The sequence below is a fragment of the Spinacia oleracea genome, chromosome 4 (assembly GCF_020520425.1).
Source record: "Spinacia oleracea cultivar Varoflay chromosome 4, BTI_SOV_V1, whole genome shotgun sequence".
Lineage (NCBI taxonomy): Eukaryota > Viridiplantae > Streptophyta > Magnoliopsida > Caryophyllales > Amaranthaceae > Spinacia > Spinacia oleracea.
The window spans coordinates 162926503-162997815 of NC_079490.1; the positions used below are offsets into that span (position 1 = coordinate 162926503).

A 71313-nucleotide genomic window follows, 5' to 3' on the forward strand; every position below is an offset into this window, starting at 1 on the left:
TCCTAGCTACTGTGCGTAATTTACTCCTATAATTGTGGAGAGAGTTGACTGATTTATTATGTTAACGTTAGGGAATCGTACCGAATATTAGCATTAAACATAATTATGCAAAATCTTACTCCGTATTCTGTATTACCATTTAGATGAGATTGCATTTTCTATGGTGTGAATTGTGAGTCTAAATCTGGCGGCTCTGTTCGTGGCTCCCCTTCACCCGAAGAGAGGCACCATGCCACCTCCGTCAAATCCACCGCCTGGGCCGCTGCGTCAGGTACGTTTGATTTTTTTTTTTTTATCTTTCTGAAACCCTGCTGCCGCCCAAAGATGGCGGCTCGTACCATGGTACAACAGCTCTGAATTAGCGGCTGCAACCATGGCTCAGCCGCAGATCTTGCGCGGCTTAGCCATGGTCTCCACCGCTAATTCGGAGTGGCAGTACCATGACACTCCCCGCCTTCCTTGGACGGCACTCTTAATTTTTTTTTTAAAAATCTTTTGATTAATTGAAATATAAATCACCATTTTACAATAATTAAAAAATATATATTTTACATTATATAATTTCGTAATATATTAAGAATTTTTTGAATTTTTAAATTTTCATATTATTGATGAAAATGTTTATAAAAAAAATGGAAGTTAATTTTAATTGAATTTTCGATATTTTTTTTTGTAATTAAGAAATTAAGTAATAATTTGAAAATAAAAAATTGGAAAAACGCAGTGCAGGTGATGGGATGGTGATGATGGTGAAGGCACGATGATGGTGTTTGAAGGAAAGGTGTTGGTGTTTGAAGATAAAAGGTTGCAGTGGTGATGACTGGTGGTGGTGGTGGTGGTGGTGAGGTAAGGCTGCCGAATTTTGTCGTCGGCGAATGGTACAGGCTGCCGGAAGAAATATGGAGGGTGAAAAATGAAGAAGGTGGGGTAGAGTTTACTAAGGGTATAATCGTCCTTACACGTAATATACGAGGGCGTTTTTAGCGAACGAGGACGTCGAATAGCGATACACTATTCATATTTACTTCCTTGCCAAATATGCTCCCTTCCACTATACCTTCACATGCCCCCTACTCACCACTATCCAATGGATAGTTAAGATATATGCACGCTAGTCGTATTATATTATGCATGTGATGCATGATAGAGTATAAAAATTAAAAGTTGTGTTATTTCATCTAATCACCATAACTAACAAGCTAGCAAGAAAAAATGTTCACAAAGTCTATCTAAAGAAAAATTAGACATCATCTCTATTAGAAATATCTAAGTACATACTCGTGCACACTATTCTTATATGCATGCATGTGATGCATGCAAGAGTATAAAAATTAAAAGTTGTGTTATTTCATCTAATGATTCTAATCACCAAAACTAATAAGCACGAAAAAATGTTCACAAAGTCTATCTAAAGAAAAATTAAACATCATCCATAGTAAAAACACCTAAATATATACTCATGCGCGCCCTTACATAAATATACAAAGTAGCACCAAATTAAAGTAAATAAATTAAACAAAATAGCTTAATGCTTCAGTTGCTTATTGTGATCGAATTAGCCACATGCACTCATCCTCCCAATTGATTTGCAGCACATAACTAATATTATATGACTATTTTGGATTAAACTTTCAATCATTGGAGGCATGTAATACCCACGAAAATGTTTGTATCTAAATAAAAGTTATGAATATTTTTTCCAAGACCCGAGTGCATACATTAAGTTTATGTGTGGCAAAATTAGTTTCACATTTTTTTATTAACCTAGGAATATTATTTGAAAGAGTTAATTGAGCTAATTTTTTAATCTTTTTAACTTCAATCGAGAGATTGTACAATAACTGAGAGATTATGTAATTTTTGGAGTGATTTTTGATTTATCATACCACATGATCATTTCTCAAAATAGCTGTAACTAAATAATCATTTGAATGTTTTGTCAGCAATGTTTATTGCTTTCCTGTTATTTGACTAATCACACCAAATTAGTTTTTCCCTTCTTTTAATGTTATTTGATTAATTCAATTGACATTGAGGTATTATAGTATATTTTATAGGGACACAAAAACGTCATTTACATTAATAAGCTTAATGTCACGTGCTGACTATTTTGCCTAGTCCCTTGGCCTAGTCACGCATCGTGCGCCACTCTCCAAGCCTCGATGCTTAGACGAGTCAGGCTTCCCCAACGATGGCACAAATCCTAGTGCCTAAGTTTACGTCGTAGCACGACTCCTTTGTGCTAGAGATAGCAACGATTAGCTATGCACTCACCCTTGGTGCCTAGCTAGTTGATTACGACGCCCCTCGGTCGTAACACAATGAACACACAAGCTTGTCCCTCACTTGTATGCCCACACACTCGATTGACACTCTAAGTGCCTTGGATTTCCTTACTACTTCTCTAAGTGTAGAAGGAAGGTTGAGTTGGAAGAGAACACAAGTGTTTTTGGAATGCTTTCTTGTATTGAACTCTCAACTTGAATGTACAAATGAGCCTTGGTGCCTATTTATAGGCCACCATCCCCTAAGTCTAGAATATTCACACTCTAGAATATTCTATACAATTCCTACAAGGAAATGCCTACAAGTTTCTAGAACGTTCCCACCTCCAAGGGAACTTTCTATACAAGGAGGTACCTAGACCCTTCTAGATACTTACAAAAATATACAAGATAGTTCTAGAATATACCTATCTAGAACCTTCAAGCTCCACCCATGCTAGAATGTTCAAGAACACCGTAGAACATTCTAGAAGTTTCCGAGCCCATCCGCTACTGGTCTGCTGCGTGCGGGCCTTTATGGGCCTGATCAGGAAAATCCGGCCCAACCATCATCTTCATTGGCCCAAAACTGGTGGGACCCCCAAATTTCAGCCCAAACAGTTATCGTTTGGCCCACCAAATGGCCTATGCGATGGTGAGAGAGAGACGACTCGTGACATTAAGCTCCCTTATTGAATAGAGGAGAGTTAGATATTTGTTTATTTTTGTTAATAAACGGTGTGGGTGGGGGGGGGGGGGGGGGGGGGGGGGGGGTGGGGGGGGGGGGTGTTGTGTTTGGAATAGGAGGGAAAAACTAACAATTATGATTTATGTTCCTTTAAGATCACGTGCCACATGATGAAGTCAATGCCGGAAAATGTGGTCAATGTCCAATTTCCGACCTAAGGTCCTAGTCAACAAAAAAAGGTTCATTAAGGTCTCAAATGTTCACTTTTCTATAAAAGGTCATTTCTCACAAAGTCTACCTTATAAAATGTCCTTTATGACAAACCTCCTAATTATTATTCTTATTATTATTTTTATTTTAGCTCAGTTAATTTAATTTAATTTCAATTCAATTAATTTAATTAAATTAATTTCAGTTCAAGAACATTTAATGAACTAATTTCAATTCCATTAATTTCAGTCCAAAAGAAAATGAACTAAGTAACCCCCGACACTAGCCGTTTTAGGGCGAGTTTATCCCCAGTTTTGAGGGAGTCTGGAAGAAAGTCTGGAGCCAGACTCTTGGGATGATGTGGTAAATGACTACAACAGGTCTAAAGCGATCAAGTTTAAAAATTCAAGACTCATTTAAGACTCTAGCTACCTTTTCTCCAACCAAATCAAATTATCTTATTTAGAAGTTTAGTTGAGTTTGAGGCGAGTCTGGAGGATAATGTATAATTAAAATAGGGAGAGTCTTGTGTGAGTTTGAATAATGAAAAAAGTAGGTAAAAATTAGTGAAAAGCTAATATGGAAGAGTCAAAGGATTGAGGTTGAGTTTGAAGGATAAACACATTCTTACCAACAACCACCCAACCCAACCACAGGTAGGGGTGAGCAAAACCGGATCCGATCTGGTTTTGTAAACTTGAGATACCCGATTTTTAGGATCACAAAAATAATTATTTATTGTATCCAACTCGGTTTAAGTGGATATCCGACTTTTGGATACTTGGTTTAACCGATCAAAAGTTCGGATCCGAATCTGATTTATGCAAAATTAATTTTTAATACCTTGCAAATAAGCCATTTAATTATTTTTTCCCTAATAATCGTCATAAGTTCGTTGTAAATTAACTATACTTATAGTATCCAAAATCATGTACACGATAATTGTAAGTTTAATTACCTTAGAGCATCTTTAAGGTAAGCAAATTGATAAGTTGTTTTTATTTGGCATGTCCGATTTTCAAGCTAATATTTTTTCATGAGTATTTTACTCAAATGGTTAGCAAGTTGCTTGAAATTTTTTAACCATTTTTTAAATTTATTTTTATGATTCAATTCACAACTTTATCAAATAAACAAAAAATTTCCCGTTGTTTTTTTCCCAAGCTAATTAGCTTTGTAGAGCTAATTTGCTTAACTTGGCTAATTGCTCATATGTACTCCAATGGTTGACTAGTAGTTAGAAATTTTATGAAAATTGCAAGCTAGTCCCTACATGTAACCATTGGAGATGCTCTTAGCATGCAAGAGTTTTTTTTTTCATAGAGTTTATTTTTCTTTGGTACTCCTATTTCAACATTTATTAATCGCAAATAATATAACACGTAGTGTTTTAGTATTTAACTATTTTCTTATAGACTTATATTTTTGTTTTTTATTTCATACGGAGTACGTAACTTTCTATTTTTTTTGATAACGAGTACGTAACTTTATATGTTGTTATTTAAGACTCCAAACTTTAATTTTTTTTATAACATTGCAAATTTCAAATTGGACCCGGATATACAAATTTTAAAAATCGTGATCCATATCCGATCCAATTTTTTCTCAAAAATCCGAAATTAGGTATCTAATCCGATCCACATATCCAAAAATTCTGATATTTCACCCGGATAGAGATAAAAAATATGAATATCCATTAATTCCTCAGTTAATTAATTTTGGGGACCAGCTGTCTGAACGAAAACGTATAAATTAGGCTAAGCGCCCTCAAATCCTTCACCTGTACATCTCTCTATTTTTCTCTATCGCGCGCACACACATTTCTTCTGCTTCGCTACCATTGTCGCTATCTTGCTCCCTCAAAGTCTCAGTCAGACTCAACAATGGAGGAGGAGGTCGACGAAACTGAATTTCAATCTCAGGTTTTGCTTAATCACTTCAATTTCGACATGCAATTGTTCTTTCAATTGATTAATTGTAGTGTATAATACAAATTGGCGATTCATAATGTCATACACAAATTTAACTGCGAAATTCTTCTTTTATTTTCACTTGATTGAAATTGTTACGCTTTAATGTGTTAATTTAGTTCGTTTCCGGAAATATGTTGCAGTTACCTGATTTTCTGATTAGTGAAGGCGTGAAGCGAAAGTAGTGATTGATATACATTGCGATTCTGTAATTCATTTACGTAAAATTGATTTCGCGTATGAAGCAGTGACTGCCATTGGGTTGAATTCGTTTGTTTTTGGCCTCTAGTGTGTTATGAGTTTATGACTAGGTGTTTACTTGAAAAAGTTCGGCAATGTAATGTTATGGAAGTTTATCTTTGGAAATTTAGGTCATTTACCTTAGGATATGCGGGGGAAAATTACTCCGTAGTTGTTAACATAAAGGCATAGGTGTCGAAAAAGGAGGCTCATTGTGTGGAGGAATTGAAGTTTCTATGGAATGTGAGTTTTTTTGAAGGAAAAGGTGGAAGAAAGAATAAGATGAAGCTTAGAATTCATAGTTCTAAAATTGATTACTGATATATTTTTTGTGAAGTGTTGAACAACCCACGAGTTTCCCTTATTAACGAGCCACATTTGACTTTTCGGGCCTAAACTTGATAACTTTGACCATTAATCTCTAAAACAATATTTGGATATATTATGTGATGATCCTCGTGATTAATTTCTGTCGAAAATACATTCCCCTTGCAAAATGACTTCATGCCTTCAGATCATCTGTTTAAAGGTAGCCATCAACAATAATGTTAAAAGTTTTTGTTGCACAAAAAGTAAACGTGGCCTATTATTTTGCGGCGAAAAGAGTTTAACAATTACTTACTCTCCTTTCTTTTTCTTAAGTAACCCAAATAAACCTTGCACATCTTGTTTTTAAAAGCATTCAGTTATGAAACTATAATCAAGGAAAGATCTCAAAGTACGCTAGGCTGCCTTGTAACAACAATGTATACGGAGTATCTAATAACATCAGATTTGGCTTTGGGAGCTGCACATTTCCTTTGATTCTATTCTAATCTGTCATGTACTGACTCGAATCAACTTTCAATGCAGGTCTACATGGCATTTGTCATGCATGGTCACAGGTACTTTTTTTTTTTTTTGCTATGTGTTAGTTGCTTTCGATACTTGTGGTCTAGGTGTCTAATGCTTGTGCTTAGGTTCAGTAGCTATCTTAAAATTAGATGTTACCTTTGAAGGAACTAATTTAGATTTTGATAATCTTGAAAACAAGGGCAATAATTTTTCAGATTTCGTTGTATCTATTCTATCTAACATTCTTCGTTTGACAGAGTTGGAATTTCCTATTATGATTCTAGTATTCGACAACTTAGTGTTCTAGAAGTTTGGGAGGATGGTGCAGATTATCCACTGATTGATCTGGGTATGCGTTTCTTATTTCTAGTTAATTATTTTCATACAATCTGTATTATGGTCAAGTAAAGGAATTAATAAACTACTGATGTACTGTGGGTTGGAACATGTGGGTGCTGGGTAGACCAGTGTCTCTGGTTCATTACTTTGTTCTTGCTGCCTTTTGAGTTCAATATTGACTTTAGTTTTTGTTTTCGACTTGTGCAATTTTTCAGTGAAATATCAGGCACAACCTTTAATTATCTACACCAGCACCAAAATCGAAGAATCGTTCTTATTAGCTTTACAGAGAAATGGTATATGCCTTAAGTCTGTTAATCCCTCAAAGCAAGCAAGGTTTTGATCTCATTTCATTTTTGAAATAGTGCAGATGGAATAAACTTCACTCCCACAGTGAAACTTATGAAAAGTACAATATTTAGCTATGAACAAGCTTGGAATAGGTGTGTATTCTCTCTTTAATGTTGCATGCTTCTTGGGATACCTTTATGTTAGTTGAACTTGGAAGGATCTTTCAGAGTAAGAGATCACTATAATGTAATTAGTTGCCTTTGCTATTTAAGGGATGATTAATCTTTGCATCAGAAACTCTTGGTCATGTTGGCTTGTTTTTCAGTTTAATGTACAAACTAGTGAGTAAAATGTGAATCCTTGTGTCTGACCTTTGAATTGCTTGATTCTATCACATATGGCCTGACCAGTAAATTGTCTCGACATTGAAATGGACTTGGGACTTTTTTATTTGTTGCTCTTGTTGTGGGCCTTGTTCACTTAACTTTTAATGGGGTTAACAGGCTATGCAAAAGGGAAAAAAAAGGGAAAATGTGATCCACAAATCTTTTGAGATGCTGGTTTTTCCAATTGCGTTTTTTTTTAATAAAATTTTCAATATGTCATTCTCCTTCTCACTGTATCCTTGAAATTCCGAGTCTTCATGTAGTTCCCATGAGTTTCTAGCTGAGAATCAGAAGGGTATGACATGCCAAGTGGATAGTTCAAGCAAAATTGGTGTTTTCTACTTCTTAGATGGGAGTCTACTGTTGCTGTTTATCTGGATGTCATTATTAAGAGATACGTACGAGGAATAAGGAATAATAAGCTGAGATAGTGAGATGTGTGGGAAAGGAGGAAAGGGCAAATATGATTTTGGCCGTTCCGTCATAGCCGTTTGCATTGGAAGAAGTTGACATTGCTTGATCTTAGGTTTAATGGTTTACCATTGAAATTTAGAATTTGATATGGTCCTTTCACTGTTTCACTTAGTATTCTTTTCCTTTCCCCTCTCTTTCCACTCTTCTTGAATCATTCTATGTAAAATGCAGATTGATATATCTCAGAGTTTCGGGAATGGATGACGGATTAAGTGTCAAAGAGAGAATTACTTTTGTAAGCCCCCTTGTCATAGTGACATCTACACATGTGGAACATTTTTCTCGCAGATGAATCTAATTGTGCAGTGAGGGACTTAAAACATGAAAAAGCCTCAAATTGTTCAACGTTGAAGTACGCATATACTGGGAAGCTATCTGGAACATTTATGCCCTGTTAGAACTTCCCTTCCACAAATAATACATTGACAATGACAGGAAAATCCATCAGCTGGATCTTATGCTACGTTTAGGTTTCAAAAGAGAACATGTGTATCTACCTGTTTTCTAGTGATCCACATTCTCATGTTGTGTTCGTATTCTCTGCAAATAATACATTTACGTAGTACCTTTTTTCCTATGTGTTTTCTTATTTATTTTCCGAATTTCTAAAATTATGTTTTCTGTTTGCTACTTTGATGGATTAATTACTCGATCTGTAAAAAGTAGTGCTGGATATTTCTCGAACTGTGAGTTTTTTTTAATATCCTTGAAAACTAATGTGGAGTATGTATGCAATTTTTGTTTGGAGATAGTCATTCTTATTGGGTGTTTCATTTTTGGCTCTATATCAGCTTAGTTCTATGATGGATATTGCAAGTGAGGTTCAAGTTCGTGCTAGTGGGGGCCTTCTTGCAATATTAGAGAATGAAAGGATTGTAGATACCCTTGAACCAAAGGAGTATGGCGATGCGTCGATTGCTATTGATTGTCTAACGGAGGTTTCACTGTATCCTACAGCATCTTTTTAAGATCTAGAATTTAAGGAGCTGATCACTTGTTTATGTTGCACTCGTATAGTAGAGGATAATGTGTTGCGCGCTTATTCCGCAGTAGCTTATCCGAAGTTTTACTTAACCAGGAAAGAAATAATTTTCTTAAACTTGACGCAGCAGCTCATGAAGCATTACAAATTTTCCAAATAGACAAACATCCAAGCCATATGGGTATTGGTCGAGCAAAAGAAGGGTAAGGTGTATAATTTGGTTTTGGTTCTCTTCACCTTTTGAAGTTAACAGGTACTCCTTTTTCTGATTGTAGGTTCTCTGTTTTCGGAATGATGAATAAGGTGCAATATCTTGTCTTTTAATTTTGTGAATAAGGGAATTTCGCTATTTGGTCTGATTAATTTCTACTTGTTCTCAGTGTGTTTCACCAATGGGTCGACGTCTCCTGAGGTAATCTAGATTGAGAACTTTGTGACCCACAACAGCAACTACATCGTTGGTTATTGAAAAAACTCTCGCAATTGGATATAAATATGCAGAAACTGGTTCCTCCGACCCATACTCGACGCTGAAATTTTAAACAGTCGACTTGATGCTGTATCCTTTTCTTACCTGATTTTAGAAAGAACTTTAAATCCATGTTAGTCTCATATCCTCTTTTATGGTCTATGTAAACTGTTGTAAATTTGTAATGCTATATGTTTACCATGTTTTGTGAGAGAATATTGAATGAAGAGCATGAGGTATATGTCTTTTGTTTCAGCTTTGTAAATTCCTTATCCTTCTTGATGTATTTGTTAGAAAGAACAGCTTATTTCATGGGAGAATCTGTTGTTTGTTGGTCTGGAATAGTTTACAAGGCTGAAGTTTCTATTTAAGTATGGTCTAAATAGTATGAACTGGGTGCAAAGAATGAACAGAAGTACTTGCTTCCTTTCTGTAGCTTGATTTAGGATAAACTAAAGCACATGTATAATTTGAATTGTGTTTATACTTAAGATATGGGTTGTACAAGAAGACCATTTATATCTTCCACTCCTGGAAATAGGTTCACCAACGTACCAAACAGCTTTTCTTTAACTTAAAAAGGCATCTGGGAACAACTGTTTTGTCTATTTATATTATTGCATTGCATTAGGACGACAGATATTTTGCATTTCCTAATTCTGTGAAGATATCTTTTTTCTTATGTTCGGAAGAGCTTATGGTATCTATACGAGGAACACTTAAATCCATAAAAGATGTACCCTACATACTGAAGGTACTATTGTCTCTTCCGATGATCTCCCGTCAATTATTTTTTGTCAGTTCAGATTTTTAGCCTTCGAATATAGGAGCTATAAGTTTTCTATTAGTTCATTTGTGTATGCATATATCAGTTGTTTCAGTGAGAGCATCATGCATCTGTGACTTATAAAACTGGAAAACATGTTCAGCGAAAAATTGCACTTATTTATATGTTACCCTTGGAAAATTTTCCTTTTGATTGTAGATGCAAAATATACTGTATAGTGCATTTTTGTAGTTTTCAAAAGTTGGTGACACATTTTTGTTTAATTGATGGAAGAAATTCAATTCCCCAAGCTCTGTAAGCACAACCAGTGACTGGGCAGCTTTTCTGAAGGTCAGTTTAACTATAGTTTCTATCATGCTTCTATTTTTGGTACTCTGAAATGTTTCAGAAAGTTTTTCTAAACCATGGAAAATAGTATTCACAGAATCACAGGCCTGGTCCATTATGTGGTTATATTCAGGTTTTTTCAGCATCTGATTTGTATTTTGTGAGAGTCAGTTACAGGCGGATCGATGTTTTCTGAACTTCTAAATATAAGTACATGGTTTTTATTTGTCCTGCAAGGCTGCAACACAGTTTATAGAGTTTCCGTACTGACAAAGCAGGCTGTTATAGACTTATAAGTGGCATTAGCCTGTCATGTCACAACTTCTTGTTTGTTAATGTTCTAATCACTATAGAGATGCATATTTCTGTAATTCTGTCTGTATGTCTTCATTAAGGTATACAGAATATACGACCATATTAGTGATTAGTAATTTAGTAGGTCGTTTGGCATTCTACTAGGTTTTTTCTAACACTTGAGTTTCTTTTGTTCCATTTTTTATTTTTATCAAGCTTATGGTGTATGATACATTTGTTAACCTTCTATTTTAGAGCCTTTCTTCCCTCCTCCACCTGAACAAGATATTTGAAGTTGGCATTTCTGAAAATTTAAGGGGACAGGCCAATCATTTTTGTCTGGATATTGTTGACAAGGTATCAATTGATGACGAGACTCCTATTCTCTACTATGCATTAAATGTTGAACAGATGAGGTAAGTCTTATCGTCTCTACTTATGTTTCAGGCAGCTTCATGCATTACAACAGAGCTCTCTTATATCTATGAACTGGTAATGCTCTTTAATTCCTTCCAATACTCAGCTTATTAATATCTATCAGCATTTTTTGCATTTCATATTTCTGTAGCTAATTTAGCTACTGATCCCTGGTTTAACAATGGTGACTTCCTCACTTGAGGCCACTGAGGCTGAAATTATTAGCTGTCGGTGTTTATCATTTTAACAGAAGTCTAAATTGAAACAAATTAGTTAAGTATTGAAGATTATCCATTGAAAATTTATCCAAGGTTTCTCAAACATGTAGGAAAGTTTTAGGAACACATACAAAAAATGGGGCTTTTTGTGACAGATATGGATTACGGCACTCAAATTTCGGAGGAAAAACCCTGAAACTGATTTTAAGATGAATAGGTGAAACTTGGATCTGAAATTAATGAGAAACTAAGTTCAAAACTCTAAATTCACTCCTGAACTCTAAAGTCTAAACTCACTTGGGCCACTTGGCTACGCAATTTAGAAGGTGCACCATGGTGCACATAGAGCATGGTGCACCTTAAGAACATTAGTATATAATTAAAAGAACATCTGGTTAGGTAAAAAGAACATGGACATATATTTTTTTATATTTTTAATAAATTGTGATTTTTTATAACAAAAAAGTAAAACATTATATTGCATGTTCTTTTTTCGTAGTGTCATGTTCTTTTGTTTATGCACATGTGTTCTTTTGGTGCACATGGTGCACCATGCTCTATGTGCACCGTGGTCCATAGTCCACGGATTGGACTTCGAACCCGTTTAAAGGGACAAAATAATCAAATTAATCCAAACAAAATAATTATTGATAAATAAGACACTGTTTGATCCATATTAGCTATCAACATGTTCCTAATTTTTATTTATTAGCTGTCAATCTTTTACTTAACCTGAATACCTGATATATAACAAATTGACAACATCTATATGCTTTTAAGTATCTTTAAACAATCGCTGTAATGGAATAGTCATCTATAAACAGAGTGATAACTGATAACTCATACTAGTATAAAAGTTTACATGAGCAATTTTCCAAAAGAACAATGTATTTTTTGATTTTTAGTTTGAGCACCACAGTCCTTTTGTATTCATTTATTTGTCTACTTCTTCATAAGGACAGGCCAATTGTTTTTGTGCCTTCTTTACTAATACATGAGGGATAACTGTATAAAGCATTTAGAGTGCTACTGTAAGCATGTGTGCTCATGGATCTGGAGAATAATTGTGACCATAATGCTATTAGTCTAGTACATCCATATGAAACTATGCATGAATTCATAACCAAGTTAACAATAAAAAAATGCTAGAAGAAGTATGTAATATAAAGCAAGGATTTGTTGAACGGATTATATGCCATAGCAAAGAGAGAGCTCTTTGTCATACATCAATTACATGAGCCGATATTTTTCTGCAATAAAACTTTTCATATTAGCCTCTTTATACGTTGTTTTCTCTGTTAAATGTTGTGTACATAATGGCCCTTAACAAGATAATATTGATTATGCAGGTTATTGGCATCATCGATGTTACTAGAGAAAAAGAGAGAGGTTATGGGACAATTGTCAAAGAGGGTTTTTGTGAAGAGGTTAGATTTCTAGTGTTTGTTATCCTATCACATCTGTGCTTTGGATTTGTCTCAGATTTACTGCATTGCCTTTGTTTTTACCCTTCTTACTCCTTATCGTTCATTTTATTTCCATGTCTTTGGACTTGTGCACATTTTGCTTGTTTAAAGAGCTTGTTCTTTATGAAAGAAGCGTTCATTTTCTATTTATTTATGATATCCATGAACTGATGCGGATTCTAATATAAATTTTATGTCTTCTTACGTAGCTGGATGAGTTGAGACAAATATACGAGGAGCTGCCAGAACTTCTGGAAGAGGTAGTTGTTAAAAGTCAAATAAGTCACGGAAGGGAGAAGCTTTTACATTCATGCACGGCTTCATAACAGTTGTTCGAATGTGAAGGTGTCGAGTCTCGAGCTTGCACGACTACCTAATTTGCATCACGGCGAGTGTGTTCCTTGTATTGTTTACATACACCAAATAGGTGTGTTTACCGTCTGCACCCTCATGTCTTTTGAATTCCTTACAACATTAAAAAGATTGTACAGCATGCATGTAATATCTATGTTCTTACAACTTTAAATATTAGGGAGCTAGTTCATATGTTTCCTTGCTTGAAAAGAATTTGTAAACAAGGTTGATCAAGTCAGACAGTCTCACAGCAAAAGAATGAGAGATCTGTAACAAGTTTTTGTTTCCAAGAATCTGATGACTTGTCATTTTTCCATGTTTGTGTCTTTGAGAGAGAATGCTTTGGCTAACTTTTCTTGCTAGGTGTGATTCTATCTGAAGTCGATACCTATCTTTTCATGAAGTTGATCCAGTTATTCATGCTTTTTTTTCTACCTACATCATATTGTCCCCTACTCCTCTGAGATTCAGTAGTATCTTATAGCCAGACAACTTTTTGTGTTTTCCCAGGATACTTGCTGTGCAAATTTGAAGAAAAACTTGATGAATGCACACTACAGAATCTTGAAGATCTTGAATTTGCTGTAAGATTAGTTTATCTCATTGAAAATTTTACGACAAAAAAATGAACGTACAGGAGTACTTAAGTGACTGAGTGTCAGCTCTAATGCAGTTTTCTGATGGTGAAAATGAGCCAAAAAGGTTCTTCTATCGTACCTCAAAGACACGGGAGTTGGACAACCTTCTTGGGGACATATATCACAAAATTCTGGGTACTTCACATTATACTTGCTTTCATGGTGTAGTACTGTAGTCTACTGGCCGCTTGAATTACATGTGACAAGACAGAGAGGGTTACAGTCTCATTAATCTTGTGAAATATACATTTGCAAGAGTTGCCACTGTTCCCGGGCTGTCTCTTATTTGTTTCTTTGTTAATTGTGTTAGACATGGAGAGGGTGATTACAAGGGACCTGATATCACATGTTCTCTTATTCTCAACGCATTTGCTAAAAGCTATGAACTTTGCAGCAGAGCTTGACTGGTAAACCTCATGAAGCTTCCCGTTTGAATCTTGTAATCTGGTTAACTGATGCTATTTCTTAAATCAAATTCTTGGTTGCATATGTTAGCCTTTTGTCTTTGGCATTGGTTGCTCAACAAAACAACTACGTAAGGCCCAATTTGACTACTGATGCCATACTGGATATACAAAATGGAAGGTTACTGCTGCTTCTTATGATCTTGATTTAAAATGATTTATTCTTAGTAAAAAAAATGTCACTTGGAAGTTAAACAAACACGTGTATGACTAGAGTACTTCCTCTCCAGACATGTTTTGCAGGAAATGACAGTGGATACATTTATTCCAAATGACACTAAAATACTTGATGAAGGTACGAATATTAAAAATTTCTCAGAGCTTTCTTGTCATTTAACTAAGCTGATTTTCATCTGAACTAAACCAGGATCCTTATCTTATCAGTCATCGTTTTGGATAATGACTCAAAATGCGTGTTTTCTTTTTTGCAGGAAAAATTAATATCATAACTGGACCTAACTATTCTGGGAAAAGCATCTATATAAAACAGGTTGGCTGTCTCTTTCAACCTGTGACTTGTACAGTTGTACATCCCCCCTTCCTTTATGTATACTCTATGGGGTAAGGCTGCATACCCTTAGATCTCCCTTAATCTCCCTCGCTGAGGGAATTCATGTAATTTTTTTTTGTTATCATTGTTCTATAGGACCTATCCCTGATTAAATCTATGTGGCAATGTGGTTGGATCTTAGATGTAGGATTCACACTTCCTAAGAAAAAAACATCTTAGAACATTGCATTTTGCATTGGAAAGTGCCAAAACTGTCCTTACGAAAAGTTCTACTTCACCTTTTCTAACTATATCACTTTATTGTTTCGAATTTCATACGAAGTATTTCCTAGTCAAACAGACAGCCACTAAACATGCAGATTTCTTCCTTATAGCCTTGATGTCCTTTTTACTTTGATGGGTACTGCAATTTTCATTAAGGTATAGACAGGATCTTTACCCTTCTGAATTTCAACTGTTTAAATGTAGCAATCTCTTTAATCAAAGGTCACAGTTTTGAAGAGATTTTTTACTGTTCTGGTTACAGAAATGAAGTCACCATGCTCTAATTCGTGTCTTCCATGAATTCTTATACCACAATACAAGCTTGTTTTACTCTTGGCTTTTATTTAAGGGCCAGATTAAAATTGGACTTTTTGTTCAAGATGCATATTCAAGCTTGAAGACTTGTTTTAAGAGCTCCACTTTTGTGGTTTTAACCTTAAAACTGGCTTTGGCTGTATAAGGATCACATACACTGTTAGTTTGTACTCTCTCCGTCCCCCATTTAACATCCAATTTCTCCTCCACACGAGGTTTCAGGAGAGAAATTGTTGTGGGGTTTTGTTGAAAAAAATTGAATGAAAAAAATAAGATAGTGGGTATATTTATCGTTTTTTGGAGGAGGTGAAAGAAAACGGAGATCCGAAGTGGAGATATTACAGAATTAAAAACAATACGAGTATCTTATTGGTGGACCCACGCGAAATGAGAAACGGGAAATTCAATGGGGGACAAACATTTTATGAGAATGAGAAGTTTAACGGGGACTACTTCCTTATCATTTAGGTATATTTATCATTTTATGAGAAGTGTAATAGGGGTACTACTACTACCTTTTCCTTTTCAATTCTGCAGATTTGAGCTGTATGATTTAAACTCTTGGCATCCATGAACATAATCTGAATCTAGATTATCTGAAGTATCGTATTTTTTCCTACGTGTCATTGAAGATGAAAAAGAATAAATAGTCAAAATACAGATTTAACCTTTATGTATATGGAAGCTACCAAACTGCCTACTGCCTATCGTCGCACGATGTATGATAGTTTATGCAAAAAGGTTGAATCTCATACGATCTGTTTTCCCAGGTAGCTTTGATTGTTTTCCTCTCTCACATTGGCAGTTTTGTACCTGCGGATGCTGCTGTGGTAGGATTAACTGACAGGTATGTTTACTATGATCAAGAGCCTCCTTATGTGCCTATGTGGTGGTGGCATGTACATGTTTGTAACATCTTACATTTTACTTTTTGACAGGATATTTTGTGCAATGGGAAGCAAACTCATGGCTGCCGAACAGTCTACATTTATGATTGATCTACAGCAAGTGGGCATGATGTTGAGGTATACATCAGTGAGAAGTTGCTGACAGTAATGTCTTGTGCTTGCTAATTTGAATATTTTGTTCATAGATGCGGCTATTTAATATCTTTTAACAATACAGGTTGTCATGATGTATATCTGTTTTGTATAAAAGTTGAAGCTTGGAGTGAAATGTCTTCCTTAATACTCCGTATCTATTAAATACTTTATGAAATTTTGTTGCTTCATCATGAAAACAAGTTCTCTGGTGTACTTTTGGAATTCTTATCTAGCTTTATAACAATGAGGAAATTAATATAAAGTTTTATAGGCAAGCTACATCACGGTCTTTATGCCTCTTGGATGAATTCGGTAAAGGCACACTAACAGAAGGTAAACACTTATAGCTTCTTTCAAAATTATATCTTGTTTCTCTTCCGTATATTATGCTTCAAGATGTGAACGGGTGTCCTTTTGCATATTTTCTACTCCACTCAGTAAACAATGCTTCTTGTGTCTCTTTCAGATGGCATTGGTCTGCTTGGTGGAACTGTGAACTATTTTGCTGGTAATGATAATACTCCAAAGGTTAGAGGTTGAACCTTCTCCCCTGAGTTATCAATCCTGCTGTTAACAAGAAAAGAGATGAAAAGGAAGGTTACAGACTGAGTGACATCAATAATTTGTTGCCTGTTTATCATTTCGCCTAATTTTGAGTCATTCCCTATAGTTCTTTTCCCTTTCCTTTGCATGTAACATATCCACTGAAGGGAAAGTAGATCGTTCATTTCTTTTCTTCCAAATGCCTTCATCCAAACACACTATTAAGTAAAGGGCGTATTAGGAAATCCAATCATAAATGCCAAAAGGGCTTAATTATGTACTTCTAGGAATATTTTACTGAGCCAATTGGGCTTTACAGTAATCATTATGTATGAACCCAAAATTTTACTTCCATTAATATCAAAATAAGCTTCTTTTCTTGAATGACGAATCTGTCTTTGTGAGTTTGTGGTATGCTAAGAGAATGCTAAGCATTGACAGGAGTTTGGGTTTCATGCTCATGACACTAACTATGATTTGCAGGTTTTTGTTTGCACTCATTTGACTGAAATTTTTCACGAGAACTTGCTGCCAAAGGTTTCCTCTTTTTCTAATGCTCTTAGTATGACTTGATCATGGATTTTTGGCAACTCAACATAATAATGATACTTCTTTGAACTTTTCTATGCAGTCTGAGAAAATAAACTTCTACACCATGAGTGTGCTGAGACCTGAGGAAAGCAGTATGCCTGCGGAAGACATTGTTTTTCTGTATAGGTACTTCCGTAGCATACTGGTCTTCTTTTCATTTCCATTTTCTTTATTTACATCATGTTTGTATGAAGTCTGATAAAGAAATGATCCATTCATAGCTCTTCAAAATCTTTTATTTCATCTAATTTTAGTTCCTTGACTGAAAAGATCTCTAGAGAGGGAGTATTACTTGCTATTTAATTCAAATCATCTCTCTACATTCAGTGAGAAGATTGAAAGCTTTATCTCTGTATAGCATGATGTGTGAACTAATTGTTTCCTGAATATGCAAAACAGATTAGTTCCAGGACAAGCACACTTGAGTTACGGTAAGTGCTCTTCATTTATAATTACTCGAATCAGTAAAGGCCCGTTTGGTAGCCGGTAATAAATGGTGGAAATGAGTATACATATAAATGTTATTTGACAAGAAAATAACATCATAATGTCCATGGTAATGAAATTTTGTCTCAAACTTGGTGTATTTCTTCATTAATTGGCATTCTCACCTAATACCACTCCACAAATGGTAATGGATGGTAATGTAAATTTATAAAGAAAAATAGATAATTTTGAGTGAACTAGCATTACCATGGGAATGGATATTGATTTTCCTTACAAATTTACATACAAATCCATTCCCATTGACACCATTTATGGTTGGCTACCAAACGGGCCGTAAGTGTACAATCTGAAAGGTTTCCTGATTCAAACAACTTATATCCTTGCAGGGCTACATTGTGCAATGCTTGCTGGTATGTGTTAGATTTAATTTCCATGATAAAGTAGGATTACACTTCTTTTTTTTTCTGCAAGATCTGGTTTGTCACAACAATAGATGCTCTCCATACTCTTCAAATATCACTATAATTGATAGTTGTCCTGTTTTTTTTCCTGTGATTTACATAGGTTAGGGGTAAAGTTTCACTTTCAAGTCACATGGGCTTAAATATCCCGGTATTTATTATCTTCCAACAGGTGTTGCTGATAATGTTGTAAAAAGAGCAGCTGAGATACTGGATGCAACCGGGAAGGGTAACCACGTTGATCGACTCTCTAATGAGAATATACAGGCTCAAGATCAACAATACCAGGTGTTGTTTCTTATCTGTATACTGTCACTTGGACTCTTCATTTGCTTTTAGTACCCGTGTTTGATCCTTGATACTTTGGCAAGGGTATGGACAGTTGACTCCACATTTCCAACCTAAATCATAAAATTTTCATATCAGCCTTGGTCACAGTACACATGTCGAACACTAGCACTGGAGTCGAGTAACAGTCTCTATAGCATGGTGTTGGCGAGGAACTGATTAATAGGGAAGAAAGGCTATAGATAAAATATTTCAAAGTGTCACATTAGTAATATTACATGACTTTGTTTAACTATGATGCTAATTATGCAGAAAGCACTTGAGAAGCTTTTGGCGTTTGATGCAAGAAATGGCAACCTCGACCTCCTTTTTGAAGATATGTTCTGTACTTCTTAGGCCAGTACTTATTTCATTTTTCTAGTTTTTTCATCATCAGAACATTTTGAACTGGGAGGTGATTGTTCGTCATTCAATTTCTAAACTACCTCGATTCAATTGATATATATTTTTTTATACTCAATTCACCATTTACTGCTTGGTGTCTTTTACCAAGTTCTTCCATGAAATTGGCGGTGCTAGTACATCTTGTTTGCAGATTATGGATTAACTATTGATCATTTTTGTTGCAAATCAGTACTCCAGAATAACATCGTACGGAGTATTATTTATGTAACAAATTGAGTTTAATTTGATTATTACATTAATTGCGGTAAACATCTGCTAATCTAATGGATACAATTGGGCTATACATTGCCAAAAAAAAGTTGAAAATGATCTTATGTGTTTTACTTACATATGATTATTCCTTTTTCAATGGTTAGAACTAACAATTTACTGTCAAATGTGACTATAATATCAAAAAAGCTCGCTGTACGTAATATGTCATTGTTGTATTACTACCTAAGTTATTAGTGAGTTTGTCAATTATTATCTAGTCTACGTTGTTAAAAGTTGTCAATTACTATTGATCAATTGCTACCTTAGTTCAATTAATACTTCGTATAGTAGTTTGACTTGTACTAAATTGGACTTATTTCTTAGCAAGTACCCCAATTTCACTTACACCCTTTTCTTAAGAAATCAATGGTAACCAACATAGAGTTGGCTCAAGTGGTAAGCAGCTTGATGCCGCTTAAGGGAGGTCTCTGATTCGAGCCTCGCTGTAGGCAGAAACTCTTGCTGGGAGACTCACCCACCAAAGCAAGGTGTGCGACTTGGGTCGGATCCGGATGTAGTTGGAGCTAAGCTCCGGTGACTGGGTGTGCAAACTAAAAAAAAGAAATCAATGGTAAGATGGTGAAATGAATTATATATAAAAACCCTCTTCATTTAGTTGGATCTAAATATAAGAAAATTTGTGTATGCTATAGGAGTAATGGAGTTTACTACATTTCATTGCAACTTAACCTAGCAAAGGTAAGGTTAGTGTTCATATTGAAACTAGCTGCTGAACATTGACAGGGAAGGCATATTTCCGGGGACCAGAGAAAGCGGTATCGACGATGATACGATCAGCTGCTTCGGTTGGATGGTAAAGATCCCAGAAAACATGATCACTTCTGTTTGAACAATAAGTAGAAAAGGGTAAACATGCTAACTTAGCATGTAGATTTCCCAGTCCACCACAACATGCTGCTTTCGATTCCTTGAATCCTGCAATTAACCATTAAACAACATTCCGGCCAATTATATTACTATTACTAAAATGAACTTGAATTAATTAGTAATATATACATAGAGATAGCCAGAGGGTTGGCCGGTTGGGTTTGATCCAGCTCACCCTGACACAACCCATAGTGGGTCATGTGGGTCGAAAACACTTATGACTCATGACACAACCCGCCTAATCCGAATATTTTTTTGATGTGTTGTGGGTCGAATTTTTTCAACACAACTCATTTCGATCCACCCATCGGACACGACACAACCCGACACGGCACACCCGACCCACGAACCCAACCCACACAACACATGTTTAAAATGCTAATAAATTCTAATTTTATTGTGTAAATATACATTAAACACATTTATGTGAGGAAGTGAATAACATAAAATTTAATTAATTTAAGTTCATACAAAATTTGTAACATTTTAACGCTTTATTAATCGTCCAAACCCACTTGACCCAAGTCAGATCCTAAAACTCGTGTAAACCCATCTAACGCATCTGAATCACATCTTTTGTAACCCACGAAACCCATCAGATCGACCCACCCGACTCGCACAACACACCTCGACCCATGACCCACGTAACCCACGACCCATCATATACTGTGTCCATTTTTTCTGACACAGCCCACAACTTGACCCACCATAGTTTAAATGAGGCGGATCGTGTGTCAATCATCCCCGACCCACGACCCACCAAACCCATCCACGACCCACCCAACCCGCCACGTTGTCCATCTCTATATATACACATATATATTTACGGTGGATATGATGTACGTACCATAGGTAGCTGGTTGTTCGATGAGGTTAAGGAAGACGGTGTAAGTGTCAAAGTAGGTATATTGAAAGTCTTTAAGTTGTTTCTGGTAATATTGAAGAGCTGATAAGAGTCCTTTGTTATAAATGGAAGCTCCGAAATTGGCTGCTTCATTGCAAACTTCAGTTTTGTTCCTGTCTCTCTGTGCTGGGCAACACCCTACTGCTGCCACTCCAAATATCACGAATTTCCTGCCTCCATAATCGTACAACCGCTGCCAGTAAAAGTATATACATCCATCAAGAGAAGCCCATTTTATTTTTCCACACAAGTAATTAACTATGGAATATTAATTGGCCAAAATAAAAGTTCTTCTAGGAATCATAAGTCAATATCTATCTATTTATTTACATTATTATTATTATTATTATATTATTATTTATTATATATATTATACTAAAACAGACTCCAGGAGTGACACGTGTCACTTTCTGGTGCAAAATTTTCCCTCCAAAACAAAAGTTCCTAAAAATCTATACTTTAAATTTTTAGTTAAATTCTTTCCTTATTTGTTTACGGTTTATGTATGCGAAAAAAAAATATTGTTTATAGATTACGTGAATAGCATATGCTGCACATAATTATAGTTTGCTAAAAATTATTTTTCGTAATATTTTAGCCAAATCGTTATATTAAGAATAGAAAATGTATTTACTCAATATTTTAGTCAAATCAACATATTAGTATATCAAATATTTTGGTCAAATTAACATCGACAACTTTTGTGTAAGACCGTCTTACCGAAAAGACCACTTTGATTGTTTAACTAATTTGTTTCATTGCTTAACTAATTGGTTTCATTGATTAACTAATTAGTTTCAGTGCTTTACTAAATTAGTTCCATTGTTTAACTAATTAGATCTCAAAGGCGGTCAAGACCGCTTTATATAAAAGTTTGTAAATTAACATATCAAACATATAAATATGTGATAAGTAGTATGATGAAAATTGCATCCACGAATTATATGATTAAATAATTTTATTAATTAGGCAGTAACTTTAGAGAGTGAAATATTTAAGTGAAATATATTAGTATATAATATATACCAGTATTAAGATATATCAGCGGTTTTGTTTCTGAAAATTTTAGATTAGTATAGTATTTACCGATCAGTATGAATTAATTATGTAGTCCAGGGTTCAAGAAATTTGGTAACCGATAACATAAGTATAAGAAATATAGTCATACCTTGAATTGCCCTTTAAAAGCAAGTAACATAGAAGCTGCATATTGCAGTGGGGTGCCTTTCTTCATTTGGCTAGAAGTGGATGATCCATAATAGCCAAAGATGTCATTGCTTCCGATCACAATCGTGAACACTGATTTTGATAATGTTTTTTGTGCTTGTTGTAGTCCCAACTGTTGCACTATTTTTTCTTGCACTGTACCGAAGTACTCTACTTGCTTGTCCAGTGGTATGGATTGACGCTGAAACAGTAAAATTTGTTAAAATTACAAAATGTACAACAAGCGGGGATAGCTCAGTTGGGAGAGCGTCAGACTGAAGATCTGAAGGTCGCGTGTTCGATCCACGCTCACCGCATATTTTTATCCCGGTTTTTTTAGTTGTTTATGGCTTTAAACTTTCTCTTTCGGCCCATTCTTTACAAACGTCATAAAGTATTTATGTACGGCTTTTTACATTAACTTGATCTTTTCATTTTTTCCAAAGATATACCATCCTTCATTTAATCAATATATTTAACTTTTCACAAACTACGGCTTTTTACATTAACTTGATCTTCTCATTTTTTCCAAAGATATTCCATGCTTCATTTAATGATTAATATATTTAACTTTTCACAATCTACAATACAGCGTTTAAGACGTAAATATCTTCGATTTAACACGTGTAAAAACTATAAAAAATAGATATTATCAAAAAAAAAAAGTATATATATATATACACATCGAAACGAATCTAACAATACTTCACATAATTATTTTATTTCTCATAGATCGGTGAGAATTCATGTTTGACCCAAAAAATTAAACAAAAATGTGATAGATTTTTAGGGACAGAGAGAGTATTACTTTATGACATTATTAGGTTAAAATGAAAATAGAAAAGTGCATATGTAACACCGAGGTTAGAACCCCCATGAGAAATTCTACGTTAAAAGATTCAATTTCAACTTAATTAGAACTTCCCATGAGAATTTCATCTTTAAAATGGTTGTAATCCTAATTTATTTAAATTGTCATATTTTTTAAAGTTGAAAAGAGAAATCAAGTAGGAAGCCTTACGTAAAGTTGATCAGTGCCATTGAAGATTCCAGCACCTCCAGATGCAAAGCTAACTCCACTTGAAAAGTTGTTATTTTTGTTTTGTCTCATGGAAAGATAAGGTAGCGGATACTCAAGTCCCAATTTCTCAGCTGGTAAAGTTTAAATCATGAATATATATATATATAATCAATACTTTACTAATTAAAAACAAAGGAATTCAACCAACCAACCAACCAATACAAATTAAACCAAAATCAATAGTATAAATTTAATTTTGATCAATTTAATGAATGCAATTATCGTGCATTTTACGTAGTTTTTGATTAATTTGCGTACCATAGAAATTGAGCACGAGATCAAACATGGACCCAAGCACACAACAAACGCGTTAGCTAAATATCTAGCTATATAACTTTCATTACAATTAATCACAAAAAGAAGACATGACAAGCTTTAATGATCTATGGATATTATCACTACTATACTAGTATAATCTTACTCCTACATGGAGATATCCTAATATTGGTAGAAATTATAGTACATCCATTTAATCTACATTGGACAAGTATTTAAGTAAGCATTTAAGTTGAGCTACTTGACTGATTTAGTTCATTTAATGTGCGAGGTATCTTAGCTCAAACTAGAGTGAATGTAAAAAATTACCGAGTTAAGGAGTACGAATTACTATATTAAATGAAATAAATCGTTTGTCTTAATTACCTTACAAATTATGTTATCTCTATCTTATTATCAAATTGTTTCATACGAAGTACATAGTAATACGTACGAGTATCGAATGGAGAAAATATCACGAATATACATATCCAAGATCTCGAATTTGGTTTAGATCTTATACTAACTTCTACTCACAAAGTTGTGGCATATATGAACAAACAAACACCTCGAAAAGTCATATATGTGCAATTCATGAACATTAGCATTATTGATGAGATGCCAAAACTTTTTTGAAGTGTCTAGAACATGTCATGTCACATAATTGGACATTAGTAAATACATCAAACAAAAGAAAAAGAGGCATCCACTCATAATTCACAAAAACTTAAGGCTGAAAAACCCATAATGGAGAAATGATGACATTTTTGTTTTCTTTTATTTTTTCTATTTTTTCTGTCATTTCTTTATTAAAAAAAAAATCAAAGAAATTAAAATAGGAAAATATGATCAGTGCGTATTATAAGAACACTAATAATTGTCTAAACATTAGATTCGTTGCAGTAAACCAAAAAGTAAGTATGTAACATTACCTAGAAAATCGGCCGCGTTCTTGCCATTGCTGAACCTTCCGGTAGGCTTGTGGCCGGGGAAATCAATGCCGTTATGAGGAAAGTTAGCCCTAGCAATGGTGAAAGGGAGATGATTGTTATTGCCAACATCAACAAGTGAATCCCCAAACACAAACAATGCTGGTGCAAGTTTATCAGCTCTTGTAGATTTGAAGTTTATTGTAATAATAAACATCAAAGAATAAAACATTTGTAGTAACAAGTTATGTTTTACTACGTGTATTGAGGATGCCATTTTTTTCATGTTCCTCAAGAATAAAGATACTTGGAGTGAGATTGAATTGGTTCAATTTATTGAGGACAAAAGATATTTATTATATCCCATATTCCAATGGACCCATAACTTAGGTGCTAGGTGTGAATGCATGACATTTTTAATAGATTGATTTATCTTTTGTCTTTTTTAAAAAAAATTCCTTGAAAGTTTTCCAACTGGCTATTTTTGGAGCATACATTTCTGTGCTCCATGATTATGATAGACTATAATCCAAATTCATATACGGAGTACTTCATCTGTTATTAAATAATTATTGTTTTTGCAGTTACACAATAAGTTTGAGGAGGAAAATAAGACGAATTATATGATTTATAATTAACCTTATTAATTAGGAAAATCAATTTTATGATTTGTAATTGTTGAAATTCTATTGAAAATACTTTTTCTTCTAAATTTTTCTTGGAAATATTCAAAATTTCTCTTTGGACAAATTGTTTTTTACCACCTAAAAAATCAAAAAATTGTATTTTACCACCTAAAAAACTAAAATTTGTATTTACCACCTAAAAAAATATATATATATTAAAACTTGTTTTTTACCACCTGAAAAATGAAAAAATAGATGAAAATAGGTAAAAAGGTAGATGGTTATAATAAAATATAGATAAAGTAAGAGAAACGTGTGAGGAAAAAATGAATAAAGTAAGAGAAACGTGTAAGGAAAAAAATGAATAAAGTAAGAGAAACGTGTAAGGTAAAATATGAATAAAGTAATTAAGAGAAACTTGTAAGGAAATTTGTAAACTGGTGTAAGAGAGGTAAGTTAGTACATTCTCATCTTCAAAAGTAGAATAAGGTACTTCCTCCATTTCTATATAGTTGCAACACTTCTCTAAAATGGAAATGTCACAATAGTTGCAACACACCTAAAATGGAAATATTTTTTAACCAACGTTACAATTTTACACCTAAGATGAAGTAAGTAATATGACTAAAGTGGTTGTGGCACCACTCAAGTACCACTTTCTTAAATACCGTGTACAGGGGTATGTTGCAACTATATAGAAACGGAGGAAGTACAATATAAAAATATTATAAAACAAAAAGTGTAAAATCATTTAAAACGGAGGTAGTATGCATCTAAGATAGTCGTCGAATACGGTCTTAAGTCTTACTCCGTAACTGCCGAGTGCGGACTTGTAGGGGCGAAGCCAAGGGGGCGGGGTAGGCATGGCCCCCCTTATGGCTATAAATAATTACTAAATGTTGTAGTTATAAACACAACAAAAATGATAAAGGTTGCAACATGCGGCCTTTAACCCGTGTCACAATGATGTAGAGCTGTCAAAAAACTGACCCGATCCGAAAATTCGACCTGAACCGACCGAACCCGTAACCGGCCATGACCCAAAATTTTGGTAAAACAGATAATCCGACACCCAACCTGTAACCTACCCGAAAAAACTAATTACCGATTTTAATGCAATGTTGTATGACCCGAACCCGACACCCGACCGAATGATAACCGATAGCCGAACTAAGCTGACTGAAGAATGATCTGAACCAGATACCCGACCCGACAATGACTTTAACGCGATTTTTACCACATAACTTGTTAGTGACTCGACATGTGGAGTAAATATTTTACCCTTGAATATTTTGAGATGAGCAAATCATATATTGTCTCGATCTTAACCCGTGTCCGAGAGTGAACTCGACCTGCATTTTATACGACTCGAACTTGACCCAAAACCTGAGATTAATTGCTACAAACACGATTCAAACCCGACTATATAAGACACAAACCTGTATTGAACTCGACCCGAACATGGCTCGATCCAAACCCGACTTGTACCTGAAATGGAAAAAAACCCGACGCGACCCGACCGAAAGCCAACCCGACTTGCACCCGTGAAGGAAATAATGCCCTTGGTCCAAGTATGCATTCTATGATAAGTCTAATAAATGCGGTTCAGTATTAATTAACAAGTTAATAATTCAGTGAGATCAAGTGAGCTGAATGCCTAGCTAGAGGCCGCTTCAGTTCAAGTGGAATTAATGATATTAATCCACAACTTACTCTTGACTGAACCCGTAGGGTCACACAAATAGTACGTAAACGGATCAAGTATTTAATGGCATTAAATACTCCATCTATGAATATTCGGAATCGACGGATCTTGGTTTCAGTGGGAGCTGAGATCGTCACAGGCAAGAAATGAATACTCCGGAAACGATGATATTACCGGAAACGGAAATATGGATCGTATCGGAAATATAAATATTATCCAAGTCGTAGATGTTGCCGGAAACGGAAACATGGTACGTATCGGAAAATATTATCGGAAATGGAAATATTACCAGAATAGTCGCGTGTGGGCAGCAAGCGAGCTGCGCCACAACGCGCACTGCCTCGCGCAAGAGCGCGCAGCCTCGCGCGCAGCGAGCGCAAGCTCGCGTGCCACGAGCGCTGCGCCCAGCGTTGCTCGCGCGCACAGCGAGCGATGTCGCGCGCCTAGCGAGCGATGTCGCGCGCACAGCTAGCGATGGCTCGCGCGCACAGCGAGCAATAGCTCGCGCGCACAGCGAGCGCTGGCGAGCGCGCACAGCGAGCGATGGCTCGCGTGCGACGAGCGCTGGCGCGCGCGCAGCGAGCACCACAGCGTGCGATTGCTTGCGATTGGTAGAGCAGCAGCTATGCGACGAGCGCATGAGCTGCGCGCATATGGCCAGCAATGGCTGTATGCGTGCGGCCCATGGGCGTGCAATGCGTAGGGTGTTTGCGTTACGATTAGATCGTTTTGAATGTTTAATTTGAAAATTTCAGTTCACGTAATTTTAATTAATTTTAAAATTAATAATTTAAATTATTTTCTTGGATTTTAATTTTGAATATTGTAATTATAATAAATTTTATTTATTCTAATTATTTTACTAAAATTAAAATCATGAATTAATTTAAATAACGACTGAAATTAAATTAAACTTTTTGGATTCAATTATAAATTTATATGAGCTTTAAATTTTAATTAAATTTGTATGTTTCCGGTTAGACTAGAAATACATTTTTATGTTTAAAATTAGTAAAGCATATGAATTTATTGGTTTAAGTGGGAGCGCTTTTTAGTCATAAACTCTTGATTAGGTCTACAAATCCTTAAGGTTAAAACAACTTGATTAGAATTAATAAGGACTGAATAATTGGTAGATTATTGGTGCCCTTGATTAATTGCTGCAAATATTTACGTGATGCATGATGTGTTTTACTAACCAGCTAAGTGGGCCATTCATGATAATGAATGGGTGAATGGTATATATTGTATATGTACTGTTTTGCAGGTTATGAAGTGACTAGTATGGCCCAAATAGGATAGAAAATATGGTCTGCGTACCATTAATTTGAATGTAATTGGTCTAAAGTACCAAAGTTATTTTTCAATTCAAATATGGTCTGCGAACCATCAAATAGTTGTAATTAGTTATAGCTTATCCTATTTGAAGAAAATGGTGCCTCCCACGGAGATTTTCATGACGGACTTTGAAGTCAAAGCTTCAAGATGAAGTCGGGCCATACTAGATCACATTTATCTTATGCATGTTTAAGTTATTTATTGCTTTTAAATATGTCTTAAAATGCATGAGATCAAAAGCTTGATTATGTTGCATGATTAAGGATTTTAGTTCACTTAAAATCTAACCAACATAGTAAGAGCCTTAAGTTCCAAACTTAAAAATTGAGTTAAAAGGTGCCATGCCAAAATATACACTTGCTTGGATATCCTTTACATCAATCTAGTAATAGTTTTCGCTCAGCGAGGTGTTACTTATTGGTCCTAAAGGGGCAAGGTACACAAACAATTGTGAGTACATGTTAGTTTTGGTGAAACTCAACGATATAAGTAAGGAGTCCTTTTATGTCGTGGCAAAATCGATAGGTTTACCTAATAAGTTCTTAGACGTACCTATCAACCAAGAGTAGTTTCTAGACTATTAGCAAAAGGCTTTTGCTTACCTAAGATGTTCTAGGATTAAGTCGACAAACTGTGCTTAGTTCTTCAATGATTTTAGGATCTTGGAATCATTTTATTCACACCTGCCGGAACACATAACTTGAATAAAATGCTTAATAAACATTGAATTATGCATGTATGCTAGAATTTAAGTTTATTAAGAGAAACTGTGAATGGTTATTTATTTGTTTATTCTTTTCAATTGTAGTTTTTAATATGGCAAACAACAATTCATTCAACATTCGATCAATTCTCGAAAAGGAGAAGTTGAACGGGAAAAACTTCCTTGACTGGCAAAGGAACTTGCAAATAGTTCTTATGCAGGAAGAAAAGGAGTATGTCCTAGATGAGGCGATGCCCGAAGCTGCAGGCGACGGGGTCACTCAGGCAGCCCTCAATCGTTGGATTGATGCCAACAAGGATGTCAAATGTCTAATGCTCGCCACCATGAGTGCGGATCTGCAGAAAACGTTCATCAACTCAGATGCTTTCACAATCATCAGTGAGTTGAAGAACATGTTCCAAGATCTGGCTCGAGTCGAAAGATTCGAGACTCATAGGCAAATTCTTGAGACCAAGCTTAAGAAAGGCGAGCCCGTAAGTCCACATGTTCTCAAAATGATTGGACTCATTGAGAATATGAGTCGGCTGGATCAACAATTTTCTCAGGAAATGGCTATAGACACCATCCTCCATTCTCTTCATAGCGGGTATGATCAGTTCAAACTGAACTACAGTATGAATAGTCTGGACAAAACGCTCACTGAGCTTCACGGTATGCTGAAGACCGCTGAAAAGACGCTCAAAAGTGATAAGCAGGATGTGCTTATGGTGCGTGGGGGCAAGTTCAAGAAATCTGGAAAGAAGAGGAATGCTAAGAAAGGTGGCAACAAGGCCAGCCCAACTAAGCAAACTGGCGCCAAATCTGTAAAGAGGAAGGTCAGTCAACCCACTTCTGAATCCGAATGCTTCTACTGCAAGAAGAAGGGGCATTGGAAGAGAGATTGCTTGAAGCTAAAGGAAGATCAGAAGAACGGAACAGTCGTTCCATCTTCAGGTATTTTCATTATAGACTGTATACTTGCTAATTCAACTTCTTGGGTATTAGATACAGGTTGTGGCTCACACTTATGTTCCAATCCACAGGGACTAAGAAGAAGTAGAAAGTTAAGCAAGGGTGAAGTCGACCTACGAGTGGGAAATGGAGCACGGATTGCTGCATTAGCTGTAGGAACTTACTATTTGTCGTTGCCCTCCGGGCTAGTTTTGGAACTGGAAGAATGTTTCCATGTTCCAAGTCTTACTAAAAACATCATTTCAGTTTCTTGCTTAGATGCTAAGGGATTTTCCTTTTTAATAAAAGACAATAGTTGTTCGTTTTATTTTAAAGAGATGTTTTATGGATCTGCTAGATTAGTCAATGGACTTTATTTATTAGATCACGACAAACAAGTATATAACATAAATACCAAAAAGGCCAAAAAGAATGATTCAGATCTCACCTATCTGTGGCATTGTCGATTAGGCCATATAAACTTGAAACGCTTAGAAAGACTTCAAAAGGAAGGAATTCTAGAACCATTTGACTTAGAGGATTATGGTAAATGCGAATCATGTTTACTTGGCAAAATGACAAAGCAACCTTTCTCTAAAGTTGGAGAAAGAGCAAATGAACTATTGGGTTTAATCCATACAGATGTATGTGGACCAATGAGTACAAATGCTAGAGGTGGTTTCAGCTACTTTATCACTTTCACTGATGACTTCAGTAGGTATGGTTATGTATACCTAATGAAGCATAAGTCTGAATCCTTTGACAAATTCAAGGAATTTCAGAGTGAAGTAGAGAATCAATTAGGCAAGAAGATTAAGGCACTGCGGTCTGATAGAGGCGGTGAATATCTGAGCTATGAATTTGATGACCATCTGAAAGAATGTGGAATTCTATCAGAGTTGACTCCTCCCGGAACACCACAATGGAACGGTGTGTCGGAACGGAGGAACAGAACCTTGCTAGACATGGTCAGGTCAATGATGGGTCAGGCCGAACTTCCATTAGAATTTTGGGGACATGCACTAAATACAGCTGCACTCACTATAAATAGAGCTCCGTCTAAAGCTGTCGAAAAGACTCCATACGAATTATGGTTTGGAAAGCCTCCAAATGTGTCTTTTCTTAAGATTTGGGGATGTGAAGTATACGTCAAACGATTAATTTCAGACAAACTTCATCCAAAATCTGACAAATGTATCCTTGTGGGCTATCCAAAGGAAACAAAGGGGTATTACTTCTACAATACATCTGAGAACAAGGTGTTTGTTGCTCGAGATGGTGTCTTTTTGGAGAAAGATCACATTTCCAAAATGACAAGTGGGAGAAAAGTAGACCTCGAAGAAATTCGAGTCGAACAACAAACTCTAGAGAATGCTCAAAATGACATTCAGGATGAAACTCAGAGATCTTTAGAAGAATCTGGTGAGAATCATGGTCAATCTAGAAATGTTACCCCGCGTAGATCGCAAAGATATAGATCTCAACCGGAAAGGTACTTAGGTATTTTGACGAACGAGAGCTATGACGTTCTATTACTTGAAAGTGATGAACCTGCGACTTACAAACAAGCTATGAAGAGCCCTAGCTCCAAGCAATGGCAAGAAGCCATGCAATCTGAATTAGACTCCATGTCTGAAAACCAAGTATGGGATTTGGTCGATTTGCCAGATGGCTACCAAGCCATTGGAAGCAAATGGGTTTTCAAACTGAAAAAGGACAAGGATGGGAAACTTGAAGTTTTCAAAGCTAGATTGGTTGCAAAAGGTTACAGGCAAGTCCACGGTGTGGATTACGATGAAACCTTTTCACCAGGTGCAATGCTAAAGTCTATTCGGATAATGTTAGCAATCGCTGCATATTACGATTACGAAATATGGCAGATGGATGTCAAAACTGCTTTCTTAAACGGCGTTTTAACAGAAACTGTGTTTATGACACAGCCTGAAGGTTTTGAGGATCCAAAGAATGCTAAAAAGGTATGCAAGCTAAAGAAGTCAATCTACGGATTGAAGCAGGCATCCAGGAGCTGGAATATACGTTTTGATGAAGCAGTCAGTGACTTTGGTTTCATCAAGAACGCAGACGAATCTTGTGTATACAAGAAGGTCAGTGGGAGCAAAATTGCTTTCCTAGTATTATATGTCGACGACATATTACTTTTCGGAAATGACATTCCTATGTTGAACTCTGTCAAGATTTGGCTTGGGAAATGTTTTTCGATGAAGGATCTAGGAGAAGCACAGTACATATTGGGCATCAAGATTTACAGAGATAGGTCTAAAAGGATGATTGGACTTAGTCAAAGCACTTATATCAATAAGGTGCTTGATAGGTTTAAGATGGCGGACTCCAAGCGAGGCTACCTACCCATGTCTCATGGAATGACTCTAAGCAAGACTCAGTGCCCAAAAACACTTGATGAGCGTAGACGAATGAATGGGATTCCATATGCATCATTGATTGGTTCAATAATGTATGCTATGATATGTACACGCCCGGATGTTGCGTACGCACTCAGTGCTACGAGCAGATACCAGTCAGACCCAGGAGAGGCGCATTGGACTGCTGCCAAGAACATTCTGAAGTACCTGAAAAGGCGCAAAGATGACTTCCTGGTCTATGGTGGAGATGATGAATTAATTGTTAAAGGCTATACGGACGCAAGTTTCCAAACCGACAAAGATGATTTCAGATCACAGTCTGGGTTTGTCTTCTGCCTCAACGGAGGAGCAGTAAGCTGGAAAAGTGCTAAGCAAAGCACCATTGCGGATTCTACAACTGAAGCGGAGTACATTGCTGCACATGAAGCAGCAAAGGAAGCTATATGGCTAAGGAAGTTCATAGGTGAACTTGGTGTAGTCCCCTCCATTAAAGGACCAATAGCCATGTATTGTGACAATAACGGAGCTATTGCACAGGCAAAAGAGCCTAGACACCACCAGAGAGTCAAGCATGTACTTCGTAGATTTCACCATCTACGAGAGTTCGTTGAAAGAAAAGAAGTCGAGATAAGCAAGATTGGAACTGATGACAACATATCAGATCCATTAACTAAACCTCTGCCGCAGGCGAAGCACAACTCGCACACTGCAGCTATGGGAATCAAGCATATTGGAGAATGGCTTTGATGTCTCTATTTAATGTTTTAAAGTTTTAGAGTTTAAATCTTTGTAAAACATTATTGGTTAATCATTCACAATAAATGAAAAGAATTCATTTTTCCATTTAATTTGTGGTTTATTAAATGATGAGTCCCTTCAATTTGACGATATATTCAAGATAGACTGTCAGGACCAGTCCTGTGACTAAGAAATGTCTATCAAGTGAACTTGAATGTCAAAGGTTGAAAATGGTCCCTAATCGGAGTTTTCTATAAAATTGGACGCATAGAAAACGTTAGACGATTAGAATGCAAGATGACTAGTAGTTCTGTTTCTTGAACTATGTGGACATGGCAATGTCATAATCATTTGCATAGATACTTACTTTGGGAAGACTAGTATCGGACAAGACCTATGAAACTTTACTGTAAGAGATGAAAATCTGTCATAAGTAAATTTCATTAAATTATTAGACACTAAATCCTCAATACCTGAGTGATTTGAGATTACTTGTTTGAGAACTGGTTGCTTTGACGTTGACCAACCGTCGCACCGTAAAAGGAGGCTATAAAGGCAACGCTCAGGTAATCACCTATCAAACGAAGTCTAATCTTAAGATCGCAAGATTGGGATTGTCCTCCCATAAATCGGGATGAGATGCTTAAAAGTTGTACAAGGCCACTCGGAGAGCTAGAAACTGTGAAATGCATGGCCGTGCTCGGATGAATCATAGGCTATGATTATCTGTTTATTTGATCAGTTGAACTCTGAAACCGAGGAACACCTCTGGACATAATAAGGATGACAACTCTTACCTTATGTTCAAGAGCAAGCATCGAGCGACAAAGGAATTAGGAAATGCACACTTGTCCCTAAGGACAAGTGGGAGACTGAAGGAAATAATGCCCTTGGTCCAAGTATGCATTCTATGATAAGTCTAATAAATGCGTTTCAGTATTAATTAACAAGTTAATAATTCAGTGAGATCAAGTGAGCTGAATGCCTAGCTAGAGGCCGCTTCAGTTCAAGTGGAATTAATGATATTAATCCACAGCTTACTCTTGACTGAACCCGTAGGGTCACACAAATAGTACGTAAACGGATCAAGTATTTAATGGCATTAAATACTCCATCTATGAATATTCGGAATCGACGGATCTTGGTTTCAGTGGGAGCTGAGATCGTCACAGGCAAGAAATGAATACTCCGGAAACGATGATATTACCGGAAACGGAAATATGGATCGTATCGGAAATATAAATATTATCCAAGTCGTAGATGTTGCCGGAAACGGAAACATGGTACGTATCGGAAAATATTATCGGAAATGGAAATATTGCCAGAATCGGAAATATTGCCGGAAACGGAAATATTGTCAGAATCGGAAATATTATCGGAATCGGAAAATAATTCCGGAAACGGAAATATTAAATATTTGTTCGAAACGGAAATTAATTCCGGAATCGGAAATATTAAATATTGTTCGTATCGGAAATGAATTCCGGAATCGGAAATTTAATCGGAAGCGTATCGTACGAATAAGCATCGGACGAGGGCTGCCGGACGAGGGCCCAGCACGAAGCCAGGCCATCGCCCAGCAAGCCAAGCGCGCCACACGAACAGCCAAGGCCACGCCAGGCCCAGCGCAAGGCCAGGCCCAGCAGGCCGAGGCAGCGCGCACAGCGCGCGCAGCACGCGCAGGAGCTACGTGGGCTTGTAGCTCGCGTAGGCCTCGCTGCGTGGGCTGCTGCTCGCACGCACGCGCATGGGCGGCCCATCGTGGCTGCCGTGTGTGTGTGCGTAAGTGTTTGTGTTCATGCACGATTCCTAAAACATGCAGAGTTTGGTTAATGATTAAATTCCTAATTCTATTAGATAAATTAATTAATTAGAGTTCTTGTAGGATTCTAGGTTTAATTAATTTGTATCTGAATAGGATTCCAATTCCCTTTCCATACCCCTATAAATATGTGGCCTGGGTTCACAATTTATGACGAGTTTCAAAGTATTCAAAGTGAGTTTTTGAGAGAAAAATTCTATCACACATCTTGCTCAAAAGTGCCGAAAATTCTAGTACCTTAAGGGCGATTCTAGTTGGTCAATCTTAAGGCGGATCCGGACGTGCTGTGGACTATCTACGGAGGGACGACACTTGGAGTCCTAAAGACTTGTTCTTGTTCGGTTCGGGCGCAGCTAGGGAGGGCACGCAACAAAGAGTATGCATCTAAATTATGCTATATGATTATGTGTAAATAATATGTATTCCTGGGTTAATGGTTGTTTCCGCATGATTTATGTAATATCATATGTATCATAACCTAACAACCCGAGTGATAAATCGACCCGACACAACCTGACCTAATCATGACCCGAGACCCGAGATGACACGACCCGAACCCGACCCGATGACCTGTTTTGACATCTCTACAATGACGGCGACATGGCATGCTTATGTGTCATGATTTAAATTGGAAATTAATGTAGGAAAATGTTAATGTTCCAATTTGTTTCCATTTTATATCGACTACCTTATTTCCATATTTTCATAGTAAAAACATTACATTGATAGTAAAAAATTTCCGATGATGCATACATTACGTGGCGCCTATATGTACCAATTAAACTCAGACACGTACGATTGCGACAACTAAATATTGTCGCAACTTGCGACCTTTATAATCACCCTAAACACAAACTACAAGTAGATGAGATGGTAAATGTAGACTCATAGGACAATATAACAACCCATCATAGGTTGAAGTCCCAACACATGCAATTTTAGTTGCCTGTTCTTGCCTTTTGTTTTTACTTTCATATTCTTCTTTATTTTTTGGCCAACTTTAACAAATTATGTTAAAGATATAAAAAGGATTAAAGGGTATATTTTGAGTACACAATATTTTTTTTTCATTCTCGAATCTCGAAGGTATATGAATATATTATATATATGTAGTATATTTGGCCCCCAATTAAAATTTTCTGACTTCGCCTCTACCGACTTGTGTAACATTTGTAGTTGGATAAGTAGTATACTAGTATAGCTTATAATTGGTTATGTAAGCTATATAAGGTTTTTGAACGATTCTAGTTTAAGTTGTAAATTGTAAACATTTAGAGTAATTTAAGCCTATGTCCAAAAAAAATTAATAAATAAATGTGAAACTATTAGGTGTGTGGTGTGAAACCTGCAAAGTTGAAAAAAGGTTGCCAAATGTAATGAAAAATGGACAGATTAAGTTGCCATTTCAGGCTGATTGCCAACTTTCTTCATCCTCACTGTCTTTCCTCATAATACTCTCATTTATGTTTCTCCAATTTGAACACAATTTTTGTAGTTTGTACTCCTCTTGTCCAACTTTTGATTGATCTATATATGTCCCTTCAAAACTCCCAAAAGTATCTATCATTTTCAAACTCACATTTATTCTCTTATTCATACGGCCATTTTGCTCATATATGGCCATTCAAATTGCATCACCGAATTGAGATTTATCATTCTTACAAGAATATATTTTACTTCCTCCGCCTTTATTCATATATTACTAGTCTTATATGCACGCAATGCGTATTAATATAAGAAATAGATTTTGTATTATTTCATTTAAACCTGAAATAAAGTGTAAAAAATATAGTATAAATGTGATGCGTGCGAATATATGGAACATATAATTTAGATAGAGCTGAACACATATAAATTGATTGATTAACATGGTAGATTTTATTTAAGGGGCTAGCTTGATTAAAATGCTTCGTTAGGCTTTTCCCATTGGCTGGTTGTCACTATATTCTCTATTCTATAAGTGTGGAGGGTATCTTCGTAATCAAAAGAGAACACCAAAGTAAATTTACTAAAATAATCTCACATCTTCACTTATATAATAGAGATATTCATTTAAAAATGATCTTTATAGTTAATCTTTGCATAAATATTAAGATAAAAAGGAAAAGTGTACTTAAAAAGGTGGGTGGATATATTAAAATATAGATAAAGTAAAAGAGATGTGTGAAAATGTGGGTGAGTGTAGGGGTGTTCATCGGTCCAAACCCGGACCGGACCGGACCGACCCGGACCGGACCGAAGACCGAAATTTGATAATTTGAGACCCAAAGACCGGACCGATAAAATCGGTCCAAAACCCGGACCGGACCGATTTGGACCGGTTGTAGACCTTTTTCTATATATTTTTTATTTTTCTAAAAATTAAGGTAAAAAAGAAAAAATATATATAAAAAAATCAATTTTTTAAGGCCTTTTTTGGAAGCTAAAATAAAACATATCACAATATAATAATATTTACAACATATTAAAGGAGAGAATTAACTTTTTAAGTATTTTATATTATATTTTATTAAGAAAAATCGGTCCGGTCCAAAATCGGGTTTTGGACCGGACCAGACCGGACCGGACCGAAGACCGGAAATTGATATTTCTCGACCCGATGACCGGACCGATTGTCTTCGGTCCGGTCTGGTCCGGTCTGGGTCGGTCCGGTCCGGTCCATTTTTTCGGTCCGGACCAATTTTTGCACACCCCTAGGTGAGTGTAAAAAAAACAATAAACAAAATGAATGAAATTTGTATTGTGGGATAAACGGGGTAAGGTAGTAAATTTTCATGTCCAAAAATAGTATAAAGCACAATGCAAATAACATTATGAAACGTACTCAAACAAAAAGTGTAAATATCATTTTGCAACAGAGGTACCATCCTTGACGGAGTAATGTAATCTCAGGATGAGTCTCTCTGAGATTAGTGCTCAAATTGCAAGCTAAAAGTCTCACGCAATGGCGGTGATAAATCCAAGGAAGAATCATTTGCCCTCACGCACAAGAGTTTGGAGATCTGGCTATGGAAAAAGTCCATTCCTTCCACATGACGCAGTCGGAATTATCAAAGAAAAGCAAGTGCTAATCTTTAGAACGAACGAACGAACAAATTTACAAGCAATAAATCTGCAAAAGTTTCGAAATCCACCAGAAAATAGATAAATTCTCTGAATTTTATTATCAAAAGAATAGTTGATTTCTAATGACATCTCAAAAGTATTTAAATAGTTAACACAAAATCCTATTACGAAAAAGAATTAAAAACAAAACTCGAAAATAATTAAATTGCAGTTTTCGAGCCCTAACGAAATCGGATAGCTCAAAAAATATTCTATTAAGCATTCGGACACCGGAGGTCCGACTTGTAGAAATCATTTCAACAATTTTCCACAATTTGCTTTTTCGTCGAATCGTGCAGCCATCCTTCCTCCATCACCACAACTTCAATCAGAGGTTCATCTCCATGGGATAAACTTTTAAAACTTAGCCTCCTAAAAAATCTACTAGTAACACATACTTAGTAGACTAAAATGTATCAGTACAACAATACAAAGAATCAACATTTCAAGTACTATCCCTTATCTAGCTATGTGAATATGAACTTAAATTTACAAAATGCTGCTGAAGGTGTTCCTTCTTCCATGTACTAATCACGAACTCAAACTCGTATTGCTGCTGAAAGATGCCCTGCAAGTTGCGCATTTACAGGCTAATGTAAAGCATTCACAAACGCCAACAGAGACTCAACAACATGTTTCTCAGATGGGTATACAGATTACAAAACTCATAATGAGTACTTCATTGCTAGATCAGTCCTATAAGAGAAGGTTTCACAAAATTACTCTGCAACTTTTGCTAATATAATATATAATACAATTACATAGTATAAAATATAAACCCTTGTCTCGGCCTATATTTTATACTCTTAGATAATTGAAACTTAAAAGACAGGCTAATTTGCTAAGCATGTAACTGTGTCTCAGCTTTCATGGCAAACTTTGGTCACTGCTCTTCTTTTAAACCTGAGTTTACGGCTTTGGCTAGAGGTCTTGATTAATTGCAAATCAAGAACCTGATGGTACAGTTGGACAACTTAGCGAGGAAGTTAGAAGGGGTTTGCAATTTTGATATTTATAGTTTTTCTTAATCTTGGTGTCCAACCCATATGGTGCAAAGGAAAAAAACGGAGGAAGTATATGATAAGAAAAATGATCGATAAAAGTTTTAGGAAAATAAATGGGCCTAGATTCCCAGACCCATTTAGAACGCATATCAGACTCTAGACCCATTGGATATTGGTCTTGATTTAATTTTTTTAGGCCCACGGTTCAAATTTGGATCCACCTCCGAAAATTGGGTCTCAGGCTGGATCTTGTCAGACTCGATCCAACTCCGATCCATTATCATTCCTAATCGTTAAGACGTTATAAGTCTCGTAATTAGGGATGGCAATGGGTAGGATCTGAACCGGTTCCAACTGGATCCAGATCCAGATCCGTTTTCCACACATGGATCAAAATCCAGATCCGGATCCGCGGGTTCAAAATTTTTAGATCCAGATTCGCTGTATCCAACGGATACGCGGGTAGGATCTAGATCCACATATATTTATTTTTTCCTTCAAAAAATATTATTTTACACTACCTTTTACAAAAAAAAAAATTAAAATTATGCATTCATCCTATGATGCAAAATATATTCTAACTGAATAAAGAAAATAAATATCAAAATTATGAAAAATTCAAATTCAACATATTTTTTATTAAAAATAAAATTTTATTTTAAAATGGATCTGGACCGGATTTGGATCTTAAAAACGAGATCCAAATCCAAATCCTATCCGCTAGAAACGGATCCGGATCCGGATCCGGATCCAAGTCCGCAGGGTCCAAATTTTGAAGATCCAGATCCTGTAAAACGGATCTGAATCCACCGGGTCTGGATAGGGTCCAGATCCATTCGTAATGTTCGAAGTCTTGTTCTTTGACATCATTATATTACACTCCGTACTTCTTCGAAGTTAAAAAAGGCCTAATCATATAGACTTGGACTTGGTTAGCTTAGACGCATTTAATACGAAAACAATTCTAGAACACATGAATAATATTAAATCTCTATCACGCTTTCACCACCATATACATTACCAAATATGAATTGAATTGAATTGATTGATATGAACAAATTGTCGTGGCATTTGGTATAAACACAAAGAAAAAAAAAAGGCCAGCTAAATGTAGGGCCATTTATACATTTAATTGATTTAAATTCCACGTGAAAAACTTGACCGGTTTTATTAATGCAAACAAACCTCAACTACATGGTCAAGTTTTGTATGCTATAAATCTTCATCTTCTTATTTGTTTCACATGCAAATTAAACACCAAACAAAATAAACACGGAAGTTAAGCTGGAAAAGCCAATTCCAGAAAACCATGGCTTCATTCTTCAATCTCTTCAGTTGTTTCTCTGAACCACCAAGCTCGAAAAGGTATGTATGCAATGGTGATGTTTGTACGTTGAGTGACACTCGATATCTCGCCAAGAAGGATAAGCTTAGCCTTCCCTTTTCACTTAGTTGTCTTTCAACAAGAAAAGGCCCTTTACGAGTAGGAAATACGAGTTGTTAGGTCGATAATCGTTCTTACGAGTTAACCTAATGGTAGTTAATGAGTTTGTATCGAATTTTATTTGAAAAATTATCGTGTAAATGTTCGTAACAATTCATATGTTCAATAGTTCTATATAAACTCGTACGACATTTTAAATGTTCATTTGTAAATGATCAAGATATTATGTTGTTTGGTCATTTTCTAAATGATCAAGATATTATTATGTTGTTGGGTTTGGCAAATCTAATTTATTTTTATCCAAGGAAAATATTGACAAATGCCAATTAGAGGGTTTGGATCCTCCTATTAAGTTCTACAAGAATTCAACTGGTTAATATTATTAAATTATTGATCCTCATTTCTTGATTTTTTTACTCCCTCCTTCCTCCCCTTAAATAGTGTCCTAACATTCTATGTTTAGTATCCATGTACTATGTTTAGAATTGTAAGTATGACTAATATACGGGCGAAAGCGAGTTATTTAACTCATATTTTCTATATAAATCATTGAGCAGATGGATTATGGTTGATGCATTTAACATTTCATGAAAATTCCAGTATGATTATGATTAATTAACAGGCAGATGTAATGTAGCATCTTCAAAGCTTATTAGTTGGTATGTTGTTTGGTAAACTGTAAACTAAGGTGGTAATTTCAACAGCAATAATACAGAAATTACTCCAATTAAGGGAAGATTAACAGCTCACAGCTATATAAATTTTCCTAGTATAATGTGGAGAAATAATTTCAACCTTATTGCTATTTGGGAACTCTCTTTGTTCCCAGATAGCAATGAACAACCACATAGAAAAGTCATTCTTAAATTCAGAGTAACGTTTTCACGTTAAGATACGCGATTATTGTTCTGAAAGAGGGTTAGTAAATTCTCCAGCGTTAGGGGTGATTATTACCCTCATCTTGAAACGAGTGTAAACGAAGGATTAATAAACATTGTCAATCTCTTGGATATCTTTCAATCGTTGGACACGTAAACCACTAATCTGTATTTGTTACGAGGAGATTGTGAAAGGGAATTATCCGAAAATGCCTACATTCCTGAGTCTTTTTGGTTCATCGCCAAAACACGAAAGCGTCATTCAGCCAGAAAAGGATCTGAAGTGCAAAGGTGAATTTTGCAAGGCCGTGGAGAGAAGAAGTTGTGTGAATCCGATTGACAGAGAAGGTATCGTGAAGACGCTGGAGAGAAGAAGTTGTGTGAATCCGATTGATAGAGAGCGTTTTGTGAAGTCGGCGGAGAGAAGAAGTTGTGTGAATCCGATTGACAGAGAAGGTTTTGTGAAGACGGCAGAGAGAAGAAGTTGTGTGAATCCGATTGACAGAGAAGGTTTTGTGAAGCTGCTGGAGAGAAAAGGTTTTGTGAAGCCAGTGGAGAGAAGAAGTTATGTGAATCCAATTGACAAAAAAGTTTTTGTGAAGCCGGTGGGCGTAGAAGATTATGTGGAGCCGATAGAGAGAAAAAGTTATGTGAAGCAAGTAGAGAGAAATAATTCTGTGAAACAGATGGATATAGAAGAAGAATCTATGAAGCAGATGGAAATTGAAGAATCTATGATGGAAGAACCTGTGAAGCAGATGGACATTGAAGAACCTGTGAAACTGATGGACATAGAAGGACTTGCGAGAGAAGAATCTGTGAAACTGATGGACATAGAATTAGAATCTGTGAAACTGATGGACAGGGAAGAATCTTTTGGAGACGAATCTGTGAAACTGATGGACAGGGAAGAATCTTTTGGAGACGAATCTCTGATACTGATGGACACAGAAGAATTTCAGAAACTGGACAAAGAAGAATTTCAGAAACTGATGGACACAGAAAGATTTCAGAAACTGATGGACAGAGAAGGAATTCAGAAGCTGATGGACAGAGAAAGATCTGTGAAGCTGGTGGAGAGAGAAGATTATGTGAAGGCGATAGAGAGAAATGATTCTGTGAAGCAAATATACAAAACAGACTATGTTAGAGAAGAATCTGTGAAACTGATGGACATTGAAGGGTTTGTGAAGCCGATGGAAATAAAAGAGAAGCCGGCGGAGAGAAATGGTTCTGTAAAGCCGATGGAGAGAGAAGGTTCTATGAAGCCGATGGAGAGAGAAGGCTATGTCAAGCCCATGGAGAAAAAATGTTCCTTGAAGATAATGAGCAGTCCAACAGGGAGAAAAAATCCAGCGAAAATGGAACCAGAGAGGAAAAGTAACTTTGATTGGGGAAAGAAAAATGTCAAAGTTCAATCACCATCTATATTTCCTACGGCAGAAATACGGAAACGTACCTGCAACCGTCAACCGATCATTTGCCGCTTTTTGGCATTGCTTAGGTTGAAGAGGTTGTATCCTCGGTGCTCGGTGTTAACTGCAAAATGACTTTGATTGTGATCCATAGTGTAAAAAATGAATAGGGAAAAGCTAGAGACTACAGGATTGATTTATTGCATTAAAAAAAACGTGATGAACCAATAACCATGCAGATTTGAATTGAAGTTTCTTGAATAGTGTATTTTAGTTCGAATAACATATGATCTTCATTCTCACATTCAATTCAATATAATTGAAGAAAAAAAGATTCACAATCAAAGCTAACATCGAATAACAAAGTTCATTGTCATTCACTTACTTTATGTCTCCTTGGTCTTGAATCCAATAGTTGCTTTAACAGCTCCTTGAAACCTTTCTCTGAGCTTCCATTATGAGGGACAAATTGAAGATGAGAACAGAGTACAAGAATGTCGAAAGGATGTAACTTTGAGAGAATTTCACAATCCCGGTCGTAGTCCTGCTTAAACCATACAAACAACTCAATCAAGTCAGAATTGCGATATATACTCCGTAACACTGTATTTCAGATTTTCAATTGTTTACGCGAACTCAAAAGGAAGAAAAACTTGGATATGAACATTGGAAATTCAAAAGCATATGGCATGTCAAAAACCACGGTGAAATGTACTCAGCATAAGCCAAACGTTAAGTATGCTCCTTTTAGGGTCTGATTCTAATCTCATAAAACATGTACACTAAAACGAGATCAAATGCAGAAAGTTCCTTCAGTTGATATAATCCCGTGTAGGATTTTATTTAAAATTATTAATCTCTAATTCGCAGAATTGAAAGGGAAAACATTAAACTGGAACGTCTTTGAGATTTCCTTTGGTTTTTTTATTAGTACTCCCTCCAGTTTGAAATAGTTCTAGGATGGTAACCCGAATATAAGAAACTTCATAAAAGGACAGACATATTGATGTTAGAAATATTGATTTGATGTTAAAAAATTATCTTTAAGGATTTATTTAGTTGATCATCAAGCTAAGACTAGAAAAGGTTAGGTAAACATGGTCAAACAGTAGTTATTTCTGGCTGGAAGGAGTACATAGTAAAACCAAACAATTTTTGGCAAAACAACATACTCCATACAACATCCCAAGCCAAGAAAATGGTATTTCTACATTCCTACCTTTTCAGTTGTGACAACAATAGGATATGAACAAAAAAGGGAGAAAAACTTGGATATGAACATTGGAAATTCAAAAACATATGGCATGTCAAAAACACGGTGACATGTACTCAGCACAAGCCAAACGTTAAGTATGCTCCTTTTAGGGTCTCATTCTAATCTCATAAAACATCTACACTAAAAAGATATCAAATGCAGAAATAATCCTGGGTAGGATTTTATTTAAATTTTTAATCTATAATTCACAGAACTGAAAAGGCAAAAATTAAACCGGGACGTCTTTGAAATTTCTTTTGATTTTTTTTTATTAGTACTCCCTCCAGTTCGAAATAAGAGTAGTTTAGGATGGTCCACCGGCTTCAAATAACCTTTTCTCTCTATGATCAACCAAAGAAATGGACATTTTAGCTGGTAGAGTAGTTTTGACATAAAAGGACATATTGATGTTAAAAAATTATCTTTAAGGATTTCTTTAGTTGATCATAAAGCTAAGACTAGAAAAGGTTAGGTAAACATGGTCAAACAGTAGTTATTTTGACTAAAGAAATAGATCCTATAACACCACCTATTTCTGGTTGGAGGGAGTACATAGAAAAACCAAACAATTTTTACAAAACAACATACTCCATACAACAATCCCAAGCCAAGAAAATGGTATTTCTACGTTCCTACCTTTTCAGTTGTGACAACAATAGGTCTGCATCCAAAATTGTGATGGAGCTCTTCAAGTCTCCTCATCATCATGCAAATATCCTGTTTATATTGAAGCAACAATTAAATTACACCTTGAGGGCTGAGAAAGCACACAAGAAAAAGATTTATAATGATGCTACAATGTGCAACTGTGCAAGCCTATAAGCAAAGGGAAACGAGAACTAAATTTATCAGAAAACCGTCCACCAGTTAATTGATAGAGATGAAAGAAAATGCACCTTGGATTGAAACAAGTAATGATCACTGTAGTGAAGCTGATCAACATGTGATGGTCCTAGCTGCAGCATTAAAAGTCATAATACAGTATTAATGAAGCGACAAGGAAGATATGGAGTGGAAAGCATGCCATTCATAAGGACATCTGAAAAATAGAAAGCATAAAAATGGAGTGAACACTTGAAATAGCAAAAGAAAATACCTTTTCAATACACTTCACGAAACCTTTTGGAGAACCAATCGCAGAGAGGCATAGTAAGACCCTGCTTTTAACTGCCGACAAAGGTAATTCAGTGCCGACATTGTGAACCGTGAAGAAGTGTGAAGGAACCATTCTACTGAAGAAAACAGGAAGGGACTTTTTTATCTCTTGAATCCCAAGTTTTAGACTGATAAGATTTTTCTCAGGCACCTGCATATTAAGGCACCCTTGTTCAATACTTCAATTTGATTATCTAATATACTGACTACTGGTATATTAGCGGACAGTTCGATAGAGTGAAAGCATTGAGCCATTGAGGCAACTATATATAGAATTGGAGGGTTGATAAATACCAGATCAGCATGGTGGATCACAATGATATCTGCTCTTGCAAGGGAAGACAATGGTTCCCGCAAAGGTCCGAGGGGAATTAATTGATTGTTCCCCCATGGCGTCAATCCATTTACCATCACAATGTCCAAGTCACGTTCCAAGCTCACATGCTGTCTGCCATGTAAAGTCACTTTTAATTACAAGGTAATGTTCACCAAGTCCACTCCCCTATGTCTGTTCTAAAAGCCGTCGAATATTGTGAAAAAACAATATAGGTAAACAAACATATGAAAAAATGAGAAAAACAGCATGATTAGAACGAAAATTACCTGCATTCCATCATCAAGAATAGCAACACCAATTTTGTCTGACGTAACATCAGTACCAACTTTGTTCACCAAAAGCAAGTTCTCGAAGAAATTATTGGTGCATGAATCTATATGGCCATATCTTTCAAGAAACTGATTAGCAGCAGTAGCCCTGTTTGCACCAATGCCAACCTTTGCAGATGTTCCCATAAGATGCCTTTCAAGCATTTTAACTTCATCCCCTCCAGCATAACCCTATTTACATAAGATCATACTATGGTTTAAATTCCTAATAAAGTTGAAACACAATATCCTTTTAAATGTTTCTACCACGCATGCATAAGAGACTGAAAAAGCCAACTGACAGCTTATGCATCAGATGGTTAAGGGCATCAAGGAAGATCAAAAACTACCAATAAGCACACAGGTATACAAGCAGGTTTATTCACATTGTCGCCAACCAACATTATATAATGTGTACAATATTCAGGGTCGAGAAAAGGACTCAAGGACTTTGTTAAAATTAAAATAAACTAGTCCAAATAATCTAAGTAAAACTTCTATTGTGGGTAGCCTCAAGATCTTTTGTGGGTAAAAATGACAATGTGATCCTTTGGAAGGTGTTGCGCAATTTAAAATGCATGAGGTACCATCCACTGGTGTAGAATTTCCCTGTCACGGTTGATCACTTGTTCTCCCTAAACTGTTATAAAGGCTACTAATTATTGCATTTTTTCAAACCATAGATGCCAAATGCTTAAATAGAGCCATGAAAGAAGAGTGAAAAGCAATCCATTGACAAATCTCACTAGCTTTAAACAGACAGCTAGGTCATACAACAATATAATCAGCCAACTCTCAAGTGGACAAATCACCAATTCATTACAATGCAATTGATATATGTGATCCATATTCAAGTTAAACTGTGCAAATAATCAGATAAACGAAAATGTCACCACAGTCCACAAAAGCTTCTGTACATAACTACATATAAACCTCATACATCCTCAAACTTGTAATCATCAAAATTTGGCAGCTACTCCGACGAATACTGAAAATACATGGTAAAATTCTCTCTTTTCTCTATTGTCAATAAATTTATAAAGTCCAAACAACAAATATCATGTAATTAAGTGATTTACCACCAATCAGAACCTATGTTAACTCTTCATTTCAGCTCGGGTACCCGTATCAGATCCTCACACACCCCGACATGGGCTGGAGCACTTCATTTCGGACCAAAATCAAGGAAATTTTTACAAAGTAGCTGAGTCCTAACATAGGTCACAACAGAAATTAAATTTCAATTCAATTGGGAAATGGGGTTCTGAGAAATTACATACCCTGGAAAGAATGAGTGGAGAAATCCCAGAATTACAAAACCAGTGACACAGAAACTCCACCATTGGAGTCTTCCCATTTCCTCCCCACGTCAAATTCCCAACACTAATCACTGGCACCGGCAACCTTCAAATTTAATTAAAAATCAAAATTAAACAACAAACATCATCATTAATATAAAAAAATAACATTACCCATTTCAGATTTTTGAGACAAAAGTTGAAAATTAATTGAAACCCAAAAAGACAGAAAATTTACCTTTGCTTACCAAGAGAGTAAAGATGGTGGCGGGTAGTAACAGAGAAATTATAGAAACAAGAAGCTAATGTAAGGAGAGGGAGAAGAGAGCGGTGAAGTTGAGAGAGTTTGGAGAAATCATGGGAATAAGCTATTTCGCTCACTACTCTCTTCAATTTTTCCATCTCTTTACAAATTGATTTGAATGAATTATAAGTTTTGACTTAGGGTTTGAATTGACACTAATAAAACAAAAGAACAAGAAATCTTCCTCAAACAATCATTTATCACTCCGTTTCATTTACTTGATTTTCCATTAATTTGAACTAATTTTTACTCCATGCAGTGCACGAGTTTTTTAATTCAAAAATTCTGTTGAAAAATTCAATACTTGTATAAATTAGGATATGCAAATTTTGACATAATAGGACCCTGTTCTGTTCGACTTATTTTGACTTATTTCAGATAAGTTCAGATAAGTTCAGTAAAATTCAGATAAATTCAAATAATATAAGTTTAGCAAAAATAAGTTTTTTTTCAGACATATTCACACACAAATAAGTTTATTTCAGACAAAATAAGTTTTTTTCAGATCAAATAAGTTCTGTTAAGTTCAGATAAGTTCAGATAATAAGTCCAATAGAACGGAGCCTAAAATGTGAAATATTTGGAGTATAATGAAATTAAATTTAGAATGTGAAACAAATAAAATTAATTTTGAAAAAATAAACATAAGTAATTAAGAAGGAGAAGTGAAAAGGATGAATATAAATGATGATCTAACTAAAAAAGTAAAATACTCCGTAATATCAAGAGATGACATGTGACAAAGCTTTTACGCAAATTCAGATTAATATTTAGGGATAGATATTATCTTTCTTTTTTAAAACGAATTAAAATGACTGAAGTATTTCTATTTGGAATCGTCTTACGTCTAATTCCTATTATTTTGGTCGGATTATTCGAAGGTAGTATTGTTACATGAGAAACTAATGTGACGAGCTAAGCCCAAGTTGCAAGATATTATGGTTCACCAATCACCACCGGAGGTCTGGAGTTACATTTGTATAGCATGAAAATTGTTAGAGAACAGAACTTCAGTGTTTGCATTCTTTACTTTAATTTCAAGCAAAATAGTTGAGCCAGCATGAGCATACTCATGCAGTTCAGAACTGAAAGGTCTTTGTGAGCGCAGAAACTAGTTCATCTTAAGTTTACATTTGATCAGGCTTCCCTAGCCATTGATGTATAGGAAATTTCTAGAGCTGGCAAACGTAACGTGTCGTATCGGGTCGTGTTCGTGTCGAATATAAATGGGTTGGAAAAATCTCAACACTAACTCGACCTATTTAATGAATGTGTCGTGTCGTGTTGACCCGTTTAACTAATCGTGTCATAATCTCTTGACACTAACCCGTTTTTTTCGTGTCCGGTTCATGTCGTGTTGTCGTGTTTGTTCGATAAAGTTGGCTTTATTATAAGGTTTGTAACCGAATACATTAAATTTTTGGTTGATTTTTCTTGATCGATTGAAGTCGTGTCAGTTTCGTGTTGAGAATCTCAACACTAACCCGACCCATTTAATTAAACATGTCGTGTCGTGTTGACCCGTTAAATTAAACGGATCGTAAACCTTGACACTAACCTGCTTTTTTGTGTCCGGTTCGTGTCGTGTCAGATTTTGCCAGCTCTAGAAATTTCCGCTGAATGTTCTTAGGAGAAATTATTGCACATTGTTGTATAATTAATAACCACTCGATAATCAAAAGAAACATGAGTTAACCATGTTCCTGACATATCAAATACTACAAAGATTTTCACATGATGTTACTGATTGATATACACAAGCTGAAACCTCCATAATCATGAACTCTCAAATTCACTGGAGCTGAATCCTCACTAACATAAGTTTCCTCCATTTTTCATGCACTATATCTCCTCTACTGCGGTGCATCCAAACGAAGTAGATACAACATGAATCTATTAGCACAAAAGTTTCTTGATTTACTGCATCCTTTGAGGTGTAGGGGAGAAAGGGGGTGTTGCCAATCAATCATGACGTGACGAATTCACATTGTTCGAACTAGTTCAAGTGGCAATGTTTCCATTGCAAGCTGCACACGGAGTAAATTGAGAAAACATGAGAAGTTTTGAAATGGAAAATATATGCACGTACGTAAAGGATTGTATTCTCTATGCGGAAAGCCAAAATTTACAAACTCACCCATAGTCTTGGTGTTCTAGGATCAGATTTGGGGTGCAGTTTGCTAAGCTCTGACTGAAAGCTGATAACAATGGAGACCTTGAACTCAATTGAGAATGGACTGCAGATTTGTCACATTACAAATCATTCTCCGAAATTCACAACTAGAGGAGTCAAACGACATGCTAATGTAAGAACTGTAAATATAACTGAACTCTGTGCATACAGCATAATTATTAACTGAATTATACAGTTGCTTTTAACTTCAAATGTGATCAGCTGCCTGTTATATAGAATGTTATTCTGAGCCGTTGTTGAAATTTTTGCTACCAAATTTAGCCAGATGCTTAATAAGGAAATACAAAATCTAACAAAGACATCGGATTTTAAAAGGCTATATACAAAATCTAACAAAGGCGCTATTCGGCAAGGCATCTTAGCTAAAATGAGAGCCTAACTGAAACAAAAAGTTAGCTTATTACTTAGACGGATTGTTGATAGCAACTAACTGAACGCCTTAATGTCTATTGAGAATTCACTTACACTCTGTTTGGAAAGAAAGATAGAAGGGAAAGGAAAGGGAGGGAAAGAGGAAGAAGGGACATGGTGAGCTTCATTTTCCTACCAAATCTCTCCAATTTTGGAGGGATGGTGTTTATTAAGGAGGGAAGGAAAATGGATCGCTCCCTCTCCCTCCCCTTCCTCCCCCGCCCCTTATCCAAACAAAGGGAACTTGTTCCCCTTCCTTTCCCTTCCTCTTATCCAAACAAAGTGTTAAAGATTTCAGACAATATAACACACCTTAAACTATTCCAGTACCTATCCATTACAATGACAATTTTAAAGAATATTGAACGGCTTTTATAATTAATTGACGCAAATTTAACCTATGGAAAGAGAGTGAAACATATCATTTCATCTGTTCAGCACTTCATGTATTTAATCACCGCATGCACTATGAAGATGTGCAGAACACTCAGCTAAGTGGCAACATGATACAAGTGATATTAAAACAGGAAAAAAAAAAAAAAAAAGAAAAAAAAGATAAAAGATAAAAGATAAAACTCATCAAACATATACAAATGAAGATACTTACCCAGCTAAGACTGTTGGACAAGTTAAGAGCCGTGGAAGTAAGACATAAATGGGTAGAGACAGGCCTCGAGAGACATCTCCATCTGCTATCTGCTAAAAGGTGAGGAACAAGTTAATACAGTTCAGGAGAACTACTTTGATTGAAAGGTTAGTTTAAAAGATCAACCTGAGTAGTTTGAATCAAAGTTGCTTCTGATGCAATCCTATCTCCAACAAGAATGGATTCCACACGTAACAAGTGGATATCAATGGACTGTATTGGCAATGCAGACGCTTCTACAGTCATCTCCCCTCTGAGGGCACATGACAATGAACATTGAGTTGGTATTCTGCCACTTACACGGAAACCGCCTGAGAAGCAACATCTTAATGAGTAAGATATTGAGAGGGAAGCACTAGTTGAAACCTAAGAAAATAAGTACTCCGCATTAATTATAATGGCCATAAGCAAAACTTGAGTGGTAGTTTTTTTTATTATTATTATTCTAAAAGAAAAGTACAAACTTAAGTGGTAGATTTACATATGAAGCACAGAAAAGTACAAACCAGGCGGAGCACGTCCTTCAGAAATTAGAAAATCCAACCACAAAACTACTCCGTACAACATTACATCACATTATCCATAGCTCTCACTCTCGGCAGGGTGAGGGGGTGTTGGATGTACGCAGTCTTACCCATGCAATAACAAACAGGTTGTTCCAGTAAAGCAATAATATCGACATCATACTAGAACTGCAAATGTCTCTCTAAGAAAATCCTAAATATGCCTGTTCCTAAACTTGCATTTTTGTTGTTTTGGTAGAAAATTGCCTTTTTCCTGTTCTCCCTGTATCCAGATAGAAGTATACATCATAAGGTCTACTGCACTGGAATGCTAGCGTCATATAATAATAATGTCTTTCCAAAACGAAACACAACACTCAAGATATCAATTTTAAACCAGAAAATCTTGGGGGTGATCATAGTCATCATACCTGATTTTAGTTCTGAAAGCAATGGGTGCTTTTGGGTATCCTGCGTGATATAGAACAGCACGAGTTCAGGCGAAATAGGCAGCTCAAGAAGTTCCGCTGAATAAGGAACACCGGACATGTTAACTTTGTAGCTATTCTAGCTAATATATTCTCCCCAAACACCCCCCATCCCTCTCAGCACACACACCACCAAGCATCCAAACCAAGTAGTTAGGTAGTGGTACCTTTTTCACTTTCAATGATGAACTCTAATGTTGCTGACAATGACTTGTGCAGATAACCCCGTGCTACTTCTACAGTTAGCAGATACTGAGAGAGGATTCAAATTTTAATTAGAAGCCACTTTGTCACATCAGAAGAACAAATGACGAAACTCCAAATGAACGGCACAACAGAAATGCAATACGATAAAGTCAGCAATGATATACCTGGATGCTTATATCTTCCCCGTGGAATGTCTCGTAAAATTTTCCTGATTTACTCTCTCCTGGTTGTTTTAAGGTCAAAGAAAAAGGTATCTGTCAATTTTAAGGACGATTATCAGGTTAGTGAAGTGCATAAAAATAACAGAAATAATGCAATTTAACTTATTGGCTCTGATGTCACACATGCAAACAACTAATACACTACAAAATAATCATTTTATAGAGACGAGGAATTTCATCTCTATATAGTCCAAATCCGTCTCAAAATGATGCTTAGAGACGGATTTGAGACGGGAATAGGGCGTCTCTATAGAGGGCGTCTCAAAAAAAATTGAGACGGAATTTTTGCAAATCCATTACAAACTTGAGACGGAATTTTTGAAACTCCATATACAATTCCATCTCAATTTTAATTTAGAGACCAAATTTTAGTAACTCGTCTCAAGTTTGAGACTTTTATTGTATCCGTCTCAAAATCCATTCTAATTGATGCATAATTTTGTAGTGATAAGACCGTGAGCACTTCAGAAGGAAGAATTATGAACAACAAAACTCATCTGAGAATCACAAACACTTCTAATTATCCTAAAAACGGCCTCTGGTTCAATTTGGCAAAAAGAATAACAAACAAATGTCATTGTCTTTTGTTCTCGAGTACTTTCATTAACTCACCACCCTAACTAGGAAGATCCCCTCATTTCACCCTTCTCTAGTGCAGGCAACATAATGAATGTGATGAAAAAGAGAAGACATCATCATTATTATGAGGAAAAAAATAATATGACGTTTATGACACTAGTTCAACAAACTAGATCATAGGAAAATGGTGTAATACACTCAAAATGGAGAGTAAAATATATTTTTGTTGCTCCATCTATCTTAGGAAAATAAAACAGAAAGAGAAAGGCATTGTGTTCAAATCTATGAACACAGAAATAAATCCTGACATGAAAATAATTGTCCGTTCTCCTCTCACAGAACAAGTAAAACATGATAAGTGAGAGAAAGAGGTGCAGAGTTCATTTCATTTCGACACATATACAGATGATGCCCCTTCGGCATTTTAGAGGTAGTAAGCAAAGAAATCCACACATCAAAATAGCTAGCATGGTTTCAAATGTTTTGCTTTCAGTTCATATACGTCCATACAATTTGCCATTCACCTATCAATATATACACAATTCTTCAACTTTAGATAAAGAATACTATGGTAATGGTAATGACCTAAATTAACTTGTTCGCAATTCTACTCACAGTTTAATTATAAAAGTAAATCTTAAAGATAATACCTCGGTAGTTCCTGAGCTTATCTTTCCAGAAGGTCTAATTTCAACACTCTTCTTCCTATTTCCAAAACAAAAAACACCAAATTAGAGCAAAATATATGCTTACGATGTGTTTACAAGATAGAAGAGAAAGGAATGGAAGAGAAAGAAGAGGAAGGGGAGGAAAAAGAAAGGGAGAGGGAAGGTGAGCTATATTTTCCCTCCAAATTCAGGATGGTTTTTATTAAATAGGGGATTCTTTCCCCTACCTTTTATCCTTCCCTCCGGAAAAATTAGTATTCACAAACTTTAAGGATTCAAAAAAAATAACAAACACCATCCCATATGAATTATTAAACCATAAAAATTCACTACTCCATGTATTAGCTCCGAAATGTAGATGAATATGAGTTAACCCCGTGTAAATCGTTACATATTCCAAGAAAAATTAACCATCCCCTGAATGAATACTTTGATCAACTTTAGAAAAATTAAAAAATGTAGAGAGAGCCACATAGGGAAGCAATGTAGATGGATTCAATCTCAAGTCTTGGGTACCACTAACTAACTAAACTAATTGGCATCCACAAATATTATATAATAAAAACAAAGCCAAAGTGAACAATTTTGTGGAACAAAAGAGAAAATCTGATCATCATCTTCCACCCCAGAAAGGATATCATTTTAACGAACACATTGATTAATGCGTAAACTAAGAAATTAACAAAATCAAGGCAAAAAGTAAACAAATTTATGGAACAAGATAGAAAAACATACACAATGGTAATGGGTTTAAGAACTCCAACAATAGATTCAATAACCCCAGCTGACCCTCCACGAACCTGCAGTAACGAACACAAATAAGTCCAACAAAATCCCCAAAAGGGTGAAATTTCATGAAATTGATGGGACTTCTGCAATTGAAATCAAGGAAGATTAAAAGGGTTAAAACCTGGAGATTGACTGAACCATTTACAGTGAGACGAACGCCATAATGGGATATTGAAGATGAAAACTTTGTGATGATTTTGCCTTCTATTTGTTCCTGATACGAGGGGAATATAAAATGAGGAGAGAGAAAAGAGAAGAACTAGAAGGGGTTTGAGGGTTTGGAGAAGAAACTGACATCAGGACGGTAGATGCGGTTTGACCGGGAGAGTTTCAGCTCTACTGACATCTTTGATTATTCCGGTTTCCAATTGATCGCTACTGGAGACAATTCTTGCTACGGGGTACAGAGTACTTCACAGTTCACACTCGGAGGAAAAACCCCAATTTAACCCGGTGAATTACACAGCTAGATCAATTAATGTTTTCGTTTGTGTATCAGAGCATTTCCGCAAAAAATGTTTTCTCTCTCTAAAATCTTTTCTCCACCTTCTCTCTTGATCTCAGAGAAGGCCTCTAGGGGTCTTCTTAGGTTCAAGGAGGGGTTTCCTTCTCAAATTTCTTTTGTGTTTTTTCCTTCTTGTTTTGCAGGTGCCTGTCCATTTCGTTCACATTTCAAGCTTCGTCTTTTAGTATGGAAACAAATCAAGCAGTAACGACAATCGACATGGGTCATGATCCTAGTAAGGATCAACAAATTAACGACGTTAATATGATCGATCATGATGCCCAACAACCTCTCTCATCCCCTGCCTTGCTTCCTGTGTCTTTTAAAGAAGCAGTAGCAGGAAATTCACAATGGTTCGAGGAAGCAAAAAAAATTCAAATCACTTCTCTGGAATGGGAAGATCAAGATGTTGATCCTCCTGACATCTCTAAAGCTGTTCAATTCCCAAGGGATACTTTGAACAAGCTTAGACAACCCTGGAAACTCACTCTTATGGGTAAATGCCTAGGAATATCGGTTCGTCCTTCCTTTATTACTCAAAGAGTAAGAATTATGTGGAGGCCAAAAGGAGGTTTGGAGGTCATAGATCTTGGCCAAAATGTGTATCTTTTTAGATTCTCAATCCAGGATGATTATGATAAGGCACTCTTGGGAGGTCCATGGTTTGTTCTTGACCATTACCTGATGATAACTAAATGGAAACCTAACTTTAGGCCTTCAATGAATCCTTTCGACTCGATGACAGTTTGGATTCGATTTCCAGAACTTCCAGTGGAATATTATGATAAACAAGCTCTTTTTGAAATCGCAAAAAAGGCTGGCCAACCAATTCGGGTCGATTATGCGACGGACCATTTAACCCGCGCAAGGTATGCTAGAGTTTGTCTGGTTATTGATCTCAATTTTCCTCTTGTTTCAAAGGTATGGGTTGGGAATCAGTGGCAGAAAATTGAATATGAAAATATTCATTCTCTTTGTTTCTCCTGTGGGAAGATTGGACACTTAAAAGATAAGTGTCTACTTAACCCAATTAGTCCTAATCCTAAACCGCCTTTTCCTAATTTGATGTTGCATGTTTCAAGCCCACCTTCGGAAGTGCACTCCACCGAAAAATCCACTACACACCAGGCCCCACCAACCATTAACAAACCCACATGCCTTATGTCAACAAGTCAACCCAATTCCTCTTCTGTTGCCTTGTTGGATTTAACTAAGCAAAACATTGATTCTTATGGTCCATGGACTACAGTGATAAATAAGAGAGGCCCAAGGCCCAACAAACCTACCCAGCCAAAAAACACGATAACCCAAACTAAATCCAACTCATTGATCCCTCAACCCAACAAAAACAAAGAGAAAAATAAATCGAAAGTTCCATGGAAAGGAAATCATTGGCAGATTCTGGAAAATGAAAATTCAGAGAAAAATATTATGGAAAAGGAAGTTGCCTTTAATGCAATTGGGGAAAAAACCTTGGGAATGATCAAAATCCCTCATTAAATCTCTCTTCTGAGCAAGAGAACGAAAACCCTTCATCTTCAGCTCCAACTTTTCAATCCCCAGATTTACAAAGCCACGTTGCATCACCTACAATGGCCAATTCAGCCGGTGCCCCTTCCACTACCACTTCATCTTCGCCTTCAAATAATCCTGGAAAAACTTCAATCACTGTCTTCTCCCCTTCCCTGTCTTCCCAACAACTCAATGAAAAAAACAACCATGGAGAGAAAACCCCAATTCCCTCGCCTTCGCAAGCAACGAGCATCAAGGAGAGCCAAAGCTCGCCCCCCAACTCCATCATCATCCCCACCGCTTTCATCCCCATCACCCATCAATGCAGCAACACCACCCCCACTGTCTCCACCATCAACTCCGACCAACTTCAACAACTTGGAGAATCACAATGCGGGGAACTCCAGAACTTCCCTAATGTTTCGACTTCCATTCTCTCCTTACAACCTGCAGAAACCGATAACTCGAAGAACCAAACCTCTCGACCCGACAGCCAACCCATTCATTCCACCAAGAAGCTCATCAGCACCGACGCTCCGACTCCCATGGGCATCGATAGAAACACCTCCTACTCCACAAAAGATTGCATTAATGCACAGTTCTCTTCTCCGTCTTCAGGAGTTCCAAACACGATCCTCCAACTTGACCAACCCACCAACCAATCTTTCCCTGAAACAACCAATTCAACCTACTCCACCCGCTCTTCTTCCACAACCATTCATTCCACCTCCAAGAAACCCAGCAGACTATGCATTGGAGTCAAATCCAGTAGAACTAGACTTAGAACGTCTAGCAAACCATACAACAACTTACTCGATCCAAAAAGGGGTAGTGGGTGTCAAGCTAGAACTCCATTACTGGGGAGTGATCAATGGAGGGGAGAAGGAGATACAGGCAATGGTGTCACCCCTCAAGATGAAGGACATTGTGCTGATGGAGATGCTACCGAAGTGGAAAGACTGGGAGGGATTCTTTCCATGGATTCCAGTCAATGATCTCAAAGTTTCAGGTTTCACCCCTTCTTCTTTTCCTGACCTTAATATGAAGATTGTAATTTGGAATATTAGAGGTGCTACTAAGAATGAGTTTATTCCTTATGCTTGGGATGTCATTAACAATCACAAACCATCCATTTTCATTCTACTTGAAACTAAAAATAATGAAGACAGAGCCAATTGTGTGGCTAAACACTTAGGTTTTGATAAAGTCTTGGTTGTGCCAGCTGAAGGCAGAAGGGGTGGGCTTTGGATGTTCTATAATCCTCATGTTGTTTCTCTTATCATGCACACTGAAAAAACCCCTAATTACTTTCATGCCCTGTTTAAACTCAACCCATCTCAACCTGAAGTACTTATTACTGGTGTTTATGCCCCAAGCACTAGCACTAAGAGACATGAGCTGTGGGCTGACCTAAAATCCTCTCTCCCTCCTCCTACTACCCCTTGGTTAGTTTTAGGAGATCTTAATGAGGTGACAAGTCAAGCTGAAAAGTCTGGGGGAAGAAGGTTTGTGGGAAGTCAATGTGCTGACCTTAATGTGCTTGCTGATGCTGCGTCTTTGGTTGACCTTGGGTTCAATGGGAATCCTTTCACCTGGAGCAATGCTCGTGAAGGCATGGATTTGATTTGTGAACGTTTGGACAGAGCTCTTGCAAATCCAAGCTGGATTAACACTTATCCTCATACTCAGGTATTACATTTACCTAAAATCTATTCTGATCACTGTCCCCTTTTAGTCAATATTTTTCCTGAAAAATTAGCTGGTCCCTTTCCCTTTAGATGCAAAGAACTATGGCTTTCTCATGAAGCTTTTAAGGATTATTTTCTTAGTAATTGGACAGCTGCTGATATGAATTTTATAGCTGGCCGCAATAATTTTCTGAATTCTATCCAGAGTTGGAACACCAACATTTTTGGGAATTTGAGAAAACAAAAATCTAATCTGCTGAAAAGAATTGATGGTTGTCAAATTAGTTTGGCTAAACGTTTTTCCCAGTTCATTTTTGACCTTGAAAAGAAACTTCTTTTTGAACTTAAAAATATTTATCAGAAAGAAAGAATCATTTGGGCTCAAAAAGCTGGGTTGAATTGGAGAAAGTATGCTGATTGGAATACTAAATACTTTCATACTATTGCTAAAGTTAAAAAGTCTAGAAGTAAAATTCTTTGTTTAAAAAATGATGATGATACTTGTATTCATGACCAGAACATGTTGAAATCTATGGATAGAGATTATTTTATTAAGGTTTTTACTTCCTCTCACTTTTCTAGCCCTAGAATCATGCAGATTCCCAATTCGTTATTTATTATTCCTAATTCTGATGTTAGTTTTTTAAATAGCTGCTCTTCTGCTGAGGAAATTAAAGATGTTTTATTCCAAATGAACCCTATTAAAAGCCCAGGTCCTGATGGTTTACAGCCTCTTTTCTTCCAAAAGTTTTGGAATGATTTAAATGTTTCTATCACTCCTTTTGTGCAAAGATGTTTTACTTCAAGTACTATTCCCCATAACATTAATAATTCCTATCTTTGCCTGATTCCTAAAACTAATATTCCTTGTTGTATGAAAGAATTCAGGCCTATTGGGCTTTGTAATTCTATTTATAAACTGATTACTAAAATTATTTCAAATAGACTTAAGCCCCTGCTCCCCAATCTTATCAGCCCCTTGCAGTCAAGCTTTGTCATGAATAGAACCATTGATGAAAATGTGATTATCATCAAAGAAATTGCTCATATTTTTGATAAGGCCAGTTTTAAATCAAAATGTATGGCCCTTAAGATTGATTTAAGTAAAGCCTTTGATAGTATTGAATGGAGTTTTATTCATGACACTCTCCATTGGTTTAATCTCCCTTCTTCCACGATCAAATTAATCATGAGTTGTATCACTACCTCTTCTATTTCTGTTCTTTGGAATGGTCAAATAACAGATAGTTTTCTTCCTACAAGAGGGATTAGGCAAGGTGACCCCTTATCCCCATATATTTTTGTTCTTTGCCTTGAAAGATTATCTCACATGATAGAAAATAATGTTCATAATAAAAATTGGAAACCTCTTAAACTGTCTAAGGATGTGTCTATCTCTCACCTGTTTTATGCTGATGATGTGTTCCTCTTTGGGTCTGCCACCATTTCTAACATGAAAACGATGCTTGAGACTCTTCATTCTTTTGGCCAAATGTCAGGTTTACAAGTTAACTTCTCTAAATCTTCTCTTATTTTTCTTAAAAAAATGAATCATAATGTTCGTTGTAATATTAGGAATGAGTGCACCTTCAAAGACACGACCACCTTTGGGAAATATCTAGGTTGTACTATCTCTCCTACTAGACTTAAGAAAGCTGACTTCTTCAATCTTTTAGACAAAACTTCTAGCAAAATTAGGGGTTGGCAAGCAAAACTCTTGAATATGGCTGGCAGATGCACTCTCATTAAGTCTGTTCTTAATGCTTATCCTCTTTATGTGATGCAAACTTCTGTGCTCCCTGTCACTGTGATTCAAGATCTTGAAAGCAAATGTAAAAGGTTCCTCTGGAACAGAGTGGATAGATCTAGATATGTGCCTAGAACCAACTGGAATAGGGTGTGTGATCCTATTAATAAAGGGGGTCTAGGTATTAGAGATTTAAAAAGATGGAACCTTTCCTTTATGGCTAAATTAGGGTGGAAAATTCTTACTCAACCTGACAAACTTTGGGTTAAAATCCTTACTTCTAGATACCTTAAAACTTCTAATTTTTTGGACTGTCTCTCTAACCCTAATTCTTCTATCATCTGGAAGGATATCCTCAAAGGAAGAGAAATTCTAAAAAAAGGAATTATTATAAGGATTGGGGATGGGAAAGATACCTCTCTTTGGTACCACCATTGGGTGGGTGACTGCCCCATTTATCTTCTTCCTAACATTGTTATTCCTGATTCCATAGCTCACTTAAGAGTTTCTCATATCATCTCTAATAAACAATGGGATTTGTCTAGAGTAGAACACTTGCTTCCTCCTTGCATTTGTAATCTTATCAAAGCTACCCCCCTTCCTACTCTTACTGATTGTGTTGACTCTATCAGTTGGAGACTTGATAATAAGGGCTCTTTCACCATTAAATCTGCTTATCACTCCTCCTCTAACTCTGACCTCAGTCAATGTTTAATTAATGTCAACTGGAAAAAACTGTGGAAAATTAGTGTGCCATACAAGTACAAAATGCTTTTGTGGAATGTCTGTCATTCTATTCTCCCTGTTGCCCTAACTCTTTCTCACAAAATTCCTAATTTTGACCCTATTTGTATTCGATGCTGTAATTCTACTGAAGATAATTTACACCTTTTCAGAACTTGCCATAGTTCATCCATGTTCTGGTCTATGATTTTCCAATACCACTCTTCCTCTTTTGATCTGAATTTACAGTCTTTTTACTCTTTAAACTGGCATGATTGGATTTCTTTCAATTTAAGTGGGTGTACTGAATGGCAAATGGTGTTTACTATGGCTATTTGGCACATTTGGTCCTATAGGAATAATGCAGTTTTCAATCAAAAAATGGAAAACTGCTTAACTTTTTATAATAAATTCTGGGCCGATCTCAACTTTACTAACAATATTGTTCAGTCTAAAGACCCAGTCATCAGGAATAGTTCTACTGCAGTCAGAATTTGGGCCCCTCCTCAGAAGCAGTTCTTCAAACTCAATACTGATGGTTCTTGGTTAGATATTAACAATGCTGGGGGTGGAGGAGTCATTAGATGCAGCAAAGGAATATGGCAAATTGGATTTTCTTCCCATTTCAGCAGTATAGGTGCTGCTGCTGCTGAGCTCACTGCTATCAAAGAGGGTCTCCTTATCGCCTGGGAAAGGAAGATGTCTCACCTGGAGTTGGAAACTGATGCTGAAGCTCTAAAGTTCATGCTGAATCATCCTCAAAGCTACAAGGATCATCATCTCTCTTCGATCATCACGGACATTACCTCTCTTTTGCAGAGAAACTGGGTGGTTATTATTCTCCACGTGAAGAGAGATGCTAATAAGATTGCTCATGGTCTTGCGGAGATTGGGAGAAAGATGAAATCAATGAAGATATACCACTTTCAACCTCCCACTTCTTTAGTTCATGACTACGAGATGGAGATGGTTACTGAGGAAGCTTCGACTGTCTAGCTTGGTTAGTCTCGGGTTGCAGTATATAAAGAAGAATGTCAATGGAACTAACATCCTTTTTTTTGGTTTGTTTATATTATAACTTTTGTAAGCCTGGTCTTATTTTGAGAATGGTACCAATATTAGTTTTTGTGATGGTACCCTTCCCTTATTGGCTTCTATGTATGACCCTAAACTTTGAGGTTTAATCCTCAGTTGGTAATATATTTCCTATTTCTGCATTAAAAAAAAAAAAAAAATGTTTTCGTTTGTAAAATTGTACGGAGTAGTTTACAGCTTTTTGTTGTTGATCTTAAAAATCAATATGATTATATTGATAGAGTCGTTATTTAGTTCATGTTTGGATCTACTTCCTCCGTTTCTTTTTGTTTGTTACATATTTCTTTTAGGCTTTATTTGGTTGGGAGAAATTGGAAGGAAAAGAAAGGAAAGGTAAAATAAGGTTCTCTGTATTTGGTACAAATAATTATATGGAAAGTGGAAGGAAAGGAAGGGAATTGGAAGGAAAGCTCCTTTATAAAATTTTCAATTTCCTTTCCTCCCAAAATTGGAGGAATTTGGAAGGAAAGAGAAAAATTAAAAACTGTCATTTATATTTCCTTTCTCTTCCCTTCGTTTCTTTCCCTTAAACCAAACACATGAAAATAAAATCTATTTCTCTTCCCTTATTTTCCTTTCTTTTCCCTTCCTTTCTTTTGTCTTCTTTTCCTTTACTAATAATGAACCAAATAGGGCCTTAGGGTGTTTCACGATGTTTGTTACATGGGAGAATCTTTCCTTTTATAAATTTATTATATTATTACTTTTTGTGCCAGCTTTTAATTTTAATTGGTCCAATTTTTTCATCTCATTAAATTTCTTTACAATTTCTCAAGTATGTTAAGTTAGCAATCGTTGTGCTTTTCGATTATTTGTTCATTTTGATAAATAAAATAATCTTATTGGTTGTTGTAATGGTTAGTGGATTAAAGTTTTACTTGGGTTTATTTTTTTAATAAAAAAGAAAAAGAATCTTTATTATACGTTAATAAACGTGCAAAAATCCAAACGTAACAAACAAAAAGAAACGGAGGGAGTAAATAATAATACGGAATCGGAAAAAAAAAAACAAAAAAAAAACTACTATGTAAATTGAACTTATCTAAACTGAACTGACTAATAAGACCTTATAGAACCTATATATACATCCAAACAAACATCTTTACCCTGGAACCAATTAAATAGTAAAAGGTTTACATGCCTAAGATCCTTCTCAGTCTCTGAAAGGAAATTCATTTGAGCCTCCTTACGCACCACAATCCCAATGTTAGAGCAAATATCAACAAGAATATCACACGGTAAATTATTCCTGAACTTCACACCCACTTCACTAGAGTAGTGGACAACATGATCACCTCATTGGTCCATCCTGGGAGCATTGCAACTCGGGCAGAGGCTACCTTCCGAGAACTAGGTACCGTGAGTCTATAACACAACATAGAGCGTAACTAATGATGGTTCAACCTCTGCTCCAAGCCATCAATAGGGATCGTGAACAGAAAATCTTGTGCGTGTGGGGCATGAATACAACTAATTAAGAACAACAACTTACCTTGGCATAAGCATGTACCTAACAACAAATTTTTTCTCAATGACACCAAAGTAACACTTTGTTAAGGTTTTTATTATTATTAATATTAATATTATTATTATTATTATTATTATTATTATTATTATTATTATTACTATTACTGTTATTATTATTATTATTATTTATTTTGGATTGTTATTATTGATCATGTCCCTATCATAATATATGGACATGATCAATATGTCCAGATCGCCACCAATATGTCTAGATCATGTCCAGGTCGACGTTAATCTGTCCAGATCATAACCGATCTTCCAATATCATGTCCAGATCAAAACCGATCTATTTAGATCATGTCCTAATCATAATAGATTTGTTCAAATCATGTCTAGAAGAGAACCAATATATCCAGATCATAACCAATGTGCCCAAATCATAATTGATTTATCTAGATCATGTCTAGATCAACCGATATGTCCAGATCATGTATAGATCATAACCAATATGTAAAAATCATGTCCAAATCAGAACCAATATTCCATATCATGTCGAGGTCAGAACCAATATTTCCACATAATGTCCAAATTAGAACCGTTATGTCCATATCATGTCCAGATGATTACCAGATCAGAACCGGTCATATCTAGATCATAACAGATTTCCAGATCACATTCGATTTTTCAAAATCAGAACCGATCTACATGGATCATGTAGAGATCATAAATAACATGTCCAGACTATAACTGAACTGTCTAGATCATGTAGTGATCAGAACTGACATGTCCAAATCATAACTGATCTGCTCATATCTAGATCAAAATATTAATACAATATTTGATGTTAATATTAATATTAAATAATATTTCATGTTAATACTAATTTTAATAAAATAATTCATATTAATACAATAGGTAAATTTTTTCTTCTTTTTTCATTTTGTTCATTAATAATAATACAATATTTCATGTGAATACGTTTCATTTTTTGAATAAAAAATAGTTAGATGAAGAACTTCTCAAGTTTTGTATAAATAAAAGGTAGTTAAATCATGAGCATAGTCATATCAATAATGTGTAATTTACAATAACAATATTATAAATTTGAATGAAATTTATTTTACGAGTAATGCAAAATTTGTAACTTTTTGAGCTTAATTAATCGTCAAAACCCACCTGACCCAAATCAGTTCCTAAAACTCATGTAGACCCACCAAACCCACATGACCCATCGGAATCATAACTGTTGTAACCCATCAAACCCATTTGACCCACCCAACCTGCACAACCCACCTCGACCCACGACCCATCATGTATATATTGCGTCCATATTTTCTGACATAGTCTCGACTCGACCCACCATAATTTAACTGAGGCGGGCCGTGTGTCAATTATCCCCGATCCACGACCCACCAAACCCACCCACGACCCACCCAACTCGCCACGCTAGCAATCTCTACGTAGGAGTAGCTCCCTCGAGAAACTTGGTTTCTTTAGTTTATTTTCTTTTTTAGTTTATTTCATGTAGTTTATTTTCTTTTTAGTTTATTTTCTTTTGTATTCCACTTTATCTATTGGTCTTTTCCTAAGACAGGGGACCATACATATGAGTACCTTTCCTTTATAGTATAAGTATATATATACTTCCTCCATTCCGAAAATATCGCACCATGGTTGACTTTTACTCCTTTAACCATTACTTTGACTTTTAATATCTTAAATCGTGTATAAGTAAAAATTATAAAAAATTAATATTTAGAAAATATATATCGACACGAATCTAACATAACCCACATGAATAAAATTTCATTACGTACAAATCACGAAAAATGGTCAAAGTCGTAGTGTGAATAGTGTAAAAAATAAATGGTGCGATAATTCCGAAACGGAGGAAGTATATATTTCCATCAAAACAAACACGGTCTTAGGCTCGTAGATAGTCAACTTTCATGCATTCTCATCATTGATTCGATCATTGGGTGCGACTTTAGGAGCGATGATTGCCTATTTGACATCAGTTGATGACGTGATCCGCAGGTTCAGATACCACGTAAGGCTAAATAATTACGTGATACAAACAGGTTATGCCTTTTATTAAAGTACTAATCCTGATTAGAAAATATTGACCTCCTGTAGTTTCTTTGTTTATTATGCAAACTATTTCTTTAGCTTAACATTGCGCAGGAACAGATCATTTTCTTTAGGTTAACATACGAGAAGTGATGGCTAAAACAATGTGATTAACAAATGACAACCACCACAAACAACACCACTCCAACAAGAGTAATTACGACGTAACAACTGGTAGTAAATGGTGCCACACTACCGCGGTGGCTAATCACATTGTTACGGGTAACCTATTGATTATATCAATCATGTCTTGGTATAGTGATAGTTAAATAAATGTGTACTTATAAAAATCAAATATCTTTTCCTGGTTATAGTTTGGGAAAATTTGGTAATATTAATCCAACCTTTGACCGATTTTCTTTTATTAAGCCCACCTACGACATATTTTTTAATAATCCCACCTTTATTACCTAACAACTTTTATTGGGCCCAACAGGTCATAAAACTGTTGTAAGCGGCATTATTTCTCTACATGGCAGTACTCTCTCTCGATATATTCAGTCATCATCATCAATTCATCACCATCTCGTTGACTTTTTCACCGATTATCGGCCACTTAGGCCCAATAAAAGTCGTCGGGTAGTAAATGTGGGATTATTAAAAAATATGTCGTAGGTGGGATTAATAAAAGAAAATCGGCCAAAGGTTGGATTAATATTACCAAATTTTCCTATAGTTTGTACGTATTAGCTTTGTAACTCATTAGCATTGGAAAAAAAAAACATTGTCATGGACACTCTAACATAACAAAAGGTACTAAATTTTACCAGGCATCAAGATTAGCTACAAATCTACAATATGTAAATGGTGCATTCAGAAATTATATGTTGGTTAAACAAGAGATGATTGGTTCGACTGTTAAAAGACTTGAAAAGATTAAAATGAAAGGAATCACAATTGTTTCGAATATTATTGATAAATTTGTCAAAAACTACCTTGTACATTTGGTGCAATGTCTTAAACTAATGATAAATTAAGATAGGATTATGTATATTAGCATGTCACACGTTCGAATTCGCCTTCCTATTTCAAAATTTTAATTCTGTTATCACAGGGGCCACCAATGATCTTAAAAGTTTTATGCCTAGTTGCCTACCAAATGAGAAATACTGTAACAACTAAGCTAATTTAAGGGAGACAAATTCTACGTAATATTAAGTTATTAACGAGGGGCAAATGAGCAATTAATAATTTAATTTGCTGTCTTATTCTGATGCTTAATATGATTGTCTTATAAATATGAAGGACATAATGCTTAGATTAACAAGCAACACATTCTTACTAATTTTATTTTCAAATAGTAATTATTCAATATAATATACATATGGCAGGAGCTTCAATGGCGTATTTCAGGTTCCTTCTTGTAGGAATTCTTCTGCTTCACTCTTCTGGTAAAGAGTTTATGATTATTACTTAAATTAATTGTCACTAGTATGTGTTCGTGGGATTGCACGAGTATTTATCATAAGTACAAAAAACGCTTAAACGATGTTGTTAATTAACTAGAATATTTTGTTGTGTGGCAATACCAAAACGTATCTAAATATTGTATGTGCATTAAGCAAAACATAAACACTCTGCTTTAATAACATAGATGTTGCTAGTTCAAATTACACGGTGAGTATATATCTAATATCTACTAAACACGTATGGTACGTATTGTATATTTGTACCAACAGGTGTGCTATGTGCGATACCCTCAGAAACAACTAGTTTTACACAATTAGGGTATGGGAGAAGATTGCTGCAACAGTGTGCTCCTCAAGGGACGAGCTGTGCATCTATGCCATGTTGTGAAGGATCTTTTTGTCTCAATATTGATTTCTTGGGCGTCCATAGCTGTGTAATTTCAATTCTCTAACAAAAACTTGGAGGCAGTTACAAAAATAGATTTCCTCGTTTGATTTTCAATTGAATAATATCCCTAGTTTGGTGGGACGTGGGAGTGATTGATCCAATTCAAATTAAATGGTACAAGTATTATTGTCGTCGTTGCTATATATTATCATTGTTGTTGTTATGTACTACCTTTCGTTTCTTAATGATTTTTATAGTTATTATTTATATAAATATTAAGAAAAAAGTGTTAGAGTGTTTAAAAATGTGGATGAATATAATAAAATATGAATAAAGTCAAAGTAATAGAGTAAAAATGTTGGTGGGTGTAAGAAAAAATGAATAAAACAAGATAAATGAATTAAAGTTGTAAACGTTATGAGATAAAAGGGGTAAGACGATACATTTTATGTCAAAAAATAGATCAATCATGCGGAAACATTTGCCATTATAGAGCTATCAAAATATCATCGGGCATTGAGATGGTCAAGCACTGAAAACTCATAGTAGAGTCTGATTCGGCAAACGCGGTACTTTGGTGCAATGGTAGGAGCAATGGGCCATGGAACCTCAATTTCATCATTAATTTCATACGTTGCGCAATGAAGAATGGGAATGGAGTTGAGATAGACTATAAGGGAGTGTTTGGTAAGATCACTGGAAATGGAATGGAAAGGATTTTGATAAGAAGGGGAAATGGTAATAAAAAATGTTACCTTAAATGATTGTTTGGTATTATAATGGAATGGAAACAATTATAATACATTCGCTTTCTTTTTGTTTGGAATGATTAGTAAAGGAATGGAAAGGAAACACTACTTTCATTTATTATGCATATTTCTTTCAATTGAAAAAAAAGGAAAAAGGAAAATGAAAACATTGGTACTGTTAATCACAAGATTCCTCCACTTACAATTCTCTCTCATCTATTTCACACGTCTCTCTCTCCTCTAACTACAAGCAAACTCTTTTTTATTTTTTTTCTCTTCAATTAATTCTGTCTTTTTCATCTTTTTTGATCTTTTTTTCTTTTAGTCATCATCAAAATGACAAAATCATCAGACCATCAAAACTCAAAATCATTACAGCAGATCATCAAAAACAGATCATGGCTCACGAAGTCATCAGCTATTACCATCATCCATCATCACTACCGTTAATCATCATCATCCACCATCAACATCAAATCGCGACCATCAATCGTCATCATGTTCAATCATCATGAAAACAAACAGATCAATCTCAAATAACCCAGAAATCCGTTGATGTTAATGATGATGTTGGTGGATGATGATGATCAAATGCTGCAACCCTTGAACCGTTTCAATTGATGTTGATGGTGGATGATGATGATCAAAGGTTGATGATAAACGGTCATGAAGATAGATGAATGACAGGTTGATGAGTGTTTGAGCCAATGGAAACGGTTTTTGTTTCCTTGGGTTTTTGAGCGGAAACAAAATGGGGGGATGTGTTACCGTCAAGAAACGGTAATTGTTACTTCCCTTCACTGATCAAACAAAAAGTAACGGCAATTGTTACTTGTTTCCGTTTCTTGCGCTAAAAAATGTCATACCAAACACCCCCTAAACGTAGAGAGTCAAATAGGTGGCTGATTCAATGGCTAAACGAGGTCTCACAAGGAGTGACCAATTCATAGCATGGATGTAAAATGTTCATGATTCAATAAGCCTGATAAATAGCTTCCATGTCATCTAGCAATCATGCACTAATAGCTGAGCTCTGCCTCTATGTACTCAGTACTATTAAAGCAATAAAAGCTCCTCAAATTATCAAAAAAAAAAAAAAATTAAATTTAAATAATATTTGGAATAATATTAAATTATCCCTATTTGTAATTTTACACAATAAAGTAATTGCTACTCCGTAACAATTATTTATCTAACACTTTTACACAAACAATTAATATAACAAGTTAATCAAGGCAACTAATATATTAAGTTGCTCGATCAAATAAGTTCGCTCATACAAATAGCAGGTACTCTCTCCATCCTTTTTTGTTTTTTACGTTTATATTTAAACAAGTCAAATTACGTTTATTTATAATATTTTTAATTTTATCAAATTCATTGAATCGGTCGTGCTCAAGTAGTCAAATTTGATAGTGGCTAGATGCTTTAGAACAATGACAAGATGTGCAATAAACTTCAACTGTTAATAATTTCTCAAGGATGTCATATAAATGGCGTCAAGTAGCCCTTTAAAACCATAGTTGTCTTTGTGAGGGCCTCCGTGTGGGTGGTGGATATCGGATTCGCCTGGAGTTTGGTGGTCGTAGTTTACCTGTAAAGTAGTCGTAACTTACCGACCACCAATTATTAGTCGGTAAAAATTAAATTTAACGACCATCTTTTATTTGGTCGGAAAAACCAAATTTTACCGACTACTTTTCCTACGGTCGGAAAATTCAGTCGTAAAATCACTGGTTTTCTTGTAGTGGTTGAGTATTTGGGTTTTAGTATTAGTATAGTTTTGGTGGAGTATCGTCATGAATTCGGTTCGTTGATAAAGAATTATACGAGATTGAACCAGTTATCAAAATTTCAAATTGACTTAGATGAATCGGATGGAAACCGTCCTCGCGGCTACAACAAATCGTTAGACCGTCTCTCCGAAAAGGCTGTATGTTCCAGCGATATGTGCGAGAGATGTCCCACAGTGCAAGATCTTCCCAACGATGGTAGTTTTGATGAAGGAATACCTCTTTTTGATTCAATTTGTTATGTACTACCTCCGTTTCAGAAAGTACTTTACGCTTTGAAAAATGTGTCCAAATTATAAAAACTTTGACCGTAAATTCTCATCATTATATACATCAAAAAGTTAAATGTAAGATCTTGTTAGATTGGTCTCGGGATGTATTTTCATAATATCAAATTTTTATAATTTTTTCACATACGAAATAAGATATATTAGTAGTTAAATATTGCATTGGAGTCCGTGCAAATAGTAACTGTAAAAATCTTTTTGAAACGGAGGTAGTATTTGTTAAATTCGATTTCTGTTGTAGATGTCGTATGACTTTTTGTTAATTAATTGATTTTACATTAAAAAAAAAGTTAAACAATAAAATCAATTAGTTAAGCACTGGAACTAATTAGTTAAGCATTGAAACTAATTAGTTATGCATTAGAATTAATTAGTTAAGCACTGAAACCAATTAGTTAAACAATGAAACTAATTAGTCAAGTACTAGAACTAATTAGTTAAGCAATGGAACCAATTAGTTAAGCAGTTATAGTGGTCTTTCCGGTAAGACGGTCTTACACAAAAGTTACCGTTACATATTACGTACTATGTAGTAGCTTATTAGTTTGTTATGTATGTTTTGTAAGAGTCTCAAAAGATCCCAGCTGTTTTTATTTTTCTGTCATTTGTAATTGTAATAGTGTGGATGCTTAGAAAAAAAAACAAAAACAAAAAAGTAGATGCTTCGCGAATCAAGACCATAAGAATATATCTCCCAACAAATATGAAGTACTCCGTATGTTAGACAATAAATACGGAGTACTACGTATAATGCAAAACAATTGTGAAAATTAAGGGGAAAAAATCATAAAGAAATTTTGTAGAAACAATAACAACAATACACTACAAGGTCGACTAATTAATCCCATCGTCACACTCGGGATACATTATTGGAAAGAAAATGAAAAAAGGAAATTACAATTCACAAATCTTACATATGGTAAGCTTAATTACTCCGTAGATCGGAAGAAACACGTACCACACCATATCTCTAACTGATTAATGGGTAATAACAATAATAGTTGCCAAAGAAAGTAAAAGTACGTTCACAATAAGTAAATTGACAACATGGAACAGATTCATCACAGGGAGTATTAACTGGAAGACACTCCTGCAATCCTCTTGCATGACCTTCTTCAGTGCTCAAACCGTTTGATGCTCCTGGCCCTTCTCGTATGCCCATCACACCTGCATTTCATGCATATATAAGCATAACATATACATCATGTTTTTTATAATTTAATAATTTATGTAGACAAAATTCTACTTAAGGTCATGGATAGACCTGTCAAAAATCGACCCGGATCCAAAATATTGGGTCTTGAACAAGTTTTTGTGACCTGTAACCCGATTTTATCCGAACTCGAACAACCCCAAAAGTAATGGGTCAAAAATCTGACCGAACCGTTTTTTACCCGACCGATTGAAAATTATTGTATTTATAGTAATAAAAGAGATTATGAGGAATTTTAAGCATAATAAACACGTTTTTGTTATTATTGTTGGGTGTAATATGATTTTAAAATGAATTATACTTCATTTTATGGTTGAATTTTTGAATAAATATAAACCTGTGTAGGAAATTTTATAACTTTTTGCCCGTATTAAGTATATTTATTACCTAAATTAATGAAAATATAATAGGTGTTTTAAAATCTCTCAACCCGTTGGGTCGATCCGAACCCGAAAGTTTTGGACCTTGAACAAGCATTTGTAAACCTGAACCCGAAAGTGACCAATCCGATTTAACCTGAATCCTATAATAATTTTTTACCAACCGTCCCGACCGACGCGTTTGACAGGTCTAGTCATG

At 35.7% G+C, this 71313-nt stretch overlaps 5 protein-coding genes and 1 non-coding gene across 16 annotated transcripts; 3 read left to right on the top strand and 3 right to left on the bottom strand.

Annotated features, from left to right (window-relative positions):
- The first annotated feature begins 3109 nt into the window (after positions 1–3109).
- On the top strand, positions 3110–19156 carry LOC110792221 (DNA mismatch repair protein MSH5). 6 transcript variants are annotated; one of them, XM_021997036.2, is made up of 34 exons: positions 4732–5084; positions 6225–6256; positions 6464–6555; positions 6761–6841; positions 6916–6988; positions 7868–7931; positions 8488–8642; positions 8780–8881; positions 8954–8981; positions 9059–9090; positions 9180–9237; positions 9815–9901; positions 10208–10264; positions 10811–10912; positions 11003–11047; positions 12540–12617; positions 12866–12916; positions 13002–13083; positions 13521–13594; positions 13684–13783; positions 13959–14055; positions 14144–14233; positions 14343–14407; positions 14544–14602; positions 15973–16049; positions 16141–16227; positions 16517–16578; positions 16712–16773; positions 17272–17325; positions 17420–17505; positions 17779–17810; positions 18213–18236; positions 18460–18575; positions 18888–19156. In XM_021997036.2, exons 1-34 carry the CDS (start codon positions 5046–5048, stop codon positions 18969–18971), a joined length of 2427 nt encoding a protein of 808 aa, XP_021852728.2. In that variant the 5' UTR covers positions 4732–5045; the 3' UTR covers positions 18972–19156. The 6 variants fall into 6 exon arrangements, 5 of the variants coding, with proteins under 5 accessions (XP_021852728.2, XP_056697759.1, XP_056697762.1 ...); XR_008932097.1 differs by lacking the exons at positions 18460–18575; positions 18888–19156 and having other exon boundaries at positions 3110–5084; positions 17707–17810; positions 18213–18238; XM_056841781.1 differs by lacking the exons at positions 4732–5084; positions 6225–6256 and having other exon boundaries at positions 6524–6555; positions 6911–6988.
- Positions 19157–19864: 708 nt separating this feature from the next.
- Positions 19865–24892, bottom strand: LOC110792220 (GDSL esterase/lipase At5g55050). Its single transcript, XM_056841785.1, has 5 exons — positions 24559–24892; positions 23312–23442; positions 22253–22492; positions 21028–21277; positions 19865–20228 (listed from the first exon to the last, which is right to left on the bottom strand). The coding sequence occupies exons 1-5, from the start codon at positions 24839–24841 to the stop codon at positions 20005–20007; spliced, it is 1128 nt and encodes a 375-aa protein (XP_056697763.1). The 5' UTR covers positions 24842–24892; the 3' UTR covers positions 19865–20004.
- TRNAF-GAA (transfer RNA phenylalanine (anticodon GAA)) lies at positions 22535–22607 on the top strand. The gene has a single exon. It is a non-coding gene; the product is annotated as a tRNA-Phe (tRNA).
- A 12988-nt stretch (positions 24893–37880) lies between the features above and the next one.
- On the bottom strand, positions 37881–47530 carry LOC110792219 (probable tetraacyldisaccharide 4'-kinase, mitochondrial). 5 transcript variants are annotated; one of them, XM_056841790.1, is made up of 10 exons: positions 47257–47530; positions 47001–47124; positions 45679–45912; positions 45370–45519; positions 45017–45226; positions 44817–44876; positions 44557–44637; positions 43051–43209; positions 42710–42789; positions 37881–37931 (listed from the first exon to the last, which is right to left on the bottom strand). In XM_056841790.1, the coding sequence occupies exons 1-9, from the start codon at positions 47418–47420 to the stop codon at positions 42751–42753; spliced, it is 1221 nt and encodes a 406-aa protein (XP_056697768.1). In that variant the 5' UTR covers positions 47421–47530; the 3' UTR covers positions 37881–37931; positions 42710–42750. The 5 variants fall into 5 exon arrangements, with proteins under 5 accessions (XP_056697768.1, XP_021852723.1, XP_021852724.1 ...); XM_021997031.2 differs by lacking the exon at positions 37881–37931 and adding an exon at positions 37961–38232; XM_021997032.2 differs by lacking the exon at positions 37881–37931 and adding an exon at positions 37961–40403.
- A 1428-nt stretch (positions 47531–48958) lies between these two features.
- Positions 48959–54911, bottom strand: LOC110792218 (uncharacterized). Of its 2 annotated transcripts, none has more exons than XM_021997028.2 (11): positions 54324–54911; positions 54150–54242; positions 53975–54039; positions 53222–53276; positions 51936–52025; positions 51732–51816; positions 51508–51603; positions 50700–50884; positions 50535–50626; positions 49460–49559; positions 48959–49349 (listed from the first exon to the last, which is right to left on the bottom strand). In XM_021997028.2, the coding sequence occupies exons 1-11, from the start codon at positions 54372–54374 to the stop codon at positions 49305–49307; spliced, it is 957 nt and encodes a 318-aa protein (XP_021852720.1). In that variant the 5' UTR covers positions 54375–54911; the 3' UTR covers positions 48959–49304. The 2 variants fall into 2 exon arrangements, with proteins under 2 accessions (XP_021852720.1, XP_021852721.1); XM_021997029.2 differs by having other exon boundaries at positions 50535–50623; positions 54324–54846.
- On the top strand, positions 54753–56033 carry LOC110792236 (uncharacterized). The gene has a single exon (XM_021997054.1). The coding sequence runs from the start codon at positions 54753–54755 to the stop codon at positions 56031–56033; it is 1281 nt and encodes a 426-aa protein (XP_021852746.1).
- The last annotated feature ends 15280 nt before the right edge of the window (positions 56034–71313 follow it).

Excerpts from the sequence above, each read along its gene's own strand:
- LOC110792221 (XM_021997036.2), top strand. The coding sequence starts at position 5,046 with ATGGAGGAGGAGGTCGACGAAACTGAATTTCAATCTCAG. Across the intron at positions 6,842-6,915 it reads ATTAGCTTTACAGAGAAATG|ATGGAATAAACTTCACTCCC; the intron begins GTATATGCCTTA and ends GAAATAGTGCAG. Across the intron at positions 10,265-10,810 it reads ACTGGGCAGCTTTTCTGAAG|AGCCTTTCTTCCCTCCTCCA; the intron begins GTCAGTTTAACT and ends CTTCTATTTTAG.
- LOC110792236 (XM_021997054.1), top strand. The coding sequence starts at position 54,753 with ATGGGTCATGATCCTAGTAAGGATCAACAAATTAACGACGTTAATATG.
- LOC110792219 (XM_056841790.1), bottom strand. The coding sequence starts at position 47,420 with ATGGAAAAATTGAAGAGAGTAGTGAGCGAAATAGCTTATTCCCATGAT. Across the intron at positions 47,125-47,256 it reads TACTCTCTTGGTAAGCAAAG|GTTGCCGGTGCCAGTGATTA; the intron begins GTAAATTTTCTG and ends TTAAATTTGAAG. Across the intron at positions 44,877-45,016 it reads TCGTGAAGTGTATTGAAAAG|CTAGGACCATCACATGTTGA; the intron begins GTATTTTCTTTT and ends TTAATGCTGCAG.
- LOC110792218 (XM_021997028.2), bottom strand. The coding sequence starts at position 54,374 with ATGTCAGTAGAGCTGAAACTCTCCCGGTCAAACCGCATCTACCGTCCT. Across the intron at positions 51,817-51,935 it reads GGGAAGATATAAGCATCCAG|TATCTGCTAACTGTAGAAGT; the intron begins GTATATCATTGC and ends ATCCTCTCTCAG. Across the intron at positions 50,627-50,699 it reads CTTTGATTCAAACTACTCAG|CAGATAGCAGATGGAGATGT; the intron begins GTTGATCTTTTA and ends CTCACCTTTTAG.
- LOC110792220 (XM_056841785.1), bottom strand. The coding sequence starts at position 24,841 with ATGAAAAAAATGGCATCCTCAATACACGTAGTAAAACATAACTTGTTA. Across the intron at positions 23,443-24,558 it reads GAACGCGGCCGATTTTCTAG|CTGAGAAATTGGGACTTGAG; the intron begins GTAATGTTACAT and ends AAACTTTACCAG. Across the intron at positions 20,229-21,027 it reads CGAACAACCAGCTACCTATG|GATTCAAGGAATCGAAAGCA; the intron begins GTACGTACATCA and ends GGTTAATTGCAG.